General features: G+C 36.7%; 2 protein-coding genes across 2 annotated transcripts; both read left to right on the top strand.

Annotated features, from left to right (window-relative positions):
- The first annotated feature begins 48,458 nt into the window (after positions 1 to 48,458).
- Positions 48,459 to 49,073, top strand: LOC148788291 (uncharacterized). The gene has a single exon (XM_088879972.1). It carries the CDS (start codon positions 48,459 to 48,461, stop codon positions 49,071 to 49,073), a length of 615 nt encoding a protein of 204 aa, XP_088736098.1.
- A 7,441-nt stretch (positions 49,074 to 56,514) lies between these two features.
- LOC148788290 (uncharacterized) lies at positions 56,515 to 58,130 on the top strand. The gene is made up of 2 exons (XM_088879971.1): positions 56,515 to 57,343; positions 57,622 to 58,130. Exons 1-2 carry the CDS (start codon positions 56,515 to 56,517, stop codon positions 58,128 to 58,130), a joined length of 1,338 nt encoding a protein of 445 aa, XP_088736097.1.
- Positions 58,131 to 72,089: the final 13,959 nt, after the last annotated feature.

Below are 72,089 nucleotides of genomic sequence, written 5' to 3'. Positions count from 1 at the left end.
CTTTTCATTGTATTTTATAAAATCAAACTTTGAAATTTTAAAATTATTTATTAATTCTGTGCTGTTGATATGATAAAGTTTATGTCCTCATTTTATGATTGTATTATGATACTTTTATTACACTTTCTAGTATCAATATAACTCTTATATATTGCAAGACTCAACCAATTTTATGCAATTTACTGCTTAAAATCCTTTATTGTTTGATTGATTTCATGCAATTTGTCCCAGAAAAATCCTCCTAAAATCTCATTATAGCCAAAATCATGTCAAAATTTCAATTTTTGACTAACTTTTAAACTTAATCTATCACTTATACGCTTCATGAACAAGTGTAGGGTGATGGTTTCAGATCCCATCAGATATGTGAGTAATTGACTCACTTTATATGAGTTTATTATAATCTATTTCAATATTATTCTTTATTATATTCATATATGAATTGAATATCGATATATTGTCTAACTGATGCATTGGCGATCAATTTAGTAAGATATTGATATTATCATATAATTATCATTTCAATATACATACATACATATATATATAAAAACAGTAGATTCACCCAGAAATTTACAAGATAGAATTAATTTCCCTTCAATATTAGCATTGTTTGATAATTTTTAAATTTCACTAATTGATGGATTAAAAATGCTAAATGTATAAATAAAGGATGAAATTTAATGCTAATAATTGTACCAAAAATATAGATTTTTTCTTATAAAGAGATTTTGTGTATGCACCGCCCCGAGGATGGTGATGGCACGAGTGTGGATGGTTGTATGGGTGCATTGGATACTGTAATTTGGATTTGTTTGAATTTAATTGAGTATGGTGCCCTCCGACAATACTATGGATTATATAAAAACAGATTTTGTACGTGCTAATTTTGGACAAATTTAGAAATTTGTATCAAAATTAATGAAGATAATAGATCAAATAGTATGTTTCATTTTATGAAGGTCTAAAGCACCAAACACCTCTAATTATACGACCAAAAATTTCAATAGAGCCTCTATAATATTCAAATCAAAATGATGCCACCAATCGACCTTATTATCCAAACGTAACACGATCTTCATCTAGAATTACTTGATAACTAAACATTCAGCTTGGTCCATAAATACTTGTAAACATTCTCTGCGTATTTTAAGATATTAGTGCTTAATAATTTTTATTTGATATGAAATATTTATTTTAAAAAAATATATGTGTCATTTAGACATGGAAAGTAGAGAAAAAGTAGGAAAACAATAAAATAAGAAAATCAATAAATTACTAAACAGTTTAGCGAAGTTAATCATTAAAGGCTTCCCATGAAGAACGTGGCCTTGCAGACCTTGCCTCGCCAACTTCGTGCCCTCAATTTCTTTAAAGTACACAAAGGCGTAGAGACCAAAGGGGAATGAGTTAATGCTGATTACTTCTCCCTGAGCGAAAAACAGAGATTTAAACTCACAATCTGTCACTTTTGGTGACAAAATGCCGGTCCACAAGTTATTGGATGGATGGATCATCCTCTGAGAATCTTTTATGGTGCATCATGGTTCTTTGTAGCTCCAGCTGTTGATTTTATACGTGATGCCATTAAATGGGTCATGTACAGAGAACAAGATAAATGATAGGTCGTCGGAGATTCCGATGTGACTGAAAAGCGAAATAGAAAGAGATTAGTGTGCAATGGGGGGGGGGTGGACTGGGGTTTTGTAAATATTTAAAAATATCATAACTTTCATTGTGAATTAAATTAAAATTCTAAATTGGTCCTATATGTTATTTATTAAAAACATTCTTGTGTTTCTAATCTAAATTTGTTCATTTTTCAAGCAAATTTGTCTTGGAATTTCTTTGATACCAAAGTTAATTATTTCATTTTTGCATTATTTAGTATTAATTTTTTTCTTATCACTATATTTTATAAAAACAGTTTAGCGAAGTTAATCATTAAAGCTTCCCATGAAGAACGTGGCCTTGCAGACCTTGCCTCGCCAACTTCGTGCCCTCAATTTCTTTAAAGTACACAAAGGCGTAGAGACCAAAGGGGAATGAGTTAATGCTGATTACTTCTCCTTGAGCGAAAAACAGAGATTTAAACTCACAGTCTGTCACTTTTGGTGACAAAATGCCGGTCCACAAGTTATTGGATGGATGGATCATCCTCTGAGAATCTTTTATGGTGCATCATGGTTCTTTGTAGCTCCAGCTGTTGATTTTATACGTGATGCCATTAAATGGGTCATGTACAGAGAACAAGATAAATGATAGGTCGTCGGAGATTCCGATGTGACTGAAAAGCAAAATAGAAAGAGATTAGTGTGCAATGGGGGGGGGGTGGACTGGGGTTTTGTAAATATTTAAAAATATCATAACTTTCATTGTGAATTAAATTAAAATTCTAAATTGGTCCTATATGTTATTTATTAAAAACATTCTTGTGTTTCTAATCTAAATTTGTTGATTTTTCAAGCAAATTTGTCTTGGAATTTCTTTGATACCAAAGTTAATTATTTCATTTTTGCATTATTTAGTATTTAATTTTTTTCTTATCACTATATTTTATAAAAACAAACCATGTCAATGACATATTAGTACTCTTTTTGGTTATATATTGCAGAAATCTATCATTTTTATACAAAAATTTACTGCTTAAAATTCTTCATTGTTTTATTGATTTTATGCAACTTGCCCCCAAAACATCCTCCCAAAATCTCTTACTATATTCAACATCATATCAAATTTCGAATTCCTGATTAACATCCTAATTTTCGGTTGATGATATCCTCAAATTCACGCCAGCACATGGCTTGCACGTGCCAATTTCTAACAAATTCAAAAAAAATTATCAAAATGTGTTAGTAAATATAAAAATTCACTAAGACAATATATCAAATTGTAAGTTTCGCTTTTTGAAGGTTCAATAACGACAAATACCTCTTATTATAGGACAAAATTGTCGATCCACAAGTTGTTGGATGGATGAATCTCCCGCTGCAAATCTTTGACAGCCACATCGTGGTATTGTGTGTCTTCCACCTCTGATTTTACAGGTGGTGCCATTAAACAGGTTAAGTACAGAGAACAAGACAAATGATGGGTCTCGGAGGTTTTGATGTGAATGAATAGTTGAATAGAAATAGATTTTTTTGCAATGGGTATGTGTTGGTGTGAGGTTCTGTAAGTGTACGGGGGTTGGTTACTGCAGTCTTTTGTTAGATTTATCTGAATTTAATGGCATTTGATAGCTCCTGGTTGTACTCTATTATTCACCCAAAATTAAATTAAAATTCTAAATTGGACCTATATATTATTTATCATAAACATTCTTATGTTTCTAATTTTAATTTGTTGATTTTTCAAGCAATTTTATCTTGAAATTTCTTGACTCTAAAGTTAATGCTTTCATTTTTGCATTGCTTAGTCTTCAATTTTTTTCTTATCATTATATTTTATAACATCGAGCTTTGAAATCTTAAAATGATTTATTAATTCCATGTTATTGATATTATAAAGTTTATGTTTTCACTTTTATGATTGTATTATGATAATTTTATTACTCTTTCTATTATCATTGTTACTCTTTTTTTTTATATATTGCAGGAGTCGACCAAATTTTTACAATTTACTGCTTAAAAACTCTTCATTGTTTTATCGATTTGATGCAATTTGTCCATGAAAAATCCTCCTAAAATCTCATATTATAGCCAATATCATGTCAAATTTCGAATTCATGACTAACTTCTAAACATTTAGTCAACGACATCCTCAATTTTACGCCCGTGCTAATTTCGATCAAATTTGGAAATTTCTTTCAAAATGTCTTTGCAATAGCAAATTTACTAAAATAATAGATAAAATTATAACTTTCACTTTTTGAAGGTCCAAAACGCAAAATACCTCTTATTATAGGACAAAAAAATTCAATAGAGTCTTTATAATATTCAAATCAAAATGATGCAATTAATCAACCTTATTACCATAAGATCTTAATCCTGAATTGCTTGATAACTAAATATTCGGCTTGGTCCACAAATATTTATAAATATTTTGTGTGTATTTTCCGATATTAGTGCTTAAAAAGCTCATTTAATTTGCGGCATTCCTTTTAAAGAAGTTTATATATCATTTTAGACATGGAATGCAGCGAAATTACAAAACAAATAATATATTTAAGCCTTCAAAAACAGTATTTACACTAACAAAAAAGAATAAAGAAATCATGAAATAAAAAAATTAATAATCACCAACCTGTTTACGAAGTTAATCATTAGAGGCTTCCTATGAAGAATGTGGCCTTGCAGGCCTTGCCTAACCATCTTTGCGCCCTTGATTTCTTTAAAGTGGACAAAGGCTTAGTGATGAGAGGGGAATGAGTTAATGCCGATCACTTCTCCATGAGCGGCAAATGGAGATTTTAACTCAGAATCTACCACTTTTGGTGATAAATTGATGATCCATAAGTTATTGGATGGATGAATCGTTAGCTGCAAATCTTTTACGACTGCATTGTGGTTCTATGTACCTTCTGCCGCTAATTTTACAGGTGGTGCCATTAAACGGGCCAGGTACAGAGAACAAGATAAATTATAGGTTGTAGGAGGTTCCCATGTGAATGAAAAGCTGAATAGGAAGAGATTTGTGGTGCAATTGAGATATGATAGAGCGAGGGTTTGTAATTAAGTGCATGGGCAGGTGGTTACCATAATATTTTGTTGGATTGTTTTGAATTTAATGAAATTTGGTGGCTCCTTGTTGTACTCTGTATTATTTGAAATTATAAAATTATTTATTAATTTCATGTTATTAATATGATGAAGTTTATATCCTCACTTTATGATTGTATGATGATAATTTTATTACTCTTTCTATTAACATTATTACTCTTTTGTGTTATATAAAGCAGGAGTTGACCAATTTTACAATCTACTGCTTAAAATTCTTCATTGTTTTATTGATTTTATGCAACTTGCTACTGTAAAATCCTCCTAAAATCTCTTATTATAGCCAACATCATGCCAAATTTTTAAATTCCTTGCTAACTTCTAAACCTTCGGTCAACAATATCCTCAAATTTACACCAGCACATAACTTGCATGTGCTAATTTTGGACAAATTTGAAATTTTCTATCAAAATATGTTAGCAAATCGCAAAATTTACTTAGTTAATAGATCAAATACAAGTTTCACTTTTTGAAGGTTCAATAGAGCCTTTATAATATATTATTCAAAATGTCTAAAGGTAACACGATCTTAAAAATTACTTGATAACTAAATATTCAACTTGGTCCATAAATATTTGTAAATATTCTCTTCAAAAGATAAATATTTGTAAAATATTCTATATTTTTTTTTTTAGATATTAGTGCTTAATAATCTCATTGATATGCAACTTTTCTTGTATACAAGTATATGTGTCATTTCAGACATGAAAAGTAGAAAATTGAACTGTTAGTATGTTAGAATTTCATATGATTAACAAAAGCACTCCCCCATAATGTATGATTTGCTACAAGTTCTTTTTCTTTTTCTAATCAGTGCTTAAACCATTAAGAGATAAATCTGCTAGTTATAAACAGATTCAAGTTGTTCAATCAAAATTAGCATTTCAATAGGTGCATCATATTTTAGAAAATATAGCACGCACTGCAAAAATAGAATATTGAAATGCATCATTCTTCATTAATCGTTCTTCTTACCCTGTTAGTTTCAAAAAATTGAAAATAGAATCTATAGAAAAACAACGGCTCCTAGTTCTTTGAGCATGTCGAACCACCAAATATCTATCTTAGATTGGATTGAACAACTAAATTTGTACGACCCATAAATTTAGCAGCACTCAACTAATTACTGTGAAATCATAGCTCTATTTCGACTAACAATCCAAAACTCAACACTCTATCAAGTCATTTACGTTCTTATTGTAATCGAAAGGAGAAAAACGAAAGAAGTAATATCTTGGCGTGTGTAGTTGTATCCTGTTTCGTGGAAATAATGGTGATGGCCATGAAAGTGCAGCGACAGTCCAGCATCTGTGGAATCTAGGCTCAAGAAAGAGGAAGACACGTTATCCATACAACACGCTTTTATAAGTGAAAATGCACTTTCTTATGCATATGTATTTTTTATGTGTCCAGCTGTTAATTGTTAAGTTTGACAGATGTCCATGTTGATTGGGGTTCAAGGTCGAGACCGAGATAACCAGCCTGAAAAAGTCCACCGCTAGTATTCATGGTCGGTCTTAGGGCAGTCTTGCAGCTCTAAGTGTGCCCCAATTGTGTTCATTTTTAAACCCAAGTTCAGTCCATGGACCGTCCCAGTTGAGACCTGAACCAAGCCCAAACCAATCCGGCATTAGGTACGCATGTGTTTGTTTTTTGTTTTATGATATTGAAGTGTTCTTATACAGAATTACTTAAATTTATAATTATCTTATGAAATAAATAAATAATAAATTAAATCACATAAAAATTTATGTATAGAAAAATAATAATTAAGAATATATAATCTTATTAAAAAAAGGCCCAACAAGCCCGATCCAAGGCCAGGTGGTCCCGAGCCACTAGGTTGGGCACCCAAGTATTGATTCCTAGGACCAGCATGGTCCCAAGTAGGCCTAGGCCAAACCAACCCACTTTTTAATTGGTTCAATCCGGTCTTGGGTTGGGTTAGCCAAGCCTGGCCTATTGTGCATCTTGAGTTGGGGTTAGTTAGGTTTTTAGTTGATTATTCCTTTTTCCGCGCTATTTTTGGACCTATTTTTAAAGTCGAGCTTCCTTGAGCTCACTACTGAGAATAATTGAATACAATCAATACACAGGAATTTTTGCTCATAACATTCCATGGCTTCAACAAATTTTTTCACTACAATTGCAGTTTTCAACATGGTATCAGAACCTTCTTTTGAAGGTCTCTGCATACTTCTCTCATCAATGTACAAACTATGTTCGATTATATTCCTCAATGGCGCCTAGAGGTTCAGAGGCAATGGAAGGGAATGTTGTGGAGACTCAGACTGCTCTGGTGAATCAAAGTGCAATTGTAAACCAAAAAACAGTAGATATGACTCTTACTAAAAACACCGAAAAATGCGAGTGGATCGGCCCAAGAATGCGCAAATAGAAGCGATAATGCGGAAATTTGGAAATAAAAACCAAACATAATAAAACCATAATTCCAAGGGGTGTACCCTTGGAGTTTTTGAGGATTCGATATAGTTGATCACAATGCCAATAACTTAAATGGGGCTAATGGTAAAAGAAAAAAAAATGAGAGGCACATAAATCATAAATCAAAACTTACCTCTTTGATTTGATTTACTTCGAACCTCTTTCTTTTGGTTTGTTCACACAATGCTTCAACGTAGAGGCCCTCTAAAGTTATGTCCATACCACACCAGAACTGGGATCCCTCAACTCAATTTGCTAGAAAAAAAATTGGAATAAAAAAAACAGCAAGTGTGTATTGGAGAGGGGCGGCCGAGTGGATGTATTAGAGTGTGTCTAGGTTCATCCTATCATCCATAAGGTAATAAAATCCGATATTTCAAATAAAGGATGACTAATATAGCACTTTCCAAAAGTGAATTTGTTAGTCAATAATTTCGTTTTTTAAGATTTTCCACCAACTTAGTTATGGGCTTGCATTGGCCGATTTTATTAAATAAAATACAAGGCCCAATAATTCTAATTAAATCTAATTTAATTGAAGCCAACTTAATTATGCCCATCATATATATAATCAAATTAAATATACGAGTCCAATAAGTTTTTATTAATTAATAAGTCTAACTTATTAAATAATAAGGACAAACCCAATATAAATTAATCTTATTAATTTATTCTTAGGCTCCTCCATCCAATGGACCCCTCTCATTAATAAGTAATTCAATTACTTATGAAATTAATTTCTAATTAATTCGCCGTCCCTTCTCAGTGATTTGTGTTTGACTCTTTAGGTTCACCTTTCAGCTAGACTATGGCTGGTGTTAAATACTATTATTAATTAAATCTAATTTAATTAGTAATTCTCCATCAACCCTTCATCAAGAAAGCCCATCACCATGGGTGGCCGTTTAGCAATCGTCCATGGCACTAGAGACTAGGCGAATATCCATATGAACTTTTAGACTCTCGAATCCATACGGGTACGGTCCTTCTGTCTCCTATCTGTCGGCCTTAGTCTAGGGCATGGAATTGGGTGTCGGTTCTCATCCTCGACTAAGCGTCTATGCTTAATACTTGAGATCGCGTTACGCCAAATTGCTCAACATAGGAACCTCTTTTTCCTATTCGATCAATTAATAGCCACAATTTTATAGAGCGTAAATGCATCTCCAAGTGCATCGGAGATACCTCTGTCACGTTTTGACAGGGGACAAATCATCTTTTTGGAACTCACCGTTCTCGCTACATGCTTTGACTGTACTGGACAAAGCTTATGATGACCATGTTTGGGACGATCACCTCTCGCACAAATCCATGATACAATCATCGCATGCACGTGACTGTGTAATTTCTCAAGTCTGAGGACTACTCTTGTACTATCGAAGCTAGGAATTCGAGTCATACCAACCAAGGCTCCGAGGCTTCCATATGACCATCCACGTGAGTCAGTTCAGTCGATTCGACACCTAGCCAGTCGATCCATTAAGATTGCATAGACGTCCCACGTCTGTTGCCGATGAAACACGACACTCATCAAATCAATGCGACTCTTAGTGCAAGTCTTCATAGAACACTCACTGCCCATTCTCGAGGTCCTCGACTTGGAACATTTCAGACCCAACCCTAGACAGTTAGTCTCATGACCGCCATCTAATGCGCAGTCCAACTGTTGTACGATTGTTAAAGTGGTCTATGGGCTTTGTTGTGATGTTTGAAAGAAATGCAAACAAATGTGTAATGAGCACAACAAATGAAATGCCAATTGTCAATACTCATTTTATTCACTATATAGTGTTATATAAAATTGAGTTACTGGCAGAATAGATTACAAGTGTGCCAATCTAATTGGCTATCAGGTCACATATTCTAACAATTACAGCTTTATTCATCCGACCATCCTACCTGGATAGCAGCTCTTGCTGCGAAAATGAAGCTGGAATTTATATATATGGAAGCTTGGTCAAACCTGCTGAAGTTTCAGAGGAGTTTAAGAAATGGAATTGTATTCATTCCATGTTGACAACTTGGATCCTAAATTCTATTTCAAAAGATATAGTTGAGGCATTCATGTATGTTAGTTCAACGAGGGATTTATGGATGGAATTAGAAGCTCGATATGGAAAGAGCAATGGTCTATCAATCTATCAATTACAACGTGAGATCAGATTCATCGTGCAAGGAAATATGTCGGTGACAAATTACTATACCAAATTAATGAAATTATGGGATAAGTTGGCCTGCTTGGCACCAACTCCTAAATGCGCAACTGTTGGACACTACCACTTGTGATGGAAATAAACGTAATAAACTTTCATTAGTCCATTTTAGTTGTAACTCCAGCCTATCTTAGGCAATATCATGTAATAATGACGTTTGGTATAACGGACAAGGCCATTTGTCCAAGAACTCAATGAAGCATATTTCTTCTACTACCCTGATCTCACAGGTTGGTTGTTACCTGTGGATGACGTGCAGGCGACTAGGGGATGTTGGCCAACACGTAGCGACGATGGAGCGCAACCTTGGGCGCGAGTAGAAGCTAATATGCGGAGCAGAGTGCTTTGATGTGTGGAGCAGAGTGCTTTATCCTAAGAGATGTTGAAAAGTGCACTTCTCGGGCCTTTGAGTGTTCTACTCTTGGAACAAAAAATTATTTTCTTGAGCCTATTATAAGGGGGACATGATACGGTAAGCCACAGCCGGTCCTCCCCGTGCACGACGGCGGTACATGAGAAGACGTCTGCACTAAATGAGCATCTCTTAGGGGCATGATGGGGGCCTTGAGGAGCCGGTTCTAGGCAACTCATGAGAGGAGCGCTAGAGTCCCCGAAGGGCTTGGAAACCTGACGGGCAGCGTAGGGCTAGGATGGCCTACGTTGGGCCCGAGACTGCCGAGAGGCTCCGTGTGATGTGCAAGGTTGCCCCGCGGGCTGCGGGATATCTGGGGCAACACCTCTCGTGTGAATGGGTGATCGAGGCAAGCATTCAAAGACCTCGTGATCCAATTCATGGAATGCCGGATGATGGTTGGGCATCACCTTTGGGGCCGCACAGGCGAAAAATATATGAGAATTATATTCTGTTGCATTCAAGACGAGCACGCCTGTGACAAGTTGTATCAGAGCCTTGTTGCCTTCACGAGACGAGGTGAATTGCGAGCCTGGAGGATGAGAACTTCCAGTTGAGAGTTATGCCTATCTGATTGGGCACACGCGTTCTACCTGAAGTAGAGGCGAGTTGGTATCAGTTGAGATCGTCAGTTGGGACAAGATCAGGCCGTTTCACAACGTTTGGTTTTAGGGGACGTCTACTGCGGAGATCATGTTGGGTAGAGTCCTTTGTGCGCGTTTAGGCTGTTTCAGAGAGCAAGCGGCTACGGTCCAACTTCGTTGTTGTTGGTTGGCAGGTGAGGGAGCGCTGCAGATGTGTGGGCGAGCTGTCAACCGTAGTGCAGAATTTTCTTTTCAGCAGATTGATATTCGAACTTCAGAATTCACTTGGCTTCCCTGAGTGAGAGGGGGACATGCCGATGCGTCGGGTGGACTGCGAGAGCCATGTTTGTGAATGAGGGTAACAACTATGTGTGTGGATTGCCGCAAGCCAGGAGGCGGTCTACGCGGTGTGGCTGTTTTGGTGGGCGAGATACCACCTTGAGCTGACAGGGGTGGATGAAGGGCCATCTTCTCAGTCTGAAGAACTTCCATGAGGAGAAGGACGCGCTGAATGTTCAAGAGCCGAAGCACAGTGCACATGAGGTGCATGAAACGAGCCACACTTAGGATTGTAAGGAGTGGACGTTGAGACCCTTTTCCTTTGTGGGCAGTTGTCAGTGCGAGCCATGTGTGGCCGAGTAGAGTTTTGGGATGAAATGCTATTGTGGTAGATGAGGGTGCGATTAGAGGAAGACGACACGCTTGAAAAACCAAGGATCATAGGCATCCGTTATGTGTGAAAGAAAACTTGTCCAGAGCTTGAGTGGGAGCAGCCCACTAAGCTGTATGTTGGGTGCTCATTAGGAGCACGAGTTCGAGCACGATTGTGAACATTCCTCGACGGGATTCTTACACCATAATATGGGCTCTTTGGTCTAAGATTTCTGATTAGGACTATCGTGTGGATATTTGAGTGGAGCAGTAGGCTTCATCGATACCAGGAGCAACAGGCTCCATTGGCACCATGTGCGGCAGGCAGGTCAACAAGGATTGGGAGCGGGAGATGCCAACCTTGTTAGTGCTGTGGAGACGGGAGTTGTACATCCCATTCTTGTTTGTAATCGGACCGATGCGAGACTGGCGTTTAGAGTTGCTGCCGAACGGGGATTCAGAGATCCTATCCTTGCAGTTTCGGTCAAGCGCTCGGGACGAGACAACGAGATTGTGTTTTGCGGTCCATGAGCGGCGTGGTTCCGGCAGTTGGGCAGGTGGGCCCATGATTTGCGGTCGAGCTAGGAGAAGCTTGGTCGTTAACTAGATTTGGGACAGGCAGGTCCTATTTCCGTGGTGGGTTGAGCGGCAACCCTTTTTCATGTTAGGTCCACGAGCGGCGTGGTTCCGACAGTTGGGCAGGTGGGCCCATGTTTTGTGGTTAAGTTAGGAAAGCTTGATCGTTAACCAGATTTGGGACAGGCGGGTCCTATTTCCATGGTGGGTTGAACGGCAACCCTTTTTCATGTTCGATCCATGAGGGGCGTGGTTCTGACAGTTGGGCAGGCGGTCCATGGTGTGTTTGCAAGTGTTCGAGTGTAGTCTACCGCAGAGGCGGGTCCGCGTGTTGCCTATGGCAACAACACATCGAATGGGGGAGTGAGTGTGAAGTGTAACGCTGCCGGAACTCCACACTTCCGTTCCAAGATCAATCCGAGTGTATTCGAGGCACTGTTTTGAGGGACAACACAAACTCCACACTTCCTTCGTTCCAGATCAATTCGAGTGTATTGAGGCACTATCTTGAGGAACATTGGGGATTTCATAGGCGCACTTGACAAGAGTTGGAGCACAGTTAAGGGAAGCGACTGTAGACGAGTACACAGACTTCCAGCTTGAGGCGATCAAGCGGGTGTATAAAGGCACTGTTTGTTGCGAGCTACCCGACACCATAGGAAGAGAGTGTAGTGAGAGGCACAGACTTCTGTACAGGTTTAGTGTTGATTGAGTGCATCAGAGACACTATGTTTTGTGGAGGAGCAGCTTAGCGTCGCCTCGAGGAGATCTCGTGTTGTGCTGGAGAGGCACTTCACGATTGGAGCGCTCGAAAGAGCAAGAGGTCGGTCGAGTGTCGCAAGATACTCAGAGAGTATTGGGCACCGCATACACCTCAATCCTTCGTGTATGTGTTGATGAGGACGTCAACATATCGAGTGGGTGAGGGTCTCACAGGTTGGTTGTTACCTGTGGACGACGTGCAGGCGACTAGGGGATATCGGCCAGTACGTAGCGACGCAACCTTGGGCTTGAGTAGAAGCTAATGTGCGGAGCAGAGTGCTTTATCCATGGAGATGCTGAAAAAGTGCACTCCTCGGCTCTTTGACTGTTCTACTCTTGGAACAAAAGATTATTTTCTTAAGCCTATTATAAGGGGGACATGATACGGTGAGCCACAGCCGGTCCTCCCCGTGCACGAAGGCGGTACATGAGAAGACGTCTGCACTAAATGAGCATCTCTTGTGGGCATGATGGGGGCCTTGAAGAGCCGGCTCTAGGCAGCTCGTGATAGGAGCGCTAGAGTCCCCGAAGGGCTTGGAAACCTGACGGGCAGCATAGGGCCAGGATGGCCTACATTGGGCGCCGAAACAACCGAGAGGCTCCGTGTGATGTGCAAGGTTGCCCCACGGGCTGCGGGATATCTGGGGCAACACCTCTCGTGCGAATGGGTGATCAAGGCAAGCATTCAAAGACCTCGTGATCCAACTTATGGAATGCGCTATCGAGTTCTAGCCGTCCATGGGGTCCGTTGGCTAAGGATAGGCGGTCATGGGTCGACGCCGCACTGTGGGCATATTGTGAAGCCAAAGCCGAAAGGCAAAAAGGCATGTCGGGCATAGCCGTGCGGGAGAACGGCAAGGTGTCGGTATATCGGTCGGGCCTCGGACTTATGATGTTGTCCTACTCGGGTGAGGCATGGAAGGCGGCCATATGTTGTGGTGATGGACGACGACAGAGCCGAACGCCTAGGATGTACCGAGTGAGTTTGGGCATGTGATGGGCGTTGCGGGCGCAAGCGTAGTGCCACAATGCCGAGTTGGAGCGAGGATGCTCGTTGCCATTGAGAAATGCGTTGACAGGTTCCAAGATTGAGTGCGAGACGCAAAGGCACGGGTGCTGAGAGCCTAAGCGAGCACACGAACTGTCGCGATACTCTGATGTGTGCGAAGGCCGGACGAAGGTTGGGCGTCACCTTTGGGGCCGCACAGGTGAAAAATATATGACAATTACATTCCGCTGCATTCAAGACAAGCATGCTTGTGACACCTGGTCTCTACTTCTTACAATGTCATTTATAATATCTGTCCCTTAGCTAAACTTCATAGATTGGCATTTCATTCCAGCAACATTCACTCCAACTCCATCTTTGATCTTATCCATGTCGATATTTGGGGACCTTATAGGTAACACACAATCTCTGGGTGTCAATTTGTTCTCACTATTGTTGATAATTTTAGTAGAGCAACTTGGACATTTCCAATGAGACACGAGACTCTATATCCTACAAAAATTTTGCATCTTGTTCAGACACAATTTGACAAGATAATAAAGTGTGTGAGATCAGATAATGGCTGGAAGTTCTCAACGAGCAATGTCAAAATTCTTTCATATCCCCGGGATCATTCATCAAAAGAGCTTCACGTACACACCACAACAAAATGGAGTAGTGGACCATAAGCATAGGCATCTTCTAGAGGTTGCAAGATCCATTATGTTTCAGGTTTTACTTCTTAGGAAATTATTGGGTGATGCCATTCTTTCAACTACTTATCTCATAAATAAGTTCCACTCTCCTTTTCTTAATTGTAAAACACCATTTCACATTCTATACAACAAGCCAACCTCGTATGAATAACTTAAAACATTTAGTTGTCTTTATTTTGTTTTCAATAAATCCAAATTTGATAGATTTGCCTCTAAATGTATCTTCCTGGGTTGCCCCCTTGTCAGAAAGCCTATAAAGTGTATGATCTCGAATCTTACCACACATTTGTGTCTTGCGATGTTAAATTCCATGAATATGTGTTTCCTTCTGCTCATGTTACTCCTACTCATGCACACTGTGCATTGTCAAAGATTCCACTTACCGCAAATGTTGTTGACCCCATACCTCCGACAAATTTATCCCCACCTAAACCATCTCTCCTACCTTCTTCCCATTCTGATTCTACTACTGTCCCTTACACACAACCTAGACGGCCACAGAGAGACCATCAACAACTATCTTCGCTTTATGACTTTATATGTCATATAGATGATCGTGCCCTACACCAACTCTCAGAAACTTTACCCCTACGTCCTTGAAATTTATGGCATCATTATCAGTTTTGCAGGAACCATGGACTTATAAGCAGGCATCTATTAGTACCCCATGGGTGAATGCTATGAACCAAAAGCTTATAGCTTTTGACAACAATGACATGGACATTGGTCCTTTGGCTAAAGGGAAGAAGACGATTGGTCGTAAGTGGGTTTTAAAGTTCAATTCAAATATGATTATCTATTGATCGATACAAAGCCCGACTAGTGGCCAAGGCCTACACCCAAATTGATTATACTGAGAGCTTCTCACCAATTGCTAAAGTTGTTACAGTGTGCTTCACTTGGGTGTTGTTATAGACTTTCGATGGCCCGTGACCAGATTGTTATAAATAATGACTTTCTTCATGGTCATTTACGAAAAGAAATAAATTATATAATACAAATAACACATCCTACTATTTTACTTTTGGTATTTTGCATATAGAGTTGGATATATGCAAAATGATATATAAATTTACCCATAACATCATAATTTTTTATTAATAATGTATTAGATATGAATAAATAAATAATAAAAAATTTTAAAAAATAGACCAGGGTGGGTTCAAAATTGATCCGATACAAAACCCATAACCAATGCACTCATGGATCTGCTATTGGACGCTGGTTCATAAAACTTTTTATTAATAAAAAATATTCTTGTTCTTATTTGATAAATATTTTAATTAGTTAGGTTTTTAAATTTTTTATATACTAAAATTATATTAGTATAATGTTAATTTCCATATTTTTTTTAATACAAAATAAAGAGAAGGGTTATTCAGTAAACTTACAAAAAATATTCTTTTATTCTCAATATGTTTTTCTAGTACCAAACAAGTAGATGTATGTGAAATTTACTCCACTTCAAATTATACCAAACAACTTGAAGAAAAACAATTATGATTTTCTTTCCCTTCCCCTCTTTACTTTTATTTTTCTCTCATTTGAACCAAACAAACCCTTAGTAAACGATAAATCATGTTAACAAACTTGCAAAAGTCTTAAATGTTGGGCATATGCCTCTAACATGTTGTTTTGAAGTCAAAGAGGACTAATCATGGGTTTTTTATGGAGTTTTCTTTGAAAAATATGATTTGAAGCTTGAATTTTTTGAAATCCTGTTATCGTAAAAAGACACACCATCGGTGTACTATAAAAAATGGAGAATTTCAAATGAGCATTTACGGGGTTAAATAGATGAGTTATAGAGCATGAGATCAACCATAAAAATCATAAATCACAAAAAAATAGATAAACTAAAAAAAAAACGCAGAATGGAGTGCATGTGAACTACACACACTACTACACTTAAAACTACACACTCTTCACACGGAATTCATGTTGAAGCCATGGGCGACGAGGATGAAGACGATCTGGTGGCGGGGATAGACGAAGGCGAGTTGGGGAATGTTGTTGACGAACAAGGAGGGCAGGCGAGCAGCAACAACGCAACAGCGATTGATGACAGATTGGACGGGGAAGATGCGTCGGCGATTAATTAGTCCCCTATGGAGTTTCAGTTTGCAGATTTTATTGTTTTGGCCAATAGAGTAATCGATAAAGGGGATAATGAATTTGTTCATGCACTGAATGATCTCCACCGGTGTTGGAAAGCGAAATATAGAGAAGGCGATACGAATTCGCAGGAGCTGCTGTTTTGCCGTTCAGTACACTTGACGGCTGAACAGGCGGCGGAGCATCCTCCTTGCTTGGCGCTGTCGCTGCAGATCTCTAATAATAGGGCTACTGCAGATTTGAGTCTGAGGGTCTCTGTGGTGCTGCTAGCGGCGCGAGATGAAACTGCCATAGTTGCGCAGGCAATTACTCCTAGCCTACATCGGATACAGAACATTGGAGAAGATGATGATAATGATCCCTGCTGCGCATACAGCAGCCACTGCACAGATTGCGCGGGCGACTGGACAGGCTGAAACTGCTAAAACCGCCGCTGCAGCAGTTTCGGCCTTTAAAGTAACGCTGCCGGAACTACCTACTGCCTACGCTGTTTCTGTTGATGCTGCACCAGTGCATGTGACTGCAGCTGCCACATCACAATTACCGATATCTTCGCCCACCGGAATCTTTGTCGGTGAACTTCATGAATTATTACGATAAAATTCCCAATATTTTCCATAATTCGTCTCGAAAAATATTGACTTATGTTCCACCTATGATGCAAAACGGCAAAATTACTGTACGACCCACGTTGGATATGGTTCGAGATGGTTCACGTCGCTGGATTGCGAGAGCAGTGTGTTAAGTTTTGGGCAAAAGACTACGTCAAATCTATTGGGCCATTGTTAACAGAAGTCACGACCACAGCAAATGAATTTTTCTTCTTCCGATTCAAAACTGTAGTGGCAATGGAAGAAGTTACAGAGGGCGGACCATAGTTGTTCCAAGGACAACCAATTATGTTGCAGAAATAGGAGTCGGGCATGGTCCTATGTAAGCTAAAACATACCCAAGTCCCAATTTGGGTTAACCTTCGACACTTGCCAGTTGAATTGTGGACTAATGATGGCTTGAGTACGGTGGCAAGTGGCATTGGATGACCTCTATCCGGATGCGATCACATGCACATGCACGAGACTGGATTTCGCTTGTGTATGTGTCATGCTTGACATCAATGCCAAACTCCCGAAGAATTTGGTTATTATGTCGCCAACAGAGGAAGGTGGAGAAATTGCATGCAACGTTGACGTAGAATACGAGTGGCTGCCCCCTAAATGCCCCACTTGCATGAGCCTCAGACATGCCATGGAGGATTGCCCGTCCATGAAAGCACCGAAACTGCCGGTGAATGTTTATGTGTAGAAGGCACGAGTGCAGCCGCCCATAGCTGAATCGGGTAAGGCTGTCAAGGAAGACAAGAATAACTCATGTGAAGATATTAATTAGCAGCCTATTGTATCTGAGACTCCGAGTACCCCTGTCGCACAAGGAGTCAACGAAGGAAGGAACAAGGGTAAGGAGTTAGTCATCTTTAATACTTTTGATGCACTTAACTCCCTTGATGATGCAGATGATACCATTTGGTGTCCTAACATAAGCAGTCCCGCCACGGGTGATCCATGTTAAACGCTGCTATGTGGAACATGCGTGGCCTGAACAAAAGGGACCATCAGCCGGCACTGAAAGACGTAGTAACTGAGTACAGGTTATAATTTATTGGCCTTCTTGAAACACGTGTGAGAAATACTAATATTGCTCATATACAATCTTTCTTACTGCCTTAATGGAAGTGGTTTGTTGATTTTGTGTCTGTTGGGAATCATATATGGATTGTATGGGACGATACTATTCTTGATGTTAATGTGATAGAGTTGGGTGATCAATTTGTACACTCTCGTGTAACTGTTAGAGCACTCCAAACGAATGTGATTATTATTCTTGTGTATGGTGCCAATGAAATTGCTGAGCGGCGTGAGTTATGGCGATCACTAAGGATACTTGCGGGTCAGTGTGTGGATGACCCGTGGATAGTAGGAGGAGATTTTAATGTTGTTTGTGACCTCAGTGAGGTGTGTGGTAATTTTGGTGATATCAGATTGGCGATGCTATTGTGTATCGTAGTGGAAAAGAATTGCAGGAAAATGTGAACGAAGATGGCACTAAACATGGGCATGGTGTGAAAAGAAAGCCGAAAAGGAAATTGAGGTCCAACAAGAACAAGCCGAACCTGAAGCGGACCATCCGAAACCTTTGGTAACTAGACCACCCTTCCCAGAAAGATTCACCAAAGCAAAGAAGGAAGAGGAAGAAAAAGACATTTTTGAGACGTTCTGCAAAGTAGAGGTAAACATCCCTTTATTCGATGCCATCAAGCAAATACCCCGATACGCGAAATTTCTCAAAGAATTGTGCACTACCAAGGGTAAACTCAAGAAAAACGAACGGGTAAGTATGGGGGAGAACATCTCTGCAATTCTCCAACGAAAATTACCCCTAAAATCTAAGGACCCAGGTACATTCTCTATACCGTGTAAAATTAGTGTGATTGGAATAAAGAGTGCTATGTGTGACCTTGGAGCGTCTATAAATGTTATGCCCCTCACCATTTTTGAGTCCTTAAATGTTGGTCCCTTAAAGGAAACAGGGGTAGTCATCCAACTTGCAAATCGCTCTGTAGTCTATCCAAAAGGAGTCTTGGAAGATGTTCTCGTACAGGTAAATGAATTGGTGTTTCCCGCTGATTTTTACGTATTGGACATGAGGGAGGAAAACTCCCCTAATTCCACGTCAATCCTGCTAGGAAGACCGTTCCTCAAGACAGCTCGAACAAAAATCAATGTGCACAGTGGAAGTCGCACCATGGACGGGGGAATCATAAGATTCAATATCTATGAATCCATGAGGTATCCAACTGATTTACCTACCGCTTTTCTTTTAGATATTTTTTACCCTCTCATGCAGGATTCCGCAACAATTAACGGCAAGAACCATGTAAAGTACGCATTGGAAAAAAGGCTCACGTTAGAGAAAGCAAAAATTTTGGAAGAAAACATGATCATAGATCTGTTGGTGCAAGAAATAGCTAAATTCGATGGTTATAAAGACGTCAGCTCCTGTCCGAAAACTTATAAGAACAAAGCATTTCACGACAAAATAAGTTCGAGGAAGAATTCTCTCATGAACCTCAAAATTTCCCTTGATCCACACCATCTTTGGGTGAACGACGACGAAGAAGAAAAGAATTTAAAGTGCCCAACTTATTCAAGTTGAGGGACAACAATGTCTAGCCAAAGACATTAAAGAAAGGCGCTTCATGGGAGGCAACCCATGAAATTTCTATCCTTTTCATTTCTCCTTCGTTTGATTTTAGTTTTTGAAATTTTATTCAAGTTTTGCGATGCGTGCCGTGCTTAATGAAGCATCCAAATCTGTTTGGATGGCTAAATTGGACAGATTTGAAGTTTCCACTAAGCGTGCCCACGCTTAGTCGATCTTTCAAAACTGTTAAGCTCACTTCACCAAAACAGATTTGGAGTTTCCACTAAGCGTGCCCACGCTTAGTCGCACCTCGTAGGGTGTTATTCACTTCATTTATTCTTATTTTTATTTTTTTTATTTTATTTACGAAAAAATAATTTTAAAAATTCAAAAAATCAAAAGAAAGAAGGAAATCAGTCAAATCTTTCTATCAGTTCAACATCTTTGACCAATAGTTTTTTTTATCTCTCTCAGCTCACCTATAGCAACTTCAAATCTGCCAAGAACTCTCTATCTCTGTCAACAAAGCCATCTTGCCGTTTGCCGTCGTCGCTCACGAAGTTCTGCTGCTGTTTTGCCATCGAAGAGAACCCAGTTTCATCCGTCGTCGCCGTTCGCGAAGCCACTCGCCGTCTCGCCTCCGACATCGAAAACCGACAACTCAAGTTGCCGTCTTCTATCTCCGTTCAGTCACCATTCACCGTTCACCTTTCGCCGCTGCTCCGACGAAGGAAACCCATCGCAGCCGTTGCTGCGACTCGCACATCCGAGGCCATCCGTGCACGATTTTATCTATCTCTTTTCTCTCATTCTTCTTCTATTATATCTTATCTTCTTCTATTTTTCTTCAATTGAACAAAGATGAGTAGCCGAAAAAGAAGCCGTGAAGAAGGAACCTCCTCCAGATTGGGACCCCATGCCCGTAGCACGCGCTGTGCAAACACACTTCCGCCATCATCTGAAGCTCTTAGCGGCATCCTCAAATTCACAACTCGTATGGAGAAGGGTCGCTCGAAAAATCGCTCGCATAGAAGCCAATTTGATGGGCTTATTTGAACACTTCGGGCTAACACCAAAGCAACCACCCACACCATGACCTTTTCACGACATGCACTCAGGGATGCTTCCTTAAACTCTCTCCTTTTAATTTTTTCTTGAAATGCATGTCATAGTCCACATTGAGGGCAATGTGGATTTTAAGTGTGGGGGTATTATTGTTGAGCATGCTTCTTGAATTAGGTGTTGTTGGTTGCGTGTTGAAAATGGTTGTTGCTCTTGTTGATTGTTGAAACTGCTTGAAAAGATATTTTTGTGCTTGATTTTCTTGATTTTTGATAAAATTAGCTTGATCAAAACTTTTGAAGATTTAGTCTTGTGGAAATTTCTTAGCCTTATGGAATTTTTTTTGCTTGGTTTTGAAAAATTTTGGCATGATAAAACCCTTTCAATTTTGGACTAATCTTTGCTTGATGATGTTATGTGTAAAGAGTACATGTTTTATGTTTGAGGATAATTCACTAGTTGAAAACTTGTTTTACCAAAATGACTTGAGTTAAAATCTTCTGATGTAGGATTAGTGGACTAAAACAAACCTCGTGAGATTTTGAGCTTGATATGTCCATAAAAAAATCTTCATTCTTTCTTGAGAGATTAACACTTCTATGGCTTTGTCTTCCTAGAACCTGCCTTGAACCACATTGAGGCCACACAAATGTGCATTTATTTGGATATGATAAAGGCATTAGAAATCACTTTCGATCTTCTTCAACCACCCAACACATTTTAACATTAGAGAACCCCTTTGAGCCTTTTGACATATTTTGTTGAATAACCCGTCATATACGAACCTATCCCGTTGTTTGTTCAAAATCTTGATTTTGATCCCTCCAAGAACTATTAGAGCATCAAGGGAAATGGGTTTATTTTCAAAAGAACAAGTTCTCAAGAATGGGGGGTTAACCTTTGTGATTTATGTGTTTAAAAGATGTATCTCGAAATGAGTGTGGGGGTTCCAAAATTATGTTATTCTTTACTTTGAGGGAACCGAAATTAATTTTCTTGGTCTATGCCTATCACAAAAAAACGGAGAGGAGAAAAAGAAAACAAAAAAAAAAGAGAAAAAAAGAAAAGAATAAAAAAGAGAAGAAAAAAAAATGTATGAACTCTCCAAAAGGAATAAGAAAGGCATATTTCAAGGAATTGTCCAAAGATCCTGAAGGGAGATGAGTAAACTTTGAGAGCTTCGAATTATTGTTCACTCAAGTTTTTTGTTGCTCTAATTAGTTTCTTGGAATTTAACCTCATTATCCTTTTATCCTACCCCAAACAAAAGCCCCATTACAACCAAAATTAAAGACCTTTTGATCCATATATGTGCATATTTCAAAAGTGGTGGAGATGTGGTGTATAGGCAAGCCTATGGTAAAGCATTGTTGTAGTAAGTGTCGAGAGATACACTTGAGCCATATATACACTTGAGAGAATGGAAAGCGAAGAAAAAATAATCCACTAGTTTTATGCGACTGGTTTTGATAATGGTCAGCACGTGAAAACTTGTTTGATACATGTTGAATTATCTTCTTCGTAAAGTATGTCATTTACTTTGCACATGATTACAAATTTCCTTGAGTAGTTCAAGATTTGGAGGGAATTTTTGAATGCATCTTGATTTTGCTTGAGAACAAGCAAATAGCTAAGTGTGGGGGTATTTGATAACTCTGCGATTGTCATGATTTTATAACGATTTAATCTTTCTTTTTCAGCCAAAACATCCTTAATTATGTGATTTATTTGCATATTCATTAAAAAAGGAAGATATGAGGCAAAGATGGCAAAAATTAAGCTAAAATCGAAATTGAAGGCATCAAAAAGAAAGAAAAAGAGATTACAAGGAAATTTCTGCAGAATTGACTAACCGTGCCCACGCTTAGTGGAGTGGTCAACTCGGGATAAGGAGGATTACGAGTAATTTTCACAATAGATAAAGGAATGAAGTGTTTAGATTTAGAGAGGATTCTTTAAGACTTATCTCTTGTGATGTATTTACCTTTTTAGAGTTAATCACGTGTTTATCTCCCCCCTACGTCTAGATTCGTAGGAGACTTTTATTATAAATAGGGGGGGTCTCTTCATTTGAAGGGATTCAGTTATTGATTAGAACTCTATAGAATTCTTTGTTCATCCTTTCTCTTTTATTTTTATTTTATAACCGGAATTAATGGAATTCCACTTTTTAGTGTGTTCTTCCATTAACATGTCCGGCTAAATTTCTTATTTTCTGTTTAAGGTATGGTGATTGCATGATTCGTAATCGTCGTGAGATCTAATTTGCCCTTTACACTTGTTAAATGAATATTCATGCTATTCTCTGTGCTTTAATTACAAACATCTGATTTATGAATGATTCGGTCAGTTGTTCATTATCAAGAAGATTTGCTTAGCTAATTCGATTTTATAAATCCGTGTAATTGTTTATTTAGTTCAATGCTTACTAGCAACGTAGCATGATTAATTATGTCATAGTAATTAGTTATGTTATGGGGAATGCATGATCTAGTTTAAACAAATTATCCTCGTAGGAGTTTGTTGATTAGAATGAGGCCTTTCTAATTCTTAATGTTGTTAATAGATTAAATCTTGTCAACGTGTCCAGGGTTGTCTTTTAATTAGGGATCTAGCCAACGGTCATACCTTGGCTGACGAAAAGGTAAGGAAAGGTGAGGTTGTTAGGTCGTACCAACAACCATAACTGGTTTATTTGTCTATACATGTGTTATTCTTGCATCAATGATCAACTCACAAGAATCAAGCATGATCCTAGCCTTAACCGGAAAATCTTCCTCTCGTATCTTCACCAGGTATTTTTAATTATATATTTAGTTTTCAATTACTTCTTTTTATCATCAATCTCCCTCCATTATTTTCTTTTTCTCAAAGAAATCAACTTAAAACCAATCTCTATGGATCGACCCTACTCCCACTTTCACAAGTGTAATAGAAATTATTTTTGGTGATCTCGACACCCACCATCTGTATGACGGTCACTGACAATGGGGGTTCGTTGGGCTGGAGGAAACTCCTTTATCTTTGCCCCTTGCTTCGATCGATGGTGGACTATCAGATTGGTGATGGGAATTCATCTTATCTGTGGCATGATCCATTGCATCACCTTGGTCCCATTATTGAGAGATTCCCACGGGGTCCATGTCTGCTTGGGCTTGGGACAGCGGACAAGCTCAGCAGTGTTATTATGGAGGGGCAATGGCATTGGCCTCTCATTACGGACATTAAGTGCTTGGAGATTTTTCATGCATTGCCAATAATTCATGGCGAGACAGATTGCATTATTTGGCGATTCGAGATGGGACGACCCACAGTTACATCTATTTACAGGCTATTGGACCCACCGGGACCCAAGGTAGGTTGGTTTCAATACTCTCGAGTTTCCTGAAGATCCCCAGGCATAATTTCATCCTATGGCTTGCGATTTTGGGAAAACTATCCACAGCTGATAAGCCATGGCTATCATACCTAAGCGCCTGTATATTATGTAATGAGAGCGCAATAGAGACAAATACTCATCTATTCTTTCGATGCTGTTATGCCAGAAGATGTCTGACAGCGATTCGGCGGCTTGTTCGATTTGAATGGCCTCATAGAGAGTGGCCACGAGATATTGAGTGGGCTGCAAGGAAATGGAGAGGAAAACATATCATTAACTTGGCTTATCGTGCACTCGTTGTTGCTTGCATTTACCACATTTGGAAAGAACGAAATTTGAGACGCTTTGAGCATACGAAGCAACTACCGAGCATCATAGCCACCATCACTGTGGAAAATATTAGACAGAGGATGATCAGTGTTAATTTATCTCGTTCTGTTAGTTCATGTGCATTATATACATTATGGCGTATCCCTTGGCCTGTCGAGGGAGAAACCACCAGTTGAGCATTGTTGTACTGTACGATCTTGTTTTATTAATAAAACTTATATTTATCAAAAACCAAAAATAGATTATATATTTGGTCTAAACCTTTTACAAAAACACGTGTTGTGATAATTTTTTCCAATTAGGTGGAATAATTAAGGTTCAAGTTATTTCTATTAATAATAGTTTAACAAATATATAAAGCATTAAGTTCTTTCCCACTCACATATTATGATTTTCTAAATATATAGAGCATTAGTATATTCACATTAAACTAACGACTACATAGAGTGTATTTATTCTTAGTTTTTGCTACATTAAAGGAAAATTAATGAAAGAAGTGAAAGTGGAAATTAAATTGAATTTAAAATCCAATTAAGAGAGCGTACTTCTTGATTTTTCGGGCATTCGAAACATAAAAACACAAATAATAAATAAAAATATGCATAAATGATTTTTGTGGCTTAAGGAAGAAAGAAAAAACTAATAAAAATCTAACCACGAAATTATACCATTATGATTTTGTCCGAATCTGCTTTGCTCGTTGTTCCTTCTCCGGATCTGCGTTCACACAAAGATCAACTTAGACCTCCTCTTCCTTCATCGACATCACATGTCGGAATCATAATTTTCAATACCACTGTTAGATGACTTGAGATCTGGCAGTAGAAACTATTTTTATTGAACAAAATGGATTCGATTCTCACTCTCAAATTAGTGAATCGAATTTAATTAACTTTTTCTTGAAACTTGTTCAAGAAGAACTTGATGGAGAAGGGAAGAGAGAGCAGTGGATGGATTGTGAGAGATGTAGAGTAGAGAGAAAAAGCTAGTTGTTCAAAACACTGAGATGAGAGATGTTGGGAAAAATAATATACTTGGTGTGTTATACATCATCATGGCCGAGTGGGGTCTGTAGAGGAGGAGTCTCAACTCCTCATTTGACCTAGTCACTCTCAAAATCGGCTAGGAATTTATTTAGGTGGATCGAGTTTGGTTTAATTCAATAACTAAATCAATTCAAGCCCAGCAAAGGTCCATACTGATTTTTAAATTGACCTAATTAATTTTAAGGCCCAGTAGGAGTTGAATAAATTTATTTAATCCAATTAAATAAATTAAAGTTCGAGTCCAATATTTAATTAATATAATTAACTACTTGAATTAAGCTCGATTATATTAATCAAACAAATTAAATTGTGCTAAGCCCAAACTTTTTTTGAGAGAAAAAGTGGTTGGAATATATATTGCTAGCAAAAAAAAAGTTAGTACTAGGCAACAAGACAAGCAATAAAACTAGAAAAAGGAAGTCAATAATACTAAAGCCCTAGTTAACATTCCAAGCTGCTAAGCCCAAATTTAATTAATTCAATTAATTAAATTCTGACAACACTTCTCAAGACATATAATAACCAAATTAAAGACAACACTTCATTACATGCATGTGATTGTTATGATTCCTCAAGTCTAAGTACCAAATCCAATACTATCGAGGCCAAGGGATGCAAGTCATATGTACCGACCAAGCCTCAAAAGATGACACCTTGTGAGCAAGTTCGGTTGAATTGATAACCGTTGTCAACTATTCACTAAACTTGCATAAACATTCTACATTTGTCGTCAATGAAATGCAATACAAACCTAATGGATGCATCACTTAGTACAAGTCTTGATAGAGTCCTCGATGTCTGTATCAAGATCCTCAACTTGAAACATTTTAAATTCAACTCTCAAAAGTTGGTTTCATAACTGTCAATCAATGCGCAACCCAACTACACGGATTATAAGATTGACTTGTGGATTTTATTGTAATTTTAAAGCAATAAAGCATAATAATATAAACAATAAACACATTTCAAATGAATTCTTACTATATCAATTTAATCCATTATTAAATTCAAAAAAATTACTAAATAAATTACGAAAACACCAATCTAATTAATTATCCAGTTACCAATTCTGACAAAAACTACATCAAGAAATTTATTTCATACAATCCAAGATAAATAAAGTCCTAAAAAGCAACAGATTCAATATTGAAAGTCGAAAATGGACGTGATACACTATTACAATGATACACTTTACAATAAGCTTTATTGTAATTTTAGTCATATAATTATGGATATTTGGCATATTTGTAAGATTTATAATTTGCGATTTGATTCATTAATTTTGTAAATTTTATGATTTGAGGATACATTTTGCCAAAAATTTAAAAATTAGTTGAAAACTACATGTGCAAGTCACGAATATATCTTCAAATTTACATCAACACACAAATCGCACGTGCTAATTTTCGTCAAATTTAGAAATTTCGAGCAAAAAATGTGTTATAAAATCGCAAAACTTTTACGAAGATAATACATCATATTATAAGTTTCATTTTTTTAAGGTCCAAAACGTCAATTACCTCTAATTATAGGACAAAATTTTTAATAGAGCCTTTATAATATGTAATTCAAAATGATGCCATTAATCAAACTTATTATCTGAAGGTAATACGATTTTAATCTAGAATTATTCCTTTTAAAGAAGTTTATGTGTCATTTCAGACATAAAAAGTAGAAAATTACAGGATCAAAATTATATTTAAACTTCGAAAAACAGTATTTACACATAAGAGAAGTCACAAAATAAAAAAAACTAATGAATCATGCACTGGTTTAGCGAAGTTAATCATTATAGGCTTCCCGTGAAGAACGTGGTCTTACACACCCTGCCTCGCCAGCTTCAAACCCTCGATTTCTTTAAAGTGAACAAAGGCGTAGTGATGCAAGGGGAGTGAGTTAACACTGATCACTTCTCCATGAGCGGCAAACAGAGATTTTAACTCAAAATCTGTCACTTCTGGTGACAAATTGCCGATCACAACTTGTTGGATGGATGAATCTCCTGCTGCAAATCTTTGATGGTCGGATCGTGGTTTTGTGTAGCTTCGGCCGCTGATTTTACATGTGATGCCATTAAACGGGTCAAGTACACAGAACAAGAATAATAATGGACCGACGGAGGATCCCATGTGAATAAAGAGATTTGTGTGCAATGAGGATGTGGTGGAGTGAGGTTTTGTAAGTGTATGAGCGGGGTTGTTACTGCAATATTTTGTTGGATTTGTTTGAATTTAATGAAATTTACTGGCTCTTGGTTGTATAGTGCATTATTTGGAAATATGATAACTTTTATCCTGAATTAAATTAAAATTCTAAATTGGTTCTATTACTTAATAATATTTATTAGACTTGTCCTCTATAAACACTAAGAAAGATTAGTATGGCATTACATTATAGGGTTTAATGCAATTTCCGTCCTATGGTATTGTACCTGAGTAAATTATCCCTCTATGATAAAAAATTAAATTACCTCCCTATATTTTTTAAAAATAAAGCAATTTATATCTTTGTCTAAAGAGGTAAATTATTTTATTTTAAAAAATATAAGGACGTACTTTGCTTTTTCTTTTTACAAGAAATCATTTATTTAGCTATAATAATTACAGGAGGTTGCTTTCATTTTTTTCTCATTCTTATAAACTTTCTTGTATTTTTAATCTTAAATTGTTGATTTTTGAAACAATTTTATCTTGAAATTTCTTTAGACACTAAAGTTAATGCTATCATTTTTGCAAACTTAGTCTTCAATTTTTTCTTATCATTATATTTTTTAAAATCAAACTTTGAAATTTTAAAATTATTTATTAATTGCATGTTATTAATATGATAAAGTTTATATCCATACTTTATGATTGTTTATGATAATTTTATTACTCTTTTTACTATTATTATTACTCTTCTTGTTATATATTGCAAGAGCCGATCAATTCTATGCGATTTACTGCTTAAAATCTTTCATTGTTTTATTAATTTTATGCAACTTGCCGTTGAAAAATTCTCCTAAAATCTCTTATTATAGCTAAAATCATATCAAGTTTTGAATTCCTGACTAAGTTCTAAACTTTCGGTCAACGGTGTCTTAGCTTATCACTCATAGGTGAGCTAGGTTTCATGAATAAGTGTAAGATCATGGGTTCGAATCCCACCAAACAAGTGAGTATTTGACTCACTTTATGTGTTTATTATAATTTATTTTATTATTCTTTGTTATATTAATATATGAATCGAATATCGATATATTGTCAAACTAATCAATTTATTAAAATATTGATGTTATTATGTGATTACCATATATATATATAATAGATTCCTCCCAAAAATTTTCAAAAATATGAATTAATTTCCCATCAATTTTTGCGTTGTTTGACAATACTTAAATTTCACTAATTGATGGATGGGTTCTTCCTTATAATGAGATTGGTGTAATTTTAGTTGTTTGGCATTTGGGTCGATTAAGAATTAGAATTTGCAACTTGGCCCATTAGTTTTGCATATTTCATGATTTGAGGACACATTTTGCCAAAAAGTTAAAAATTAGCTGCAAAACCCATGTGCAAGTCATGAATATGTTATCAAATTTATGCTAGTGCTAATTTTTGATTAATTTAGAAATTTTCTAGTAAAAAACGTGTTAGCAAATCATAAAATTTACTAAGATAAGCTTAACTTTTTGAAGGTCCAAAACACCAAACACCTTTAATTATAGGACCAAAAATTTAATAGACTTTATAATATTCAATTCAAAATGAAGCCATTAATCAAAATTATTATCTAAAGTTAACATGATTTCAATCTAGAATTACTTGATAACTAAACATTCAACTTGCTGCACAAATACTTATAAACATTCTGTGGGTGATTTTAGATATTAGTGCTTAATAATCTCATTTGATATACAATATTTCTTTTAAAGAAGTTTATTTTTAGACATGGAAGGTAGAAAAGAAATAGAGAAATTAAAAAATTAAAAATTAAAAAATTAACTAGTTAACGAAGTTAATTATTAGAGTCTTTTCGTGAACAACGTGGCCTTGCCGACCCTGCCACTCCAACTTCGCGCACTCGATTTCTTTAAAGTGCACAAAGACGTATTGACGCAAGGGGAATGAGTTAATGCCCATCACTTCTCCATGAGTTGCAGACAGAGATTGTAACTTAGAATCTGTCACTTTTGGTGACAAATTACCGATTCACAAGTTGTTGGATGGATGAATCTCCCGCTGCAAATCTTTGACAGTCACATCGTGGTTCTGTGTAGCTTGCGCCGCGAATTTTACATGTGGTACCATTAAACGGGTCAAGTACAGAAACAAGATAAATGATGGGTCGTCAGAGATTCCGATATGAATGAAAGTTGAATAGAAATAGATTTCTGTGCGACGGGGCTATGGTATGTGTAGTATGTATATCGGTGTTGTGGTTATTGTAGTATTTTGTTGAATTTGTCTAAATTTAATGGCATTTGGTGGCTCCTAGTTATACTATGTATTATTTGAAAATATTATAACTTTCACCTTTAAATTAAATTAAATTTCTAAATTGGTCCTACCACTTAATGATATTTATTAGACTTGTTCTCTGTAAACACTAAGAAATACTAGTCTAGCTTTATATTATAGGGTTTCATGCAATTTACCTCATGTGATATTGTAGTTGTTCAAATTATCCCTTAAGAGAAAAAAAATCAAATTACCTTCCTATGTTTTTTTTAAATAGAGCAATTTTTACGTTCCTTTCTGAAAAGGTAAATTACTTCATTTCAAAAAATATAGTGAAATATTTTGCTATTTTTTTATAAAGAATAATTTTTTCATTTGCAATATTACTTACAGTAGGTTGCGTGCATTCATGTGTAATTAATCTTTATTTATTGATTTGTCAAGCAATTTTGTCTTGGGATTTCTTTAGACACTAAAGTTAATGCTTTCATTTTTGCATTACTTAGTGTTCATTTTTTATTCTTTTCATTGTATTTTATACTTTGAAATTTTAAAATTTTATTTATTAATTCCATGCAATTGATATGATAAAGGTTATGTCCTCATTTTATGGCTGTATATATTATGATAATTTTATTACACTTTCTACTATTATTATTACTGCTTAAAATCCTTCATTGTTTAATTGATTTTATGTCAAATTTCCAATTCCTAACTAACTTCTAAACTTAGCCTATCACTTATAGATGATTTAGGTTGCATGAACAAGCCTAAGATGATGGGTTCAAATTCCATTATATTTGACTTACTTTATATGGGTCTATTATATTCTATTCCATTATTCTTTGTATTCACATATGAATTGAATATCGATATAATTTCAAACTAATGCATTGCGATCAATTTAGTAAGATATTATTATTACCATGTAATTTCCATTTCAATATATATATATATATAAAACAAAAGGTTCACCCAAAAATTTTCAAGATATGAATTAATTTCCAGTCAATATTTGCATTATTTGACAATTTTTAAATTTCATTAATTGATGTATTAAAATTTCTATATGTAAAAATAAAGGATGAAATTTAATGCTAATAATTGTACCAAAAATATAGATTATTTTATTATAAACAGATTTTGTGTACGTACCGTCCGAAGGATGGTGATGGCACGAGTGTGGATGGTTGTATTGGTACGTTGGATACTGTAATTTGAATTTATTTGAATTTAATTTAGTGTAGTGCCCTCCAACTATACTATGGATTATTTAAAAATTTGGTGACTTTCGTCCTAAATTAGAACTTGCGATTTGGTCCACTAATTTTACAAATTTCATGATTCTATGACATATTTTTCCAGATATTTAAAAATTAGTTGGAAAATCACATGTGCAAGTCATGTATATTCTTAAATTTAAGCCAACACAACGTGCTAGTTTTGGACAAATATAAAAATTTCTGTCAAAATTTGTTAGAAAATCGAAAAATTTACTAAGATGATAGATTAAATTGTAAGTTTCACTTTGAAGGTCTAAAACGCCAAACATCTCTAATTATAGGACAAAAAGTTTACAATAGAGCCTTTATAATATTCAAATCAAAATAATGCCACTAATTAACCTTATTATCTAAAGGTAACACGATCTTAATCTAGAATTACTTGATAACTAAACATTCAGCTTTCGGTCCACAAATATTTGTAAACATTCCCTGTGTGTTTTTAGATATTAATGCTTAACAATTTTCACTTGATATGCAACATTTATTTTAAAGAAAATTATTTGTCGTTTCAGACATGGAAAGTAGGAAAAAAATTAGAAAACTAATAAATTACTAATCGGTTTAGCAAAGTTAATCATTAAAGGCTTCCCATGAAGAACGTGGCCTTGTAGACCCTACCTCGCCAACTTCGTGTCCTCAATTTCTTTAAAGTACACAAAGGCGCAGAGATGGAAGGGGAATGAGTTAATGCAAATCACTTCTCCCTAAGCGACAAACAGAGATTTAAACTCACAATCTGTCATTTTTTGTAACAAAATATCGGTCCACAAATTGTTGGATGGATGAATCACCGTCTGAGAATCTTTGACAGTGCATCATGGTTGTGTGTAGCTCCAGTCGTAGATTTTATATGTGATGCCATTAAATGGGTCATGTACAGAGAACAAGATAAATGATAGGTCGTCGGAGGTTTCGATGTGCAACGGGGAGGTGGTGGAGTGAGGTTTTGTAAATATTTAACAATATCATAACTTTCACTGTGAATTAAATTAAAATTCTAAATTGGTCCTATATGTTACTTATTAAAAACATTCTTGTGTTTCTAATCTAAATGTGTTGATTTTTCAAGCAAATATTGTCTTGGAATTTCTTTTGATACCAAAGTTAATTCTTTCATTTCTGCATTATTTAGTATTCAATTTTTTTCTTATCACTATATTTTATAAAAACAAACCATGCTAATGACATGATAAAGTTTATGTCCTCACTTTATGATTGTGTTATGATAACTTTATTACTCTTTCTGTTATTATTAGTACTATTTTTGGTTATATATTGCAGACGTCGACCATTTTTATAAAAAAATTTACTGCTTAAAATTCATCATTGTTTTATTGATTTTATGCAACTTGCCCCTAAAAAATCCTCATAAAATCTCTTATTATAGTCAACATCATATCAAATTTTGAATTCCTGATTAACGTCCTAACTTTTGGTCGACGATATCCTCAAATTCACACCAGCACATGACTTGCACGTGCCAATTTCTAACAAATTCAAAATTTTTTATCAAAATGTGTTAGTAAATATAAAATTTCACTAAGACAATATATCGAATTGTAAGTTTCACTTTTTGAAGGTTCAATAGCGACAAATACCTCTTATTATAGGACAAAAAATTTCAATAAAGCCTTTATAATGTTCAAATCAAAATGATACCATTAATCAACCTTATTCTCTAAACGTAACAACACGATCTTATTATCATATTTTTTTATAACTATACATTCAACTTATTCCACAAATATTTTTAAACATTTTGTGTATGTTTTCTGATATTAGTGCTTAATAATCTCATTTGATATGCGACATTCTTTTTAAAGAAGTCTATGAGCCATTCAAACATGGAAAGTAGCAAAATTGTTGGACCAAAAATAGCCTTCAAAAGCTGTATGAACACTAATAAAAAAAAAAAAGTAGAGAAATCGCAAAATAAAAAAATCAAGAAATTACCTACCTACTTAGCGAAGTTAACCATTAGAGGCTTCTTGTGAAGAATGTGGCCTTGCAGACCCTGGCTCGCCAACTTCATGCCCTCGATTTCTTTAAAGTGGACAAAGTCATACTGATGAAAGGGGAATGTATTAATGCTGATATCTTCTTTATGAGCGGCAAACAAAGATTTTAATTTAAATACTTTTGTGACAAATTGCCGATCCACAAGTTGTTGGATGGATGAATCTCCGCTACAAATCTTTGACAGCCGCATCATCGTATTGTGTGTCTTCCACTGCTGATTTTACAGGTGGTGCCATTAAACATGTCAAGTACAGAGAACAAGATAAATAATGGGTCATCGGAGGTTTTGATGTGAATGAATAGTTGAATAGAAATAGATTTATGTGCAATGGGGACGTGGTGGTATGAGGTTCTGAAGTGTAAGGGGGTTGGTTACTGCAGTCTTTTGTTAGATTTGTTTGAATTTAATGGCATTTGGTGGCTCTTGGTTGTACTTTCTTATTCACCCAAAATTAAATTAAAATTCTAAATTGGACCCATATATTATTTACCATAAACATTCTTGTGTTTCTAATTTTAATTTGTTGATTTTTCAAGCAATTTTATCTTGAAATTTCTTAACTCTAAAGTTAATGCTTTCATTTTTGCATTGCTTAGTCTTTATTTTTTTTTTCTTATCATTATATTTTATAACATCAAGCTTTGAAATCATAAAAATGATTTATTAATTCCATGTTATTGATATGATAAAGCATGGGAATGGGTTCATCTTCGAAGTATTTTTCCCTTCCAATATTTTTCTATTAGAGCTTCCCTCATTCCTTTTATTGAACATAATGATGCGAATAGGGCTTTAATGAGTTCTAATATGCAACGTCAGGCAGTTTCGCTTTCTCAGTCCGAGAAATGCATTGTTGGAACTGGGTTGGAACGACAGGCGGCTCTAGATTCAGGGGCTCTTGCTCTAGCCGAACGTGGGGGAAAGATCGTTTATATAGATACTGACAAGATCCTTTTCTCAGGGAATGGAGATACTCTAAGCATTCCATTAGTTATGTATCAACGTTCCAACAAAAATACTTGTATGCATCAAAAACCCCAGGTTCAGCGGGGTAAATGCATTAAAAAGGGACAAATTTTAGCAGATGGTGCTGCTACGGTTGGTGGCGAACTTGCTTTGGGGAAAAACGTATTAGTAGCTTATATGCCATGGGAAGGTTACAATTTTGAAGATGCAGTACTCATTAGTGAGCGTTTGGTATATGAAGATATTTATACTTCTTTTCACATACGGAAATATGAGATTCAAACCCATGTGACAAGCCAAGGCCCTGAAAGGATCACTAAGGAAATACCACATTTAGAAGCCCATTTACTTCGCAATTTAGACAAAAATGGAATTGTGATGTTGGGATCTTGGGTAGAGACGGGTGATATTTTAGTAGGTAAATTAACGCCCCAAATGGTGAAAGAATCATCGTATGCCCCCGTAGATAGATTGTTACGAGCCATACTTGGCATTCAGGTATCTACTTCAAAAGAAACTTGTTTAAAACTACCTATAGGTGGTAGGGGCCGGGTTATTGATGTGAGGTGGATCCAGAAAAGGGGAGGTTCTAGTTATAATCCAGAAACAATTCGTGTATATATTTCACAGAAACGTGAAATCAACGTAGGCGATAAAGTAGCTGGAAGACACGGAAATAAAGGTATCATTTCCAAAATTTTGCCTAGACAAGATATGCCTTATCTGCAAGATGGAAGACCTGTTGATATGGTCTTCACTTTTATGATTGTATTATGATAATTTTATTACTCTTTCTATTATCATTGTTACTCCTTTTTGTTATCTATTGCAGGAGTCGCCCAAATTTTTATAATTTACTGCTTAAATATTCTTCATTGTTTTATTGATTTGATGTAATTTGTCCATGAAAAATCCTCCAAGAAATCACATATTATAGCCAACATCATGTCAAATTTCGAATTCATGACTAACTTGTAAACATTCAGTCAACGATATCCTTAAATTTACGCCCGTGCTAATTTTGGTCAAATTTGGAAATTTCTTTCAAAATGTGTTAGCAATAGCAAATTTACTAAAATAATAGATCAATTATAACTTTCACTTTTTGAAGATCCAAAATGCCAAATATCTCTTATTATAGGACAAAAAAATTCAATAGAGCCTTTATAATATTTAAATCAAAATGATGCAATTAATCAACCTAATTATCTAAAGGTAACAAGATCTTGATCCCGAATTGCTTGATAACTAAATATTCGGCTTGGTCCACAAATATTTATAAATATTTTGTGTGTGTTTTTCGATATCAATGTTTAAAAAACTCATTTGATTTGCGACATTCCTTTTAAAGAAGTTTATATGTCATTTCAAACATGGAATGAAGCGAAAATACAGAACAAATAATATATTTAAGCCTTCAAAAAAAGTATTTACACTAACAAAAAACAATAGAGAAATCATGAAATAAAAAAATTAATAATCACCAACCTGTTTAGGAAGTTAATAATTTGAGGCTTCTTGTGAAGAATGTAGCCTTGCAGGCCCTGCCTCACCATCTTTGCGCCCCTAATTTCTTTAAAGTGGACAAAGGCTTAGTGATGAGAGGGGAATGAGTTAATGCCGATCACTTCTCCGTGAGCGGCAAATGGAGATTTTAACTTAGAATTTGTCACTTTTACTGATGAATTGTCGATCCATAAGTTGTTGGATGGATGAATCCCCAGCTACAAATCATTCACGGCTGCATTGTGGTTCTATGTACCTTTCGCCGCTAATTTTACAGGTGGTGCCATTAAACAGGTCAGGTAAGATAAATGACATGTTGTAGGAGGTTCCCATGTGAATGAAAAGCTGAATAGGAAGAGATTTGTGGTGCAATTGGGATATGGTGGAGTAAGGGTTTGTAATTAAGTGCATGGGTGGGTGGTTACTATAATATTTTGTTGGATTGTTTTGAATTTAATGGAATTTAGTGGCTCCTGGTTGTACTCTGTATTATTTGAAATCTTAAAATTATTTATTAATTTCATGTTATTAATATGATAAAGGTTATGTCCGCACTTTATGATTGTATTATGATAATTTTATTACTCTCTCTATTAACATTATTACTCTTTTGTGTTATATATACCAGGAATTGACCAATTTTATACAATTTACTGCTTAATCATATTTTAACAGATTCAAGTTGTTCAATCAAATTTAGCATTTCAACACGTGCATCATAATTTAGAAAATATTGCACGCACTGCAAAAAATAGAACATCGAACTACATCATTCTTCATTAATCATTCGTATTACCCTGTTAGTTTCAAAAAATTAAAAATAGAATCTATAGAAAAACAACGGCTCCTTGTTCTTTGAGCATGTCGAACCACCAAATATCTATCTTAGATTGGATTGAACAACTAAATTTGTACGACCCATAAATTTAGCAACATTCAACTAACAAAAACAAAACACTCTATCAAGTCATTTACGTTCTCATTGTAATCAAAAGGAGAAAAAAGAAAGAAGTAATAGTTTGGCATGTGTAGTTGTATCCTATTTCGTTGGAAATAATGGTGATGGCCATGAAAGTGCAGCGGCAGTCCACCATCTTTGGAATCCAGGCTCAAGAAAGAGGAAGACACGTTATCCATACAACACGCTTTTATAAGTGAAAATGCACTTTCTTATGCATATGTATTTATTATGTGTCCAGCTGTTAATTGTTAAGTTTGACAGGTGTCCAAGTTGGTTAGGGTTCAAGGTGCATAGTGGGCTGGGTCAGTTCAAAACTGACATGAACCAGCCTGAGAAAGTCCACCCTAGGACCGGCCTGCTACTATTCATGGCCGGTCTTTGGGCAGTCTTGGAGATCTAAGTGTGCCCCAATTGTGTTAGTTTTAAACCATAGTTCAATCCATAGACCAGCCCGGTTGAGGCACGAACCAAGCCAAAACCAATCCCGCATTAGGAACGCATGTGTTTGTTTTATGTTTTTATGATATTGAAGTGTTCTTGTATAAAATTACTTAAATTTATAATTATCGTATGAAATAAATAAATAATAAATTAAATCACATAAAAATTTATATGTAGAAAAATAATAGTTAAGAATATATAATATTTTTAAAAGAAGGCCCAACAAGCCCGTTACAAGGCCAGGTGGTTTCGAGCCACTAGGTTGGGCTGGTCCCAAGTATTGATTCCTGGGACCGGCCAAGGACCAGCATGGTCCCAAGTAGACATAGGCCAAACCAACCCCCTTTTTAATTGGTTCAATCCGGTTTTGGATTGGGTTAACAAAGCCTGGCCTATTGTGCATCTTGAGTTGGGGTTAGTTAGGTTGTTAGTTGATTATTCATTTTTCCTCGCTGTTTCTGGACCTATTTTTAAAGTCGAGCTTCCTTGAGCTCACTACTGAGAATAATTGAATACAATCAATACACAGGGAATTTTGCTCATAACATTCCGTGGCATCAACAAATTTTTTCACTGCAATTACAGGTTTCAACATGGTATTAGAGCCTTCTTTTGAAGGTCTCTGCATACTTCTCTCATCAATGTACAAAACATTATCGATTATATTTCTCAATGGCGCCTAGAGTTTCAGAGGCAATGGAAGGGAATGTTATAGAGACTCAGACTGCTCCGGTGAATCAAAGTGCAATTGTAAACCAAACAACGATAGATATGACTCTTACTGAAAACACCGAAAAATGCAAGTGGATCGGCCCAAGAATGCGCAAGCGGAAGCGGTAATGCGAAAATTTTTAAATAAAAACAAAACATAACAAAACCATAATTCTAAGGGGTGTACCCTTGGAGTTTCCGAGGATTCGATATACTTTATCACAATACCAATAAAGTTTAACAGGGCTAATGGTAAAAGAAAAAAAAATGAGAGGTACATAAATCATAAATCAAAAGTTATCTCTTTAATTTGATTTATTTCGAATCTCCTTCATTTGGTTTGTTCACGCAATGCTTCAACGTAGAGGCCCTCTAAAGTTACGTCCATACCACACCAGAATTGGGATCCCTCAACTCAATTTGCTAGAAAAGAAATTGGAAAAAAAAACAATAAGTGTGTATTGGAGAGGGGCGGCCCAGTGGATGTATTAGAATGTGTCTAGGTTCATCCTATCATCCATAAGGTAATAAAATCCTTTTTGAAGATTTTCCACCAACCTAGTTATGGGCTTTGCATTGCCCGATTTTATTAAATAAAATACAAGGCCCAATAATTTTAATTCAATCCAATTTAATTAAAGCCAACTTAATTAATTCCATCATATATTTAATCCGATTAAATATATGAGTCCAATAAACTTTTATTAATTAATAAGTCTAACTTATTAAATAATAAGGCCAAGCCCAATGTAAATTAATCTTATTAATTTATTCTTGGGCTCCTCCATCCAATGGACCCCTCTCATTAATAAGTAATTCAATTACTTATGGAATTAATTTCTAATTAATTCGTCGTCCCTTCTCAGTGATTTGTTTGTGACTCTTTAGGTTCATCTTTCAGCTAGAATTGGGCTGCTGTTAAACACTATTATTAACTAAATCTAATTTAATTAGTAATTCTCGATCAACCTTTGATCAAGAAATCCCATCACTATGGGTGGCCCTCTAGCAACGGTGTATGGCACTAGAGATTAGGCGAATATCCATATGAACTTTTAGACTCTCAAGTCCATATGGGTACGGTCCTTCTTTCTACCGTCTGCTGGCTTTAGTCTTAGGGCATGGAATTAGGTGTCGGTTACCATCCTGGACTAGGCGTCTATGCTTAATACTTGAGATCGCATACCAAATTGCTCAATATAGAAACCTCTATTTCCTATTCGATCAATTAATGGCCACAATTTTATAGAGCGTAAACGCATCTCCAAGTTCATAGGAGATACCTCTATCACGTTTTGACAGGGAACGAATCCTCTTCTTGGAACTCACCGTTCTCACTACATGCTTTGACTGTACTGGACAAGGCTTATGATGACCATGTTTGGGACGATCACCTCTCGCGCAAATCCAAGATACAGTCATTGCATGCACGTGACTACTCCTATACTATAAAAGTCGGGGATTTGAGTCATACCGACCAAGCCTCCAAGCTTCTATATGACCATCCCCGCGAGTCAGTTTAGTCGATTCGACACCTAGCTAATCGACCTATTAAGATTGCATAGATGTCCCATGTATGTCGCTGATGAAACACGACATTCATCAAATGAATGCGACTCTTAGTGAAAGTCTTCATAGAACACTCGATGCCCATTCTCGAGGTCCTCAACATGGAACATTTTAGACCCAACCCTAGATAGTTAGTTTCATGACCACCATCCAATGTGCAGTCCAACTGTTTTATGGTTGTTAAAGTGGTCTGTGGGCTTTGTTGTGATGTTTGAAAGAAATGCAAACAAATGTGTAATGAGCACAACAAATGAAATGCTAATAGACCCATTTTATTCACTGAATAATATTATATAAAATTGAGTTATCGGCAGAATAGATTACAAGTATGCCAATCTAATTGGCTTTCAGGTCACATATTCTAACACTTACAGCTTTATTTATCTGAGCATCCTACCTGGATAATAGCTCTTGCTGCCAAAATGAAGCTGGAATTTATATATATGGAAGCTTGATCCAACTTGCCAAAGTTTCAGAGGCGTTTAAGAAATGGAATCGTATTCATTCCATGTTGACAACTTGGATCCTAAATTCTATTCAAAGGATATAGTTGAGGCATTCATGTATGTGAGTTCAACAAGGGATTTGTGGAAGGAATTAGAAGCTCGATATGGAGAGAGCAATGGTCCATCAATCTATCAATTACAACGTGAGATCAGATTAATCGTGCAAGGAAATAAGTCAGTGACAAATTACTATACCAAATTAAAGAAATTGTGGGATAAGTTGGCCTGCTTGGCACCAACTCCTGGATGCGCATGTGTTGGATTCTACCGCTTATGATGGAAATAAATCTAATAAACTTTCATTAGTTCATTTTAGTTGTTACTCCAACCTATCATAGGCAATATCATGTAATAATGACGTTTGGTATAACGGACAATGCCATTTGTCAAAGAACTGAATGATGCATTTTTCTTCTACTACCCTGGTCTCTGCTTCTTAAAATGTTATCTGTAATATTTGTCCCTTAGCTAAACTTCATAGATTACCATTTCATTCCAGCAACATTTGCTCCAACTCCATCTTTGATCTTATCCATGTCGGTATTTGGGGACCTTATAGCAACACACAATCTCTGGGTGTCAATTTAATCTCACTATTGTTGATGATTTTAGTAGAGCAACTTGTACATTTCTAATGAAACACGAGACTCTATATCCTACAAAAATTTTGCATCTTGTTCAAACACAATTTGACAAGAGAATAAAGTGTGTGAGATCAGATAATGGATGGAATTTCTCAACGAGCAATTTCAAAATTCTTTCATAACCCCGGGATCATTCAACAAAAGAGTTTCACGTACACACCACAACAAAATCGAGTAGTGGACCGTAAGCATAGGCATCTTCTAGAGGTATTATATTTCAGGTTTTACTTTCTAGGAAATTTGTGGGTGATGCCATTCTTTCAACTACTTATCTTAGAAATAAGTTCCACTCTTGTCTTCTTAATTGTAAAACACCATTTCACATTCAATACAACAAGCCAACCTCGTATGAACACCTTAAAACATTTAGTTGTCAATAATCCAAATTTGATAGGCTTGCCTCTAAATGTATCTTCCTGGGTTACCCCCTAGTCAGAAAGCATATAAAGTCTATGATCTCGAATCTTACCACACATTTGTGTCTCGTGATGTTAAATTCTATGAATATGTGTTTCCTTTTGCTCATGTTAATCCTACTCCTGCACACTGTCCATTGTCAAAGATTCCACTTGCCGCAAATGCTGTTGACCCCATACCTCCGACAAATTTATCCCTACCCAAACCATCTCTCCTACCTTCTTCCCATTCTGATTCTACTACTGTCCCTTACACACAACCTAGATGGTCACAGAGGGACCATCAGCAACTATCTTCGCTTAATGAATTTGTATGTCATATATATGATCGTGCCTCTACACCAACTCTCAGAAACTTTACCCCTACATCCTTGAAATTTATGGCATCATTATCTATTTTGCAGGAAACATAGACTTATAAGCCGGCTTCTATTAGTACCCCATGGGTGAATGCTATGAACCAAAAGCTTATAGCTTTTGAGAACAATGACATGGAAGTTGGTCCTTTGCCTAAAGGGAAGAAGACAATTAGTTGTAAGTGGGTTTTAAAGTTAAATGGAAATATGATTATTCTGTTGATCGTACAGAGCCCGACTAGTGGCCAAGGGCTACACCAAGATTGATTACAGTAAGAGCTTCTCACCAATTGCTAAAGTTGTTACGGTACGCTTCGCTTAGCTGTTGTTATAGACTTTCGATGGCCCGTGCACCAGATTGATATAAATAACGACTTTCTTCACGGTCATTTGCAAGAAGAAATTTATATGACCGCTCTTAAAGGTTATGTTGTTGATCCGGGCCATATTTGCCGCCTAAAACGCTCATTGTATGGTTCGAAAGTACGATTCGGATAAATGGAATCGATAATTCTCCAACCAACTGCTCTGTTTGGTTTTCATCCTTCTACCCACGACTATTGTCTTTTCATCAAACGTGTCGACTGATGATTGCATTAGTCTTTTGGTCTATGTCAATGGCTGTCTCGTTATGGTCCCTACAGAAGAATTGATCTCTCAGGTTAAGGTCTATCTTGATGATATCTTTACGATCAAGGATTTAGGAATTTCCTTGGCCTCCAAATTGTGGGATCTGCTCATAGCACCTCCATTACGCTGTCCAAGTATATCTTGGATATTATTACTGATTGTAGGCTTCAGCAGGCACTTTCCGCCGCTACTCCTTTGCCGCAGGGCATGAAATTACATTCTCATACTGATGCTTACTTGAATGGTCCTAAACCTTATCCCCGATAGAGAGGCGTTTGCTCTATTTCAGCTTCACGCGCCTTGATTTTTCACATGGCATTCAACAACTTAGCCAATTCCTCCAAAATTCATGTGAGGATCACTGGCATGCGATACTGCATGTGGTTTGCTAGTTGAAAGGGTCTCCTACTAAAGACCTTCTCTTTCCTTCCTATCTTGTAACCTATTGAATTGCAGATTGGCGTTCTTGTGTGGATTTGCACCGTTCACTGACTAGGTTTTGTATTTTTCTTGGAGATGCCCTTGTTTCCTGGAAAATGAAGAAGCAGTGTACAATTTCTCGATCCTCTACTGAGGCCGAATATCATAGCATGGGGCCTACTATTTGCGAATTCAAGTGCATCTCTTAGATCCTTTGTGATTTTGGGACTGTTGTCCTACGCTCATTCGTTTGAATTGCGATAATCCGACCGCCTTACAGATCACGGCCAACAAGGTGTGTGATGAACGAACCAAGCACTTGGACATTGACGGTCACATTGTCCATGATTGTTACAAAGAAGGGCTTTCTTGCTCTTTTTGTTTGAAGTTGAAAACAACTTGCTTACATGTTTACCAAAATTCTTTTGGGAGCTACCTTCGATTCTTTGTTGTGCAAGTAGGGTTTGATCTCCGGTGATCGACGTTCAACTTCTGGGGAGGATGTTGGAAATAATGGTGATGGCCATGAGAGTGCAACTACAGTATAGCATCTCCAGGATCCAGGCTGAAGAAAAAAGAAGATGCGCTATCCATACAACATGTTTTTTATATTTGAAAAATGCATTTCTCATGCATATATAGTTTTTATGTCCAGCTGTTAATTTTGACAGGTGTTCAAGTTGGTTGGGGTTAGTTAGGTTGTTAGTTAGTTATTCATTTTTCCAACTGCTTTTGGACCTAAACTTACAGACATGCTCCCTTGAGTTCACTTCTGAGTAGTGATGGCAACGGGGCGAATCTGGTGCGGGTTTGCCCTTGCCCGGACTCGAACCTTCCCCTCTTCGTAAACCCCAAACCCGTACCTTGTCTCGCCTGAAAAAACCTCGACCCCACCCCACCCCGTTAAAAGCCCAACCCCGCCAAATCCGTCCCGCAAGCCCACCCCATTTTCCATGATTTTAATTTTTTATTTACTTAATTAAATAATATCAATTTCAATTTATTAATTTAACATAGATTTTTTTATCTAAAATGAATTATATAATACAATGAATATATTCAATTAATATTTTATTTTTTCAATAAGTAATATTAATTTATATTTAACCAAAACATTTATCTAATTTTTTAATTTCACCGATAAGTAATCTCCAATTTTAATTAACATAGTGTTAACTAAAATGAATTATATAATACAAATTGTACATTCAACTAATTTTTTCTATAAGTAATACTAAACATTATTGTAAAGTTAGGTAATCTAACATAACTTTTTTATATGAAATAAATTATATAATACAAATACTACATCCAACTATTTTATTTTTGATATTTTGCATATAGAGTTGGATATATGCAAAATTATTTAAAAATTTATCTATAACATCATAATTTTCTATGAATAATGTATTAGATATGAATAACTAAATAATAAAAAATTTTAAAAAATAGACCGGGGTGGTTTCAAAATGGATCTGATACAAAACCCATTACCAATGCACTCATGGATCTACTATTGGATGCTGGTTCAGAAAACTTTTTATTAATAAAAAATATTCTTGTTCTTATTTGATAAATATTTTTATTAGTAAGATTTTTAAATTTTTTATATACTAAAATCATATTAGTATAATATTAATTTGCATATTTTCTTAATAAAAAATAAAGAGAAGGGTTATTCGGTAAACTTACAAAAAATATTCTTTTCATCTCAATCTGTTTTTCTAGTACCAAACAAGTAGATGTATGTGAAATTTACTCCACTTCCAATTATACCAAATATCTTGAAGAAAAAATATTATTTTTTTCTTTCCCTTCCCCCTTTTACTTTTATTTTTCTCTCATTTGAACCAAACAAACCCTTAGTTAACAATAAATTATCTGAAAAAACTTGCAAAAGTCTTAAATGATGGGCATATGCCTCTAACATGTTGTTTTGAAGTCAGAGCGGACTAATCATGGGTTTTTTATGGATTTCTCTCGGAAAAACATGATTTGAAGCTTGAATTTCTTAAAATCCTGCTATCGTAAAAAGACACACCATCGGTGTACTATAAAAAATGGAGAATTTCATATGAGCATTGACAGGGTTAAATAGATGAGTTATAAAGCATGAGATCAACCATAAAAATCATAAATTACAAAAAAAATAGATAAGTTAAAAGCAAAATGGAGTGCATGCGAACTACACACACTACTACATCTAAAACTACACACTCTTCACATGGAATTCACGTTGACGCCATGGCCGAAGAGGATGAAGGCGATATGGTGGCGGGGATAGACGGCGGCCAGTTGGGGAATGTTGTTGACGAACATGGAGGGCAGGCGAACAACAACAATGCAGCAGCGACTGATGACAGATTGGACGGGGAAGATGCGCCGGCTATTAATCAGTTCCCCATGGAGTTTCAGTTTGCAGATTTTATTATTTTGGCCAATAGAGTAATCGACAAAGGGGATGACGAATCTGTTCGTGCATTGAATGATCTCTACTGGCGTTGGACAGTGAAATAGGGAGAAAGCGACAGGAATTCGCAGGAGCTGTTGTTTCGCCGTTTGGTGCCCTTGACAGCTGAACAGGCGGCGGAGCATCCTCTTTGCTTGGCGTCATCGTTGTAGATCTCTGAAAATAGGGCTATTGCAGATTTGAATCTGAGGGTCTCTGTGGTGCTGCTAGCGACGCGAGATGAAACTGCCATGGTTGCGCAGGCAATTACTCCTATCCCAGATCGGATACAGAACATTGGAGAACCGGAGATGATGATGATGATCCCTGCTGCGAATACTGCAGCCACTGCACAGATGGCGCTGGCGACTAGACGGGCTGAAACTGCTAAAACCGCCGCTGCAGCAGTGTCGGCCGTTAAAGTAACGCTGCCGGAACTGCCTACTGCCGACGTTGTTTCTATTGATGTTGCGCCAGTGTACGTCACTGTGATTGCCACGTCACAATTATCGATATTTTCGCCCATCAGAATCATCGTCAGTAATGTGCCACTTCATCATTGTTCAAACTTCATGAATTATTACGATAAAATTGCTGATATTTTCCATAATTCGTCTCGAAAAATATTGACTTTTGTTCCACCTATGATGAAAAATGGCAAAATTATTGTACGACCCACGATGGATATGGTTCGAGATGGTTCACGTCGCTGGAATGCGAGAGCAGTGGGTTATTTTTTGGGCAAAAGACCGTATTTTCATCATGTGAAGGACTATGTCAAATCTATTTGGCCATTGTTAACAGAAGTCACGGCCATGGCAAATGGATTTTTGTTCTTTCGATTGAAAACTATAGTGGCAATGGAAGAAGTTATAGAGGGCGGACCATGGTAGTTCCAAGGAAAACCAATCATGTTGCAGAAATGGGAGTCGGGCATGGTCCTATGTAAGCTAAAACATACCCAAGTCCCAATTTGGGTTAAACTTCGACACTTTCCAGTTGAATTGTGGACTAATGATGGCTTGAGTACGGTGGCAAGTGGCATTGGACGACCTCTGTATCTGGATGCGATCACACGCACATGCACGAGACTGGATTTCGCTTGTGTATGTGTCATGTTTGACATCAATGCCAAACTCTCGAAGCATTTGGTTATTATGTCGCCAACAGAGGAAGGTGGAGAAATTGCATGCAAGGTTGACGAAGAATACGAGTGGCTCCCCCTAAATGCCCCACTTGCATGAGCCTCGGACATGCCACGGAGGATTGCCCTTTCATGAAAGCACCGAAACCGCCGGTGAATGTTTATGTGCAGAAGGCACGAGTGCAGCCGCCCATAGCTAAATTGGGTAAAGCTGTCAAGGAAGACAAGAATAACTCATGTGGAGATATTAATCAGCAGCCTATTGTATCTGAGACTCCGAGTACCCCTGTCGCACAAGGAGTCAACGAAGGAAGGAAGAAGGGTAAGGAGTTAGTCATCTTTAATACTTTTGATGCACTTTTAAGCAGCCCCGCCACGGGTGATCCATGTTAAACGTTGCTATATGGAACGTGCGTGGCCTGAACAAAAGGGACCATCAGCTGGCACTGAAAGATCTAGTAACTGAGTACAGGTTATAATTTATTGGACTTCTTGAAACGCGTGTATGAAATACTAATATTGCTCATATATTCTTACTGCCTCAATGGAAGTGGTTTGTTGATTCTGTGTCTATTGGGAATCGTATATGGATTGCATGGGACGATACTATTCTTGATGTTAATGTGATAGAGTTGGGTGATCAATTTGTACACTCTCGTGCAACTGTTAGAGCACTCCAAATGAATGTGATTATTACTCTTGTGTATGGTGCCAATGAAATTGCTGTGGAGCGTGAGTTATGGAGATCACTAGGGATGCTTGCGGGTCAAAGTGTGGATGACCCCTGGATAGTAGGAGGAGATTTTAATGCTGTTCGTGACCTCAGTGAGGTGTGTGGTAATTTTTGTGATATCAGATTGGCGATGGATGAATTTAATGCATGCATACAGGATACCGGATTCATACAAATGCCCATGCAGGGTAAATGGTACACATGGCATAACCGGAGTTCGAATTCGTGAATTTTATGGAAGCGTTTGGGTCGGATTCTCATAAATGACACATGGCTTGAGCGTTTCCCTAACTCATACTACTCAAGTCTCACCCCATGCACCTCGGATAATTCACCACTGGCGCTATATGGGGATCGACAACAACAACTGGGAGGTATGTTCAAATTTGATAATTACCTTACTCTTTCACCAGATTTTATTCCCTGTGTGCAGAATGTCTGGCAACACGACATTGTTGGAGTGCCTATGTATGCGATTACACGGAAACTAAAAGCTTTAAAGCCAGTATTCTGAGAGCAACGGTACAATAAAGGAGATCTTTCGGAGAACGTACGCTTGGCTAAAGGATTCCTTGAGGAAGCACAGATCTTGGTTATATTTGACAGACAGAATGACCTCTTTCTACTCCCGGAACACTTTTGTCGTTTGGTATACGCCAAGGCGGCAAAAATGGAACAAATCATGTTACAGCAATGAGATAAGATGCAATGGATGAAGGATGGAAATCAATGCTCACGAGTCTTCTTTTGCAAGATAGCTCAGAGACGTGCCACTCGAAGAATCTTGCAAATAAATGATGAACATGGGACCACCTACTCAGAGTCAGGAGCGGTTACCATGAGTTTGTCTCCTTCTATCAAGCTCTCTTAAGTAGAGAAAGACGGAGGCAGGTGATAGATATCCGGTATCTAAGGCCATAGGCTAGACATTTCCTCAATGAGGAAGGGCTTCAGCTCCTTACACCTGTCACTGCAGTTGACGTTAAACAAAAAGTGTTTGACATTGCTGAAAATAAAGCACATAGACCTGATGGGTTCTCATCGGGTTTTTATAGAGCTGCCTGGCCAATCGTGGGTCCAGAGGTTACGAAGGCAATCTTGGAGTTCTTTACCACGGGAAAACTGCTGAAGCAAATCAACACCACACTTCTGGCATTTATCCCTAAGGTACATGCCCATATGATGGTCACAGATTTTCGCCCTATTTCGTGTTGTAATGTTTTATATAAGATTATTGCCAAACTTATTGTACAAAAGTTGAGTATGGTGTTGGATAAGTTGATAAGACCTTGTCAGGCTGCCTTTATTCCTAGTCGTAGTATTGGAGATAATATACTGTTAGCACAGGAACTATTTACAGGCTACAATCAGGCATGCCTACCTCCTAGATATGCACTGAAAGTGGATATCCGAAAAGCTTATGACACGGTAGAATGGAATTTTCTACTTGCAGTGTTACACCTGTTTGGATTCCCGACTATGTTCATTAGGTGGATAGAGGAGTGTGTCACGACACCCTCGTTTTTCATCGGGTTGAATAGGAAACCTCAGGGTTTCTTTACGGGATCGAGAGGGTTACGGTAGGGGGACCCTTTATCGCCAATCTGTTCGTTCTCGTAATGGAGGTTCTGCATTTGATTCTTCTGTAGATGATTGATCAGGACATGCATTTTTCTTTTCATTAGAAATGTGAGCCTTCTCGATTATTTTAGCTTGGATTTGCAGATGATCGGTTGCTGCTCTGCAAAGCTGATATGCACTCTATAGGGGTCTTTAAGCAGAGGTTGGACCTATTCGCCTCCTGGTCAGATCTCCGGCTTAATGTGCATAAGAGCCATCTTATAATCTCTCGATCTGCACAAGGGATACGGGAGGAGCTGTTAGTGATGCTCGACTTTCAGGAAGGGCACCTTCCGATGAGGTGCTTGGAACTTCCTCTACTTTCCTCTAGATTATCGTTAACAAACTGCTAGCCTTTATTATTGAAAATTGATCAACGCATTAAAGGTTGAGAAGGAATGAGATTATCATATGATGGGAGGGTACAAATTATTAAATTTGTCCTTATGGCATTAAATATATATTGGGCTTCTGTGTTCATCCTACCTAAAGGTGTTATAAGGGAGATTGAGAAGCGTGTGAGAGCTTTTGTGTGGAAGGGCACAACGACCAGTGGATATGCCAAAGTAGCAAGTAGGGATGTCTATAGACCGGCGTCAGAGCGGGCTCAGGGCCTAAGGGACATCGCTACTTTAAACCGTACGTTAATGAGCAAGAAGCTGTGTGATGTTATTCGATGTGATAGAACATCAATCTGTGTAGAATGGTTATTTAACAGGCGGCTACGTGATAAATCTGTATGGACGGTCACTGACAATGGGGGTTCTTTGGGTTGGAGGAAACTCCTTCGACTATGCCCATTGCTTCGATTGATGGTGGACTATCAGATTGGTGATGGGAATTCAATTTATCTATGGCATGATCTATTGCATCACCTTGGTCCTCTTATGGAGAGATTCCCACGGGGTCCACGTCTGCTTGGGCTTAGGACAGCGGACAAGCTTAGCAGTGTTATTATGGAGGGGCAATGGCATTGGCCTCTCATTATGGACATTGAGTGCTTGGAGATTTTGCATGCATTGCCAATAATTCATGGCGAGAAAGATTGCATTATTTGGTGATTCGAGACGGTAGGACCCACAGTTGCATCTCTTTATAGGCCATTGCACCCACCGTGACCCAAGGTAGGTACTCTCGGGTTTTCTAAAGATCCCCAGGCATAATTTCATCCTATGGCTTGCGATTTTTTGGGAAAACTATCCACAACTGATAAACCATGGCTATCATACTTAGGCACCTATATATTATGTGATGAGGGCGCAATAGAGACACATACTCATCTATTCTTTCGATGCCGTTATACCAGAAGATGCCTGATAGCGATTCAACGGCGTGTTCAATTTGAATGGCCTAATAGAGAATGGCCACGGGATGTTGAGTGGGCTGCAAGGAAATGAAGAGGAAAACATATCATTAACTTCGCTTATCGTGCACTCCTTGCTGCTTGCATTTACCACATTCAACAAATGATACTTAAAAACACAAATAATAAATAAAAAATGAATAAACGATTTTTGTGGCTTAAGGTAGAAAGGAAAAACTAATAAAAATGTAAACCACGAAATTATACCATTTTGATTTTGTCCAAATCTACTTTGCTCATTGTTCCTTCTCCGAATCTGTGTTCACGCAAAGATCTACTTAGACCTCCTCTTCCTTCATCCACATCACACGTCGGAAGCATAATTTTCAATACCACTATTAGATGGCTTGAGATCTGGCAATCGAAACTATTTTTATTGAACAGAATGGATTCGATTCTCACTCTCAAATGAGTGAATCAGATTTAATTAGCTTTTTCTTGAAACTTGTTCAAGAAGAACTTGATGGAGAAGGGAAAAGAGAGTAGTGGATGGATTGTGAGAGATGTAGAGTAGAGAGAAAAAGGTAATTTTTCAAAAAACTGAGATAAGAGATGTTGGGAAAAATAATTCACTGGGTGTGTTATATGTCATCATGGCCGAGTGGGGTCTCTAGAGGTGGAGTCTCAACTCCTCTTTTGACCTAGTCACTCTCAAAATTGGCTAGGACTTTATTTAGGTGGATCGAGTTTGGTTTAATTTAACAATTAAATCAATTCAAGCCCAACAAAGGTCCATCTGATTTTTAAATTGACCTAATTAATTTTAAGGCCCAATAGAAGTTGAATAAATTTATTTAATCCAATTAAATAAACTAAAGTTCGAGTCCAATATTTAATGAATATAATTAACTACTTGAATTAAGCTCAATTAAATTAAATTGTGCTAAGCCCCAACTTTTTTTGAGAGAAAAAGCGGTTGGAATATATATTGCTAGCAAAAACAAAGTTTGTTCTAGGCAACAAGACAAGCAATAAAACTAGAAAAAGGAAGTCAATAATACTAAGGCCCTAGTTAACAATCCAAGCTGCTAAGCCCAAATTTGATTAATTCAATTAATTAAATTCTGACTACACTTCTCAAGACATATAATAACCAAATTAAAGACACAGTCATGTTTTATCAAGCCTAAGATACAATAATTCACGTATCACTTTAAACATTAAGAGTCGAAAATGGATACGATACACTATTACAATGATACACTTTACATTGTAATTTTAGTCATGTAATTATAGATATTTGGCATATTTGTAAGATTTATAATTTGCGATTTGATTCATTAATTTTGTAAATTTTATGATTTGAGGATATATTTTTCCAAAAATTTGAAAATTAGTTGAAAACTACATGTGCAAGTCACGAATATATCCTCAAATTTACATCAACACACAAATTGCACGTGCTAATTTTCGTCAAATTTAGAAATTTCGAGCAAAAAAAGTGTTATAAAATCGCAAAACTTTTACAAAGATAATAGATCAAATTATAAGTTTCATTTTTTTTAAGGTCCAAAATGCCAATTACCTCTAATTATAGGACAAAAATTTTCAATAGAGCCTTTATAATATGTAATTCAAAATGATGCCATTAATCAAACTTATTATCTGAAGGTAATACGATTTTAATCTAGAATTATTCCTTTTAAAGAAGTTTATGTGTCATTTCAGACATAAAAAGTAGAAAATTACAGGATCAAAAATATATTTAAACTTTCAAAAATAGTATTTACACAATAGAGAATTCACAAAATAAAAAAACTAATGAATCATGCACTGGTTTAGCGAAGTTAATCATTAGAGGCTTCCCATGAAGAACGTGGTCTTGCACACCCTACCTCGCCAGCTTCGTGCCCTCGATTTCTTTAAAGTGAACAAAGGCGTAGTGATGCAAGGGGAGTGAGTTAACACTGATCACTTCTCCATGAGCGGAAAACAGAGATTTTAACTCAAAATTTATTACTTCTGGTGACAAATTGCCAATCGCTACTTGTTGGATGGATGAATCTCCTACTGCTAATCTTTGACGGTCGAATTGTGGTTTTGTGTAGCTTCGGCGGCTGATTTTACATGTGATGCCATTAAACGGGTCACGTACACAGAACAATAATAATAATGGACCGACGGAGGTTCCCTTGTGAATAAAGAGATTTGTGTGCAATGGGGATGTGGTGGAGTGAGGTTTTGTAAGTGTACGAGCGGGGTTGTTACTGCAATATTTTGTTGGATTTGTCTGAATTTAATGAAATTTACTGGCTCTTGGTTGTATAGTGCATTATTTCGAAATATGATAACTTTTATCCTGAATTCAATTAAAATTCTAAATTGGTTCTATTACTTAATAATATTTATTACACTTGTCCTCTATAAACACTAAGAAATATTAGTATGGCATTACATTATAGGGTTTAATGCAATTTCCGTCCTATGGTATTGTACCTCAGTAAATTACCCCTCTATGATAAACAATCAAATTACCTCCCTATATTTTTTAAAAATAAAGCAATTTATATCTGTGTCTAAAGAGGTAAATTACTTTATTTTAAAAAATATAAGGAGGTACTTTGCTATTTCTTTTTACAAGTAATAATTTATTCATTTGCTATAATAATTATAGGAGGTTGCTTTCTTTTTTTTCTCATTATTATAAACTTTCTTGTATTTTTAATCTTAAATTGTTGATTTTTGAAGCAATTTTATCTTGAAATTTCTTTAGACACTAAAGTTAATGCTATCATTTTTGCATACTTCGTGTTCTATTTTTTTCTTATCATTATATTTTATAAAATCAAACTTTGAAATTTTAAAATTATTTATTAATTGCATGCTATTGATATGATAAAGTTTATATCCATACGTTATGATTGTTTATGATAATTTTATTACTATTTTTACTATTATTATTACTCTTCTTGTTATATATTGCAAGAGCCGATCAATTCTATGTGATTTACTGCTTAAAATCTTTCATTATTTTATTAATTTTATGTAACTTGCCGTTGAAAAATCCTCCTAAAATCTCTTGTTATAGCTAAGATCATGTCAAGTTTTGAATTCCTGACTAAGTTCTAAACTTTCGGTCAACGATGTCTTAGCCTATCACTCATAGGTGAGCTAGGTTTCATGAATAAGTGTAAGATGATGGGTTCGAATCCCACCAAACAAGTGAGTATTTGACTTACTTTATGTGTTTATTATAATTTTTTTTATTGTTCTTTGTTATATTAATATATGAATCGAATATCGATATATTGTCAAACTAATCAATTTATTAAAATATTGATGTTATTATGTGATTACCATATAATTTCCCATCAACTTTTGCGTTGTTTGACAATTTTTAAATTTCACTAATTGATGGATGGGTTCTTCCTTATAAAGAGATTGGTGTAGTTTTAGTTGTTTGGCATTTGGGTCCATTAAGAATTAGAATTTGCAACTTGGCCCATTAGTTTTGCATATTTCATGATTTGAGGACACATTTTGCCAAAAAGTTAAAAATTAGCTGGAAAAACACATGTGCAAGTCATGAATATGTTATCAAATTTATGCTAGCACATGACTTACACGTGCTAATTTTCGACAAATTTAAAAATTTCTAGTAAAAAATGTGTTAGCAAATCATAAAATTTACTAAGATAAGCTTAACTTTTTGAAGGTCCAAAACGCCAAACACCTTTAATTATAGGACCAAAAATTTAATAGACTTTATAATATTCAATTCAAAATGAAGCCATTAATCAAAATTATTATCTAAAGTTAACATGATTTCAATCTAGAATTACTTGATAACTAAACATTCAACTTGCTCCACAAATATTTACAAACATTCTATGTGTGTTTTTAGATATTAGTGCTTAATAATCTCATTTGATATGCAATATTTCTTTTAAAGAAGTTTATTTTCAGACATGGAAAGTAGAAAAAAAAATTGAGAAATAAAAAAATTAAAAATTAAAAAATTACCAACCGATTTAGCGAAGTTAATCATTAAAGTCTTTTCGTGAACAACGTGGCCTTGGCGACCCTGCCACTCCAACTTCGTGCACTCGATTTCTTTAAAGTGCACAAAGACGTACTGACGCAAGGGGAATGAGTTAATGCCCATCACTTCTCAACGAGTTGCAGACAAAGATTGTAACTCAGAATCTGTCACTTTTGGTGACAAATTACCGATCCACAAGTTGTTGGATGGATGAATCTCCCACTGCAAATCTTTGACTGTCACATCGTGGTTCTGTGTAGCTTGCGCCGCGGATTTTACATGTGGTACCATTAAACGGGTCAAGTACAGAAACAAGATAAATGATGGGTTGTCAGAGATTCCAATATGAATGAAAGTTGAAATAGATTTGTGCGCGATGGTGTTGTGGTTATTGTAGTATTTTCTTGAATTTTTCTTAATTTAATTTCATTTGGAGGCTCCTAGTTATACTATGTATTATTTGAAAATATTATAACTTTCACCCTGAAATTAAATTAAATTTCTAAATTTGTCCTACTACTTTAATGATATTTATTAGACTTGTTCTCTATAAACACTAAGAAATATTAGTCTAGCTTTATATTATAGGGTTTCATGCAATTTACCGCATGTGATATTGTAGTTTTTCAAATTATCCCTTAAGAGAAAAAAAAATCAAATTACCTTCCTATGTTTTTCTTAAATAGAGCAATTTTTTTATGTTCCTTTCTGAAAAGGTAAATTACTTCATTTCAAAAAATATAGTGAAGTATTTTGCTATTTTTTATAAAGAATAATTTGTTCATTTGCAATATCACTTACAGTAGGTTGCGTGCATTCGTGTGTAATTAATCTTTATTTATTGATTTATCAAGCAATTTTGTCTTGGAATTTCTTTAGACACTAAAGTTAATGCTTTCATTTTTGCATTACTTAGTGTTCATTTTTTATTCTTTTCATTGTATTTTATACTTTGAAATTTTAAAATTATTTATTAATTCCATGCTATTGATGTATTAATTTCCAGTCAATATTTGCATTATTTGACAAGTTTTAAATTTCATTAATTGATGTATTAAAATTTCTATATGTATAAATAAAGGGTGAAATCTAATGCTAATAATTGTACAAAAAATTTAGATTATTTTCTTATAACGAGATTTTGTGTACGGTACGGCCGAAGGATGGTGATGGCACGAGTGTGGATGGTTGTATTGGTGCGTTGGATGCTGTAATTTGAATTTATTTGAATTTAATTTAGTGTGGTGCCCTCCAACTATACTATGGATTATTTAAAAATATGGTGACTTTCGTCCTAAACTAGAACTTGCGATTTGGTCCATTAATTTACAAATTGCATGATTCTATGACATATTTTACCAGATATTTAAAAATTAGTTGGAAAATCACATGTGCAAGTCATGTATATTCTTAAATTTAAGCCAACACAACGTGCTAATTTTGGACAAATATAAAAATTTCTATCAAAATTTGTTAGAAAATCTAAAAGTTTATCAAGATGATAGATTAAATTGTAAGTTTCACTTTTGAAGGTCTAAAACGCCAAACACCTCTAATTATAGGACAAAAAGTTTACAATAGAACCTTTATAATGTTCAAATCAAAATGATGCCACTAATTAATCTTATTATCTAAAGGTAACATGATCTTAATCTAGAATTACTTGATAACTAAACATTCAGCTTTCGGTCCACAAATATTTGTAAACATTCCCTGTGTGTTTTTAGATATGAGTGCTTGATAATTTTCACTTGATATGCAATATTTATTTTAAATAAATTTATTTGTCATTTCAGACATGGAAAGTAGACAAAAAATTAGAAAATAAAAAAATAAGAAAACTAAAAAATTACTAATCGATTTAGCGAAGTTAATCATTAAAGGCTTCCCATGAAGAACGTGGCCTTGCAGACCTTGCCTCGCCAACTTCGTGCCCTCGATTTTTTTAAAGTACACAAAGGCGTAGAGATGGAAGGGGAATGAGTTAATGCTGATCACTTCTCCCTGAGCGACAAACTGAGATTTAAACTCGCTATATGTCACTTTTAGTGACAAAATGCCGGTCCACAAGTTGTTGGATGGATGGATCACCCTCTGAGAATCTTTGACGGTGTATCATGGTTCTGTGTAGCTCCATTCGTTGATTTTATACGTGATGCCATTAAATGGGTCATGTAAAGAGAACAAGATAAATGATAGGTCGTCAGAGGTTCCGATGTGACTGAAAAGAGAAATAAAAAGAGATTAGTGTGCAACGGGTAGGTGGTGTTATGATAATTTTACTGCTCTTTCTATTATTATTAGTACTAGTTTTGGTTATATATTGCAGAAGTCAACCATTTTTATACAAAAATTTACTGCTTAAAATTCTTCATTGTTTTATTGATTTTATGCAACTTTGATGAAATTCCAGACCATGAAGATGCAGCTGCGACTAGGAAGCCAATTGCAGAAACACTGACTTCAGGTTGAAGAGCTGCAGATTTCTTCTTCTGCAGAAGTCGCATTTTGTGTTTGCACTTTTACTATTTGTTGCAGAAACACTGACTTCAGGTTGAAGAGCTGCAGATTTCTTCTTCTGCAGAAGTCGCATTTTGTGTTTGCACTTTTACTATTTGTTTTAGCAACTTAGAGGTTGTTAAGTTAGTTGTGACCCATCCGTGCATATATGGGTCTTCTTTGTCATGTAACAAAAAGAACAAGAGAGAAACTTTTCTGATCTTCAATTCAATTCCGTTTATTCCTCCTTCCAAGATTTCAATTGCTGATTTTACTCTTACATTCATGCCTATGCCTTTGTATTTCAACATGGCATCAGAGCAGGTTTGGCTCTGAATATAGTTCACAATCTTTAAACTGTTACACCAGTTCCTTTTTGCCCATGAATCAAGAAAACAGCTGACAAAAACACCATGGAAGAGGAAACCACTGCTGATTACGTCGACATGAAAACACAAGGAAATGATGAACCTGGAATGAACCTTGTGTCTGCACCTTTGAACGGCAACAACTACTTGACGTGGGCAAGGGCCATAAAGATAGCACTCGGAGCCAAGGAGAAACTGGAATTCATCGATGGAACATACGAGAACCTACAGAAGGGAAAGAAATCATAAAGGCATGGAAAAAGAATGACTGTATGGTATTCTCATGGATTATGAGTGCCATTTCGAAAGAAATCGCTGAAGCCTTCTTATATGCGGAATCAGCCAGAGATTTATGGGTGGAGCTTGAAATGAGATTCGGCGATAGCAACGGGCCACTCCTCTATCAGATACAAAGAGAAATCGCCACTACATCTCAAAAGAACATGACTGTAGCCGCTTATTTTACGAAGCTTAAAAAGCTGTGGGACGAATTGGGAACATTGGATCCCTTGCCAGTATGTACCTGTGGGACAAGCAAGAAGCTGGCTGATAGGGCGACCTCCTACCAACTAATTCAGTTCCTTGTGGGACTGAGTGATGCATACGAGCACGTGAAGAACCAGATCCTACTAATGGACCCATTGCCGACTGCTGCGAAGGCCTATTCTATGGTACAAAGAGTTGAGAAACAAAGAGAACTCAACTCTGGAGTCTCGGAACTGGACAAAGAGGGTGTTATGGTTGCACAGACATTCGAACCAAGAGAACAAGAAGGCGTAAAAGGTAATACCAAGAAGTGGACATCTGTGGACAAAAGACAATTGCAGTGTGAACACTGCAAGAAAAGGGGACACTCAAAAGAAGGGTGTTTCGAACTGATAGGCTACCCTGACTGGTACAAAGCAATGCTTGATCAAAGGAAGGCTGCAGGCAAACCATTCAATCCAAGGGCCTTGAATGTCAGAACAGAGCAAGAACTAAGTGCCTTGCAGAACAACCTTATGACTGCTAATGACAGAAACCTGACAGAAATCATCAAGAAAGAAGTGCTCAAGGTTATGCAAGATCAAAGCGGTAGCCAGATCGGTTCTAATTTTTCAGATTTCCAAGGCTATGCAGGTAAAATTTCTATATCTACTGACACTTGGATTATTGATAGTGGTGCTTCGGCCCACATGTGTGCTTCTATAAAAGATTTAAAAACCTTCGCATTCTTGACAAAGAAATCTTTGTTAAACTTCCCAATGGTTTTAATCATATTGTCAAGATTTCAGGAGATGTGCATGTTTATGAAAACATTACACTCAAGCATGTTTTATATGTTCCTAATTTTAAGCATAACCTCATTTCTGTCATTAAACTATGTAAGGATAATCATTGTAGTGTGCACTTTACAGATGAAAATTGCATTGTGCAGGACCTATGGACTAAACGGGTGATGGCCATAGGTAAACAACAAGAAAGACTCTATGTCTTAGAGAAGAACCTACCAGCTCACATACCGACTGATTTTAGGATGACTACACCCCACACTGCTGAAAACATGAATGTAGATGCTTGTTATATGAACAACTATAGCTCTGAAAGTGAGAAAAACCTATGGCACTATAGGCTAGGCCATACCAGCATAGATGTTTTGAGACAAATGAGACTCTGTAAACATAATACTATGAATAAAATTGCTTGTGAAACATGCGCTCTTGCAAAACAGCACAGAATGCCATTTCCTGATAGTGAGAACAAAGCTCAGTCCATATTTGAACTCATTCATATAGATGTATGGGGTCCTTACAGAAATCACTCTATAAATAGCTATGAGGATATGCTCACAATTGTTGATGATTTCAGTAGAAAGCACCTGGACATATTTGATGTTACACAAATCTCAGACCCTATCCAAACTTGAACAATTTTATAATATGATCTTAACTCAATTTGAGACAAAGATAAAACAAATTAGAACTGATAATGGCACTGAATTTATCAATAAGGAATGCCAAGATTTCCTTCACAAAAGGGGAATAATCCACCAAAGAACTTGTGTATATACACCTGAACAAAATGGTGTTGTAGAAAGAAAACACCAACATCTTTTACAAATTGCTAGATCACTCATGTTCCATGCATATCTCCCCTCAAAATTCTGGACAGAGGCTTTATTAATGGCCACTTATCTCATAAATAGATTACCTGCTCAAAACCTCAACTGGAAATCTCCCTATGAATTGCTGTTAAATAGAAAATCGGTGTTTGATCACATAAAAGTGTTTGGCTGCCTCTGTTATATTACCAATGTTTCTCCCTGTAAGAAAAAATTTGATCCAAGAGCCCTTAAATGCATTTTTCTGGGATACGTACATGGTATAAAGGGGTATAAAGTAATGGATTTGAACACAGGGAATATCCATGTCAGTAGCGACATAGTGTTCCATGAGAACTCCTTCCCTTTTAAGAATTCTGCTGAAGTTACTGATGACATAGTATGTCCACTACCTAAACCTCTGAACCTTGATGAAATTGAGGATGAAAAAGGACCTGACATAGCATCCACAGAGAACAATCAAGAAATAGAAAATAACACCACTGTACCTAGAAAGTCCAGTAGATTGACCAAGGATCCTGTGTGGATGAAGGATTATGTATGTTGCAATGTTGATGAATCTGCTTGTTATAAAATGACAACTGCACATACTTGTTTTGTGGAAAAGATTTCTAACCTGCAGGAACCAAAGACCTACATGGAGGCTCAAGGGAATCCAAGATGGGAGAAGGCCATGAGAGAAGAAATAAGTGCACTAGAGAGAAATGAGACTTGGAAGCTGACAGAATTACCTCAAGGCAAGAAAGCCATTGGATGCAAATGGCTGTACAAGGTAAAACTCAACCCTAACGGCACTATTGAAAGATATAAAGCCAGATTAGTGGCAAAAGGATACAGTCAAGTGGAAGGAGAAGACTACAATGACTGCTTTGCACCTGTTGCAAAGGCAGTCACTGTTAGGCTTTTCCTTGCAGTTTGCTGTGGGTAAAAACTGGCCATTACATCACCTCGATGTGAACAATGCCTTCCTTCATGGCACCCTGGATGAAGACATATATATTGAACCTCCATAAGGGTACACAATCCAAACAGGTAAGGTTTGTAAACTGGAAAAATCGTTATATGGCTTGAAGCAAGCTTCAAGGAAATGGAATGAAGAGTTTGCCAAAAAAATGAAGGACTTTGGTTTTGAGCAATGTGATCATGACCACTGTCTATTCATTAAAGGTACAGGTATGAACTTAATTGCTTTACTTGTATATGTGGATGACATACTTGTTACTTCTGCTTCTGTGGATAATATTATGAATGTTAAAGATTATTTGAATAAATTGTTCACTCTGAAGCATTTAGGACCTGCCAAGTACTTCCTTGGCCTGGAATTTGCTCGTTCGGCAGAAGGTTTGGTTGTAACACAACAGAAATATGCCCAGGACATAATCAAAGACATAGGTCTGAGCAAAGGAAAACACACTACCACACCATTAGCCCCAGGTTTAAAATTATCTGCAGATGCAGGGGCATTACTTGCTGAACCTTCCAGATTTAGGAGACTGATTGGGAGACTATTATACTTGAGTTTTACTAGACCTGACTTATGTTATGCTGTACAACAATTGAGCCAACACCTCCAACATCCCTGTGATAAACACTGGGAAGCTGCAGTTCACGTTGTCAGATATTTGAAGGGGACAGTCACCTCAGGTTTGTTTTTCTCATCCAACTCTGATTTCTCACTTAAGGTCTATCGTGATGCAGATTGGGCTGCATGTCATCTAACCAGAAAGTCATTGACTGGTTTCTGTATTTTCATGGGAAACACTCCTATATCTTGGAAAACCAAGAAGCAAACTACAGTAGCTAGATCTTCCGCTGAAGCCGAATACCGTAGTATGGCCACCACTACTTGTGAAGTCACTTGGTTGCTTTACATTCTGAAAACTCTGGATATTCATGTAAAGCTTCCTATACCATTTTTTTGTGACAACAAGGCCGCATTACACATAACGGCAAATCCAGTCTTCCATGAGAGGACTAAACACCTCGAGATTGACTGTAATGTAGTCATAAACAAGTTTAAGGAAGGAGTGATTATGCCCACTTATGTAATCTCGAAGCAACAGGTAGCAGACATTTTTACCAAGTCCTTGCCCTGTACCTCATTCCTCCATCTCAGGTCCAAGCTATACTTAGTAAACATCAACCCGAGTACAGCTTGCGGGAGGGGGGGAGGGGGGGTGATGAAATTCCAGACCATGAAGATGCAGCTGCGACCAGGAAGCCAATTGCAGAAACACTGACTTCAGGTTGAAGAGCTGCAGATTTCTTCTTCTGCAGAAGTCGTATTTTGTGTTTGCACTTTTACTATTTGTTTTAGCAACTTAGAGGTTGTTAAGTTAGTTGTGACCCATCCGTGCATATATGGGTCTTCTTTGTCATGTAACAAAAAGAACAAGAGAGAAACTTTTCTGATCTTCAATTCAATTCCGTTTACTCCTCCTTCCAAGATTTCAATTGCTGATTTAACTCTTACTTTCATGCCTATGCCTTTGTATTTCAACATGCCCCTAAAAAATTTTCCTAAAATCTCTTATTATAGTCAACATCATATCAAATTCGAATTCTTGATTAACGTCCTAACTTTTGGTCGACGATATCCTCAAATTCACACCAGCACATGACTTGCACGTGCCAATTTCTAACAAATTCAAAAAATTTTATCAACATGTGTCAGTAAATATAAAAATTCACTAAGATAATATATCAAATTGTAAGTTTCACTTTTTGAAGGTTCAATAACAACAAATACCTCTCATTATAGGACAAAACATTTCAATAAAGCCTTTATAATGTTCAAATCAAAATGATGCCATTAATCAACCTTATTATCTAAACGTAACAAAACGATCTTATTATCAAATTTTTTTATAACTATACATTCAACTTAGTCCACAAATATTTTTAAACATTTTGTGTATGTTTTTTGATATTAGTATTTCATAATCTCATTTGATATGCGACATTCTTTTTAAAGAAGTCTATGAGCCATTCAAACATGGAAAGTAGCAAAATTGTTAGACAAAAAATAGCCTTCAAAAGCTGTATGAACACTAATCAAAAAAAAAAAAGTAGAGAAATCGAAAAATAAAATAATCAAGAAATTACCTACCTACTTAGCGAAGTTAACCATTAGAGGCTTCTTGTGAAGAATGTGGCTTTGCAAACCCTGGCTCGCCAACTTCATGCCCTCGATTTCTTTAAAGTGGACAAAGTCATAGTGATGATAGGGGAATGAGTTAATGCTGATCTCTTCTTTATGAGCGGCAAACAAGGATTTTAACTCAAAATCTGTCACTTTTGTGACAAATTGCCGATCCACAGGTTGTTGGATGGATGAATCTCCCGCTGCAAATGTTTAATAGCCGCATCATGGTATTGTGTGTCTTTCACCGTTGATTTTACAGGTGGTGCCATTAAACAGGTCAAGTACAAAGAACAAGATAAATGATGGGTCATCGGAGGTTTTGATGTGAATGAATAGTTGAATAGAAATAGATTTATGTGCAATGGGGATGTGATGGTGTGAGGTTCTGTAAGTGTACGGGGGTTGGTTACTGCAGTCTTTTGTTAGATTTGTCTGAATTTAATGGCATTTGGTGGCTCTTGGTTGTACTCTGTTATTCACCCATAATTAAAATTAAAATTCTAAATTGGACCTATATATTATTTATCATAAACATTCTTGTGTTTCTAATTTTAATTTGTTGATTTTTCAAGCAATTTTATCTTGAAATTTCTTAACTCTAAAGTTAATGCTTTCATTTTTGCATTGCTTAGTCTTTATTTTTTTTTCTTATCATTATATTTTATAACATCAAGCTTTGAAATCTTAAAAATGATTTATTAATTCCATATTATTGATATGATAAAGTTTATGTCTTCACTTTTATGATAATTTTATTACTCTTTCTATTATCATTTTACTCTTTTTTGTTATCTATTGCAGGAGTCGCCCAAATTTTTACAATATACTGCTTAAATATTCTTCATTGTTTTATTGATTTGATGCAACTTGTGCATAAAAAATTGTCCTAAAATCTCCTATTATAGCCAACATCATGTCAAATTTCGAATTCATGACTAACTTGTAAACATTCAGTCAACGATATCCACAAATTTACGCCCATGCTAATTTCGGTCAAATTTGGAAATTTCTTTCAAAATGTGTTAGCAATAGCAAATTTACTAAAATAATTGATCAAATTATAACTTTCACTTTTTGAAGGTCCAAAATGCCAAATATCACTTATTATAGGAAAAAAAAATTCAATTGAGCCTTTACAATATTCAAATCAAAATGATGCAATTAATCAAACTTATTATCTAAAGGTAACAAGATCTTAATCCTGAATTGCTTGATAACTAAATATTCCGCTTGGTCCACAAATATTTATAAATATTTTGTGTGTGTTTTTCGATATTAATGTTTAAAAAGTTCATTTGATTTGCGGCATTCCTTTTAAAGAAGTTTATATGTCATTTCAGACATGAAATGCAGCGAAATTACAGAACAAACAATATATCTAAGCCTTCAAAAATAGTATTTACACTAACAAAAAACAATAGAGAAATCATGAAATAAAAAAATTAATAATAACCAACTTGTTTATGAAGTTAATAATTAGAGGCTTCTTGTGAAGAATGTAGCCTTGCAGGCCCTGCCTCACCATCTTTGCGCCCTTGATTTCTTTAAAGTGGACAAAAGGTTAGTGATCAGAGGGAAATGAGTTAATGACGATCACTTCTCCATGAGCGGCAAATGGAGATTTATACTTAGAATCTATCACTTTTACCGACAAATTGCCGATCCATAAGTTGTGGGATGGATGAATCCCCAGCTGCAAATCTTTCACGGCTGCATTGTGGTTCTATGTACCTTTCGCCGCTAATTTTACAGGTGGTGCCATTAAACGGGTCAGGTACAGAGAACAAGATAAATGACAGGTTGTAGGAGGTCCCATGTGAATGAAAAGCTGAATAGTAAGAGATTTGTGGTGCAATTGGGATATGGTGGAGTAAGGGTTTGTAATTAAGTGCATGGGCGGGTGGTTACTATAATATTTTGTTGGATTGTTTTGAATTTAATGGAATTTGGTGGCTCCTGTTGTACTCTGTATTATTTAAAATCTTAAAATTATTTATTAATTTCATGTTATTAATATGATAAAGGTTATGTCCTCACTTTATGATTGTATTATGATAATTTTACTACTCTTTCTACTAACATTATTACTCTTTTGTGTTATGTATAGCAGGAGTTGACCAATTTTATACAATTTACTGCTTAATCATATTTTAACAGATTCAAGTTGTTCAATCAAAGTTAGCATTTCAATAGGTGAATCATATTTTAGAAAATATTGCACGCACTGCAAAAAATAGAACATCGATCTACATCATTCTTCATTAATCATTCGTATTACCCTGTTAGTTTTGAAAAAAGTGAAAATAGAATTTATAGAAAAACAACGGCTCCTAGTTCTTTGAGCATGTCGAACCACCAAATATCTTTCTTAGATTGGATTGAACAACTAAATTTGTACGACCCATGAATTTAGCAACATTCAACTAATTACTGTGAAATCATAGCTTCTATTTCGACTAACAATCCAAAACAAAACACTCTATCAAGTCATTTACGTCTCATTGTAATCAAAAGGAGAAAAAAGAAAGAAGTAATAGCTTGGAATGTGTAGTTGTATCCTGTTTCGTTGGAAATAATGGTGATGGGTATGAAAGTGCAGCGGCAGTTCAGCATCTCTGGAATCCAGGCTCAAGAAACAGGAATACACGTTATCCATACAACACGCTTTTATAAGTGAAAATGCACTTTCTTATGCATATTTATTTTTTATGTGTGAAGCTGTTAATTGTTAAGTTTAACAGGTGTCCAAGTTGGTTAGGGTTAAAAGTGCATAGTGGGCTAGGTCAGTTTAAGACTGACATGAACCAGCCTGAGAAAGTCCACCCTAGGACCGGCCTGCGACTATTCATGGCCGGTCTTAAGGCAGTCTTGGAGCTCTAAGTGTGCCCCAATTGTGTCTAGTTTTAAACCCAAGTTCAATCTATGGACCGGCCCGGTTGATGCCCGAACCAAGCCCAAACCAATCCCACATTAGGTACGCATGTGTTTGTTTTATTTTTTATGATATTGAAGTGTTCTTGTACAGAATTACTTAAATTTATAATTATCTTATGAAATAAATAAAGAATAAATTAAATCACATAAAAATTTATATACAGAAAAATAATAGTTAAGAATATATAATCTTTTTAAAAAAAGGCCCAACAAGCCCGATCCAAGGCTAGGTGGTTTCGAGCCATTAGGTGGGGCTGGTCCCAAGTATTGATTCTTTGGACCGGCCAAGGACTAGCATGGTCCCAAGCAGGCATAGGCCAAACCAACCCTCTTTTTAATTAGTTCAATCCGATCTTGGGTTGGGTTAGCTAAGCCTGGCCTATTGTGCATCTTGAGTGGGGTTAGTTAGGTTGTTAGTTGATTATTCCTTCTTCCTCACTGTTTCTGGACCTATTTTTAATGTTGAGCTTCCTTGAGCTCACTACTTAGAATAATTGAATACAATCTAGACACAGGAAATTTTGCACATAACATTCTTGGCATCAACAAATCTTTTCACTGCAATTACAATTTTCAACATGGTATTAGAGCCTTCTTTTGAAGGTGTCTGCATACTTTTCTCATCAATGTACAAACCATGTTCGATTATATTCCTCAATGGCGCCCAGAGGTTTAGAGGCAATCGAAGGGAATGTTGTGGAGACTCAGACTGCTCCGGTGAATCAAAGTGCAATTTTAAACCAAACAATGATGTATATGACTCTTACTAAAAACACCGAAAAATGCGAGTGGATCGGCGCAAGAATGCGCAAGCGGAAGTGGTAATGCGAAAATTCGTAAATTAAAACGAAACATAACAAAATCATAATTCTAAGGGGTGTACCTTAATTCTAAGGGGTGTACCCTTGGAGTTTTCAAGGATTCGATATAGTTTATCACAATACTAATAAAGATAAACGGGGCTAATGGTAAAAGAAAAAAAAATGAGAGGTACATAAATCATAAATCAAAAGTTTTCTCTTTGATTTGATTTACTTCGAATCTCCTTTATTTGGTTTGTTCACGCAAGGCTTCAACGTAGAGGCCCTCTAAAGTTACGTCTATACCACACCAGAATTGGGATCCCTCAACTCAATTTGCTAGAAAAGAAATTGGAAAAAACAAAAAAAACAGCAAGTGTGTATTGGAGAGGGGCGGCCGAGTGGATGTATTAGAATGTATCTAGGTTCATCCTATCATCCATAAGGTAATAAAATCCTTTATTTCAAATAAAGGATGATTAACATGGCACTTTCTAAAAGTAAATTTGTTTGTCAATAATTTCCTTTTTAAGATTTTCCACCAACATAATTATGGGCTTTGCATTGGCCGATTTTATTAAATAAAACACAAGGCCCAATAGTTTTAATTAAAGCCAACTTAATTAATTCCATCATATATTTAATCCAATTAAATATATGAGTCCAATAAGCTTTTATTAATTAATAAGTCTAACTTACTAAATAATAAGGGCAAGCCCAAGATAAATTAATCTTATTAATTTATTCTTGGGCTCCTCCATCCAATGGACTCCTCTCATTAATAAGTAATTCAATTACTTATGGAATTAATTTCTAATTAATTCGTCGTCCCTTCTTAGAGATTTGTGTGTGACTTTTTAGGTTCACCTTTCAGCTAGACTTGGGCTGGTGTTAAACACTATTATTAATTAAATCTAATTTGATTAGTAATTCTCGATCAACCTTTGGTCAAGAAATCCCATCACTATGGGTGGTCGTCTAGCAACTGTCTATGGCACTAGAGGCTAGGGAATATCCATATGAACTTTTAGACTATCGAGTCCATACAGGTACGGTCCTTCTTTCTACCGTCTGCCGGACTTAGTCTTAGGGCATGGAATTGGGTGTCGGTTCCCATCCTCGACTAGGCGTCTAAGATTAATACTGGAGATCGTGTTACACCAAATTGCTCAATATAGGAACCTCTGTTTCCTATTCGATCAATTAATGGCCACAATTTTATAGAGCGTAAATGCATTTTCAAGTGCATAGGAGATACCTCTGTCACATTTTGACAAGGAACGAATCCTCTTCTTGGAACTCACCGTTCTCGCTACATGCTTTGACTGTACTGGACAAGGCTTATGATGACCATGTTTGGGACGATCACCTCTCGCACAAATCCAAGATACAGTCATCGCATGCACGTGACTGCGTAATTCCTCAAGTCTGAGGACTACTCCTATACTATCAAAGCCGGGGATTTGAGTCATTCCGACCAAGCCTCCAAGCTTCTATATGACCATCCCCGTGAGTCAGTTCAGTCGATTCGACACCTAGCCAATCGACCCATTAAGATTGCATAGATGTCCCACGTATGTCGCCGATGAAACACGACATTCATCAAATGAATGCGATTCTTAGTGCAAGTCTTCATAGAACACTCGATGCCCATTCTCGAGGTCCTCCACTTGGAACATTTTAGACCCAACCCTAGACAGTTAGTTTCATGACCGTCATCCAATGCGCAGTCCAACTGTTTTACTGTTGTTAAAGTGGTCTGTGGGCTTTGTTGTGATGTTTGAAAGAAATGCAAACAAATGTGTAATGAGCACAACAAATGAAATGCTAATAGGGAATACTCATTTTATTCACTGAATAAAATTATATAAAATTGAGTTATCGATAGAATAGATTACAAGTATGTCAATCTAATTAACTTTCACGTCACATATTCTAACACTTACAGCTTTATTCATCCGACCATCCTACCTGGATAGCAGCTCTTGTTGCGAAAATGAAGCTGGAATTTATATATATGGAAGCTTGGTCCGACGTGCCGAAGTTTCAAAGGAGTTTAAGAAATGGAATCGTATTCATTCCATGTTGACAACTTGGATCCTAAATTCTATTTTAAAGGATATAGTTGAGGCATTCTTGTATGTGAGTTCAACAAGGGATTTGTGGATGGAATTAGAAGCTCGATATGGAGAGAGCAATGGTCCATCAATCTATCAATTACAACGTCTGATCAGATTCATCGTGCAAGGAAATAAGTCAATGACAAATTACTATACCAAATTAAAGAAATTGTGGGATAAGTTGGCCTGCTTGGCACCAACTCCTAGATGCGCATGTGTTGGATTCTACCGCTTGTGATGGAAATAAACCTAATAAACTTTCATTAGTTCATTTTAGTTGTTACTCCAGCCTATCTTAGGCAATATCATGTAATAATGACGTTTGGTATAACGGACAATGCCATTTGTCAAAGAACTCAATGACGCATATTTCTTCTACTACCTTGGTCTCTGCTTCTTAAAATGTCATCTATAATAGCTGTCCCTTAGCTAAACTTCATAGATTACCATTTATTCCAGCAACATTTGCTCCAACTCCATCTTTGATCTTATCCATGTCGATATTTGGGGACTTTATAGCAACACACAATCTCTGGGTGTCAATTTATTCTCACTATTGTTGATGATTTTAGTAGAGTAACTTGTACATTTCTAATGTGACACGAGACTCTATATCCTACAAAAATTTTGCATCTTGTTCAGACACAATTTGACAAGAGAATAAAGTATGTCAGATTAGATAATGGCTAGAATTTCTCAACGAGCAATGTCAAAATTCTTTCATATCCCCAGGATCATTCATCAAAAGAGTTTCACGTACACACCACAACAAAATGGAATAGTGGACCGTAAGAATAGGCATCTTCTAGAGGTATTATGTTTCAGGTTTTACTTCCTAGGAAATTTGTGGCTGATGCCATTCTTTCAACTATTTATCTCATAAATAAGTTCCACTCTCGTCTTCTTAATTGTAAAACACCATTTCACATTCAATACAATAAGCCAACCTCGTATGAACACTTTAAAACATTTAGTTGTCATTATTTTCTTGTCAATAAATCCAAATTTGATAGGCTTGCCTCTAAATGTATCTTCCTGGGTTACCCCCTGGTGAGAAAGCATATAAAGTCTATGATCTCGAATCTTACCACACATTTGTGTCTCGCGATGTTAAATTCCATGAATATGTATTTCCTTTTGCTCAAGTTAATCCTACTCCTGCACACTGTCCATTGTCAAAGATTCCACTTGCCGCAAATGTTGTTGACCCCATACCTCCGACAAATTTATCCCTACCTAAACCATCTACTACTGTCCCTTGCACACAACCTAGATGGTCACAGAGGGACCATCAGCAACTATCTTCGCTTAGTGACTTTGTATGTCATATAGATGATCGTGCCTCTACACCAACTCTCAGAAACTTTACCCCTACATCCTTGAAATTTATGGCATCATTATCTATTTTGCGGGAACCATGGACATATAAGTCGGCTTCTATTAGTACCCCATGGGTGAATGCTATGAACCAAAAGCTTATAGCCTTTGAGAACAATGACATGGATGTTGGTCCTTTGCCTAAAGGGAAGAAGACGATTGGTTGTAAGTGGGTTTTCAAGTTAAAAGGAAATATGATTATTCTGTTGATCAATACAAAGCCTGACTAATGGCCAAGGGCTACACCCAGATTGATTACACTGAGAGCTTCTCACCAATTGCTAAAGTTGTTACGGTGCGCTTCGCTTGGCTGTTACTATAGACTTTCGGTGGCCAAATTGATATAAATAACGACTTTCTTCACGGTCATTTGCAAGAAGAAATTTATATGACCGCTCCTAAAGGTTATGTTGTTGATCCAGGCCATGTTTGCCGCCTGAAACGCTCATTGTATGGTTTGAAAGTAGGATTCCGATAAATGGATCGAGAATTCTCCAACCAACTTGTCTGTTTGGTTTTCATCCTTCTACCCATGAATATTGTCTTTTCATCAAACATATCAACTGATGATGGCATTGGTCTTTTGGTCTATGTCGATGAATTTCTCGTTATGGTCCCTACAGAAGAATTGATCTCTCAGGTTAAGGTCTATCTTGACGATATTTTTACTATCAAGGATTTAGGAATTTCCTCGGGCTCCAAATTCTGGGATCTGCTCGCGGCACCTCCATTACGCTGTCCAAGTATATCTTGGATATTATTACTGATTGTGGGCTTCAGCAGGCACTTTCCGCCACTACTCCTTTGTCATAGGGCATGAAACTACATTCTCATACTAATGCTTACTTGAATGGTCCTAAACCTTATCCCCATTTAGTGAGGCGTTTGCTCTCTTTCAGCATCACGCGCCTTGATATTTAACATGGCATTCAACAACTTAGCCAATTCCTCCAAAATTCATCTGAGGCTCACTGGCATGCGGTGCTGCATTTGGTTTGCTATTTCAAAGGGTCTCCTACTAAAGACCTTCTCTTTCCTTCCTATCTTGTAACCTACTGTGTTGCGGATTTCGGTTCTTATGTGGATTCACACAGTTCTCTGACTAGGTTTTGCATTTTTCTTGGAGATGCCATTGCATCCTGGAAAATGAAGAAGCAGTGTACAGTTTCTCGATCCTCTGCTGTGGCCGAATATCATAGCATGGGGCCTACTATTTGCCAATTCAAGTGGATCTCTTATATCCTTTGTGATTTTGAGATTGTTGTCCTACGCCCATTCGTTTGCATTGCGATAATTCGACCGCCTTACATATCACGGCCAGTAAGGTGTCTGATGAACGATCCAAGCACTTGGAAATTGACGGTCACATTGTCCGTGATTGTTACAAAGAAGGGCTTCCATGTTGCAAACAACTTACTTACATGCTTAACAAAATTCTTTTGGGAGCTACCTTCTATTCTTTGTTGTGCAAGTAGAGTTTGATCTTGGGTGATCGACGTCCAACTTCTGGGGAGGATGTTGGAAATGATGGTGATGGCCATGAAAGTGCAACTACAATATAGCGTCTCAAGGATCCAGGCTGAAGAAAGAGGAAGATGCGCTATCCATACAACATGTTTTTTATATCTGAAAATGCATTTCTCATACATATATAGCTTTTATGTCCAGCTGCTAATTTTGACAGGTGTTCAAGTTGGTATGGGTTAGTTAGGTAGTTAGTTAGTTATACATTTTTCCAGCTGCTTTTGGCCCTAAACTTACAGACAAGCTCCCTTGAGTTCACTTCTGAGTACTGATGGCAACGGGGCAAGTCTGGTCCGGGTTTGTCCTTGCCCGGACCCGGACCTTCCCCTCTGCTTAAACCCCGAACCCGGACCCTGCCTCGCCTAGAAAAACCCCGACCTTGCCGCATCCCCTAAAAAGCCCAACCCCGCCAAACCCGTCCTGCAAGCCCACCCCATTTCGCATGATTTTAATTTTTTATTTATTTAATTAACTAATATCAATTTCAATTTAATAATTTAAAACTACACACTCTTCAAACGGAATTCACGTTGACGCCGCGGCCGACGAGGATGAAGATGATATGGTGGCGGGGATAGATGGCGGCGAGTTGGGGAATGTTGTTGACGAACATGGAGGGCAGGCAAACAGCAACAACGCAGCAGCGACTGATGAAAGATTGGCGGGGAAGCTGCGCCGGTGATTAATCAGTCCCCCATGGAGTTTCAGTTTGCAGATTTTATTGTTTTGGATGAATTTGTTCGTGCACTGAATGATATCCACTGCCGCTGGACAGCGAATATGGAGAAGGCGACAGGAATTAACAGGAGCTGCGGTTTCACCATTTGGTGCGCTTGACAGCTGAACTGGTGATGGAGCATCCTCCTTGATTGGCGTCGTCGCTGCAGATCTCTAAAAATAGGGCTACTGCAGATTTGAATCTGAGGGTCTCTGTGGTGCTGCTAGCGGCAAGAGATGAAACTACCATGGTTGCGAAGGCAATTACTCCTAGCCCAGATCGGATACAAAACATTGGAGAACCGGAGATGATGATGATCCCTGCTGCGAATACTGCAGCCATTGCATAGATGGCGCCAGCGACTGGATGGGCTGGAACTGCTAAAACCGCCGCTGCAGCAGTTTCAGCCATTAAAGTAACGCTGCCAGAACTGCCTACTGCCGACGCTGTTTCTGTTGATGCTGCGCCAGTTTACGTGACTATAGCTCCCACATCACAATTACCGACATCTTCGCCCACCAGAATCTTCGTCGGTAATATGCCACTTCAACCTTGTTCGAACTTCATGAATTATTACGATAAAATTGCCAATATTTTCCATAATTCGTCTCGAAAAATATTTACTTATGTTCCACCTATGATGAAAAACGGCGAAATTATTGTACGACCCACGATGGATATGGTTCGAGATGGTTCACGTCGCTGGAATGCGAGAGCAGTGGGTTATTTTTTGGGCAAAAGACCGTATTTTAATCACATGAAGGATTACGTCAAATCTATTTAGCCATTGTTAACAGAAGTCACGGCTATGGCAAATGGATTTTTCTTCTTCCGATTCAAAACTATAGTGGCAGTGGAAGAAGTTATAGAGGGCGGACCATGGTTGTTCCAAGGACAACCAATTGTGTTGCAAAAATGGGAGCCGAGCATGGTCCTACGTAAGCTGAAACATACCCAAGTCCGAGTTTTGGTTAAACTTCGACACTTGCCAATTTAATTGTGGACTAATAATGGCTTGAGTACGGTTGCAAGTGGCATTGGACGACCTCTTTATCCGGATGCGATCACGCGCGCATGCACGAGACTGGATTTTGCTCGTGTATGTGTCATGCTTGACATCAATGCCAAACTCCCGAAGCATTTGGT

The sequence above is a fragment of the Sesamum indicum genome, linkage group LG4 (assembly GCF_026168435.1).
Source record: "Sesamum indicum cultivar Baizhima isolate 11 linkage group LG4, ASM2616843v1, whole genome shotgun sequence".
Lineage (NCBI taxonomy): Eukaryota > Viridiplantae > Streptophyta > Magnoliopsida > Lamiales > Pedaliaceae > Sesamum > Sesamum indicum.
Note: the sequence above shows the minus strand (reverse complement) of the source record. Positions and strands in the feature narration are given on the sequence as shown.

Excerpts from the sequence above, each read along its gene's own strand:
- LOC148788290 (XM_088879971.1), top strand. The coding sequence starts at position 56,515 with ATGAGTGCCATTTCGAAAGAAATCGCTGAAGCCTTCTTATATGCGGAA. Across the intron at positions 57,344-57,621 it reads AGATTTCCAAGGCTATGCAG|ATGAAAATTGCATTGTGCAG; the intron begins GTAAAATTTCTA and ends TGCACTTTACAG.
- LOC148788291 (XM_088879972.1), top strand. The coding sequence starts at position 48,459 with ATGGCATTAAATATATATTGGGCTTCTGTGTTCATCCTACCTAAAGGT.